Genomic DNA, 55,110 nt, shown 5'->3' with positions numbered 1-55,110 from the left:
GGGAAGGCACTAAATCAGCCTCACCTCGGGATATCTCAACTGGAGATAATACTCCTGCCCGGTCAAGTGATGAAGATTGTATACCCAATTCACGTCATGATGGGTCAGTTTTAGGTCCATCCTCTCGTTCAAAGCATCTATACTTCCCAGAACCCTAAACATATTTGGGGCACACTGAGTAGGGGATAACCTAAAGAAACTAAGGTAGCTCCTAGTAATACTACCCATTGGGATGGTCATCCCGCCTTCTATGAAGGCAATCATGGGAATAACCACTTCCCCTGTTTATCTAGCGACGATCCATTCCCCTTGGGCTGCGTACCTCATACCCACCATGGAAGGGATCCTATACTTAGAGCGGAAATTTCTGATACCTTCCTCGGATTCAACTAGACATCGAAATGGACTCTACTTTTTCCCCATTTTTCTAAAGGATTTAGTAGAGAAATTAACGAGTTTAAGATAAAAGTGGTAAAGATTTTGAGAAGACTTACAGGTTTGAAAGAGGGACCTCGGACAAGATGTAATTATTTGTAGATGCCAGGGAAATGACGAAAAAGGAGAAAGGCAGGTTCAGTGTATGAGCTCTGGAACTGTGTAGTCATCGAAGGTAAGAAAGAGAATTGATTTAAAAACGCCTTTATAGTCGTGTAGAAATTGTGAGCGGTAAAATTCCCACTCGCGAAACGAGATAGGCCCTCTACCGTTCGATTTACATCTCACCATCGAACGTGGGAGACAAGGGCGTCGCCAAGATTTAATGCTGTCAAGATCGGGATGCTGAAGCGTCAGAAACATGCCCCAAAACATGAGTGGGTATGGGCTTATGACGTCAAAATCCATCTTTTCTCCCGAGGATTCAAAAAGCAAGATTTTGAGGGGCTATTGTGGGGGCCGGTCAGTCACTAAAATTATTAAAGTCAAGTTAATTGGGCCTGTGGCCCATCCGAGGATGCAAATCTGTCCGAGGAGGCCCATATCAGATTGTAAGGGTAACCAAATGAAAGGAAGAGTGAACATCACGAAAGGTGAGTTTAGTATTCATCCGAGGACAAAATCTTTCTCGACAATATGAGTCCGAGGACGATTAGAACGCCATCTTGTTACAAACATACTTCAGAGCTACGTCACCACTAAAGGTAGGATAAGGGACCAAGGGTAAGAAAGAGAAGGTAAACAAATATCTGTAACAACAGTTACCTTCGCATTAATTACCTCTCAACCAACTCTCTGGCCGCATTAATGTGGAGGTGATGCCTGAACAGTAATGAAGCAGTCTTACAGCTGCTAGTAGGAGGTTCCAGAAGGTGTTAGATGGGACAGAAAGAGATCCTCTGAACCCAATCTACACGTGTGTGGTGAGGATGGTATGAAGAGGGCAGTATATAACCTGAAAGGAAAGCATGCAGGAAAGGATCGGAACATAAAAAAAGACACAAAGAACACTCAGGAGAAAAAAGCTTAGAAACCAAAGAACTGTACTTGTTTCAAAGTAAAACAAATAGTTATATCGGTTCTAATCCACCATTAACATGAGGTTGAATCGTTTTACTTTAAAAAGTTAATCTAGTTCTTGAACACCCACGCTCTACAAATTATATTGTTTGGGCCCTTAACATGCGAACCCAATACCATTTTGGGGTCGTTACAAATTGAGTCCTTACAACTACCAAATCATATTAACTCAAAATAGTGTTATAAATATATATATATATATATAATGATTCATCTTGAAAATTTTTTTAGGATGGTCATTAAGAAGAATTTACGACCACATTAATTTTTCTTGGTATTGTTTTTTAAGGAAAAATAAAATTATAGATTATTTTTATGTAATGTGCTAAATGAGTTACAAATTGGAATGATTACGATTTTTTTTTGGAATAGATTTTTTGTTGAATAATTTCTTCATTTGTTGTTTAGTTTAGTCTTGTTTTTATTTGGGTTTTTTTTTTTTTTTTTGGGTTATTTTGGATAATTTTATTGTTGTTATTAACCTTTTTTTTTTTTTTTTTTTAAGGGGTTAAGGATTAAGGATTATGTTTGAGCACCAAAATTATTTTTGGAGTAATTGTTGGGTACCAAAATAAGGAGTAATTATGAAAGAACAAATGAACACATAAAGTGAATAGAAATTAGTGATTGACTTGGAGGCACAATCGAATGTTATCCTTAGACAATAGTTGTCCCCATGCGCAAGTTGCTAAAGGGTTTCCACAAACTTGTCCCCATGATACAACCAAGTTTATTGAGTTCTACAAATAGCAATTTTGGAGAATACCCATAGGATTTCTTGTGAACATTAACCTTTATTTATATCCATAGGGTTGTAACCCTTCAAAAGGTACGTATGGGGAGTTAAAATGTTTCATAAAACCGTTTACAAGGCTTGAAACCTCTTCAACCTTTCTGAACAGTCACCAGAAAATTCTGCAGAAAATTCAATTTTTTCGAGTTTTGATCGGTCGAGAGGTCCTTTCAATCGATCGAATGCTCTTTTCGATTGATCAAACAGGAATCGAATAGTGATGGAACCATCTAGAAACTCCAGGATTATTTTCTTACTATTTCGATCAATCAAGCCAAAATTTCGACTGATCGAAAATGCTGAATTTCGAATTTTCACTTTAACAACTTTATGAAACAAAATTCTTCAAACACAAACATCATTATTACAACCTATCCATGTACATACCTATATATACAACAGTAATGCTATGTCTACAACATTTTCACAACAAATCTTATATGTCAAGCTGTTATTAGATGGTTTAAAAGTGATGTCAGTATTAGGCTCAAATTAGAATCAGTAACTGCTTACTATATAGGATTTATTGTGAAATTGTTGTATATGTAGCAATACTCTTATTTTTATTGAACTCAAATTCTTGTGATTTTTAAGTCAATGTGCCAAATATTTTTATTAGGGTGGTCACAATAGATTAGTTTAGTATATAATTTTTTTTTTTTTTTTTGGTGGCAAATATATATACATTTTTTTGCAAGTCAGGATAGTCACAGGACCAACCTAGCTTAGAAGTGGAGCCACCACTGTTCATCAACCTAAAGTAAAGTTGCAAGAAATAATAAATAACTATGAGAGAGAGAGAGAGAGAGAGAGAGAGAGAGAGAGAGAGAGAGAGTAATCACTTTTTTTGAAAAGAGATAGAGTTAATTAAAAATTTCGTTATTTAAAAATCAAAATATTATCTCTCTCTTGTTTTTAACTTTTTTTAATTATTAATTCTCCAATTTATTTTTATACTTTCTCTAACATTTCTCCTTGCATTTTACCTTTTCATCTCCACACTACTCTCTACCTTAGTGTTACTATTCCTCTATCAATTTATCTTCCTTCATTTTGGTTTTTCATATTCTCATCCTCTTACTTTAAATTTGTCATTCTCTCTTCCCATTCTATGCATAGTTTTTCCACCCAAAAAAAAAAAAAAAAAAAAAATTATTTCTCTCTCTCTTTACATTTACCACTTTTGAACTTATATGTTAGTTTGCTTTCTAGACATTAGAGCATCAGCCAACACCTTTTGCTCTCGCAACTTTTACACATTGGCTATTAGATATCTTTCTTGGCATTTACACAATTGGCTTGGCATTTACACACCTTAATCTAAGTGGTTCCCATTAAGTTTAAGAGAATAAAATTATTTATTGTTGAAAAGAAATAAATAATAAAAATTAAATAAATCATGAAAATATTAATTAAATTTAAATGGATATACATTAAGCTTTTCTTATTGGAAGGTTAGAGAATGACACATGGTATATCACAATAGCAGAAAAATTTCATATCAGAACCGTGTAAAATATGTAGCAAAACATAGACTTAGTGAGAACCACTTCCAGCATATGCAGGCACTTTGGTCTATTTTGCAATGTTATTAATTTCGTTCCATTCCGGCCAGAATAGCCGGAATTTCTCGTGCCGGTGTGCAATCCGGAATGGTACTACCACCCATTCCACCTCAGGTTAAATTCTGGCCTATTTCTAGGTGTTTTGGCCGTTCCGGTCAATTCCGGCCAATTTCGGGTGGAATGGGAATTTCGGCCGATACTGATTTTGCCTTTTAAAAAAAAAAAAAAAAATTCTATCCTGCAACCACGTTGTTTTACATCTCAAATCAGATGTTCACAGATCCATTCACACATATAAAGCTTCTATTTTGACAAGATCTAAAGCTTTAAATTCATAAGAAAATAATCACAACCCAAAAATAAATTAAGAAGAGAGAAGGAAATTAACAACAATGGTAGTGTCCAACCTTCATCTGCATGCTCTATCTGTTCTTTTCCCTTTTTCATTTTTGGCTTTATTTTCTTTCTGCACTACATTTTTTTGCTTGCTTGTCATCATGTTTCGTCAAACCTTCAGAGTGCTAAGAGCTTGAGACTCTTTTCTTTGTTAGGCTGAATGCTAAATTACTGAGATTTGTTATTTCTGAACAATATAGTTTGGTAAAGTTTTTAATGGCTCCTACTTCCAAGATATAATTGTCTTTTAGTGAATCTGAAAATTATTATTTTATTTAATTTTTGAATGGTGTGATGGACTGATGGGTTATTACTTATTAGTATCTACTTGCCTATTGAAGTACATTGGATATAGAATGTAGGCGTGGAGTTTTCTTTACCACACAATGTGAGGGAATTAATATATTATAATAATAAGAATGAAAAAAAATTATACTGTATATATATTTCTAATTTTTTTTTTTAAAACCCGAAACACTTTGAAACGGTACGCTAGAATTGGCTAGTATTGAAATATTCTGTTCCACTAGACAAACCGAAACGGGGTTCGAAACAGAATTAATAACAATGCTATTTTGTTCCACCTTGAGGAAAAGTAAACCTCAAGAAAGGTATCCTTATATTCGAATTTATTACATTTACATTTACTATACTGTCACTGAACATTGTTTTCCAAAAAAAAAAAAACATAAAGGTGTATGCACCTCCATTTATACTTTTAATGCCTATACAATTCTAATCCATATTAAACATAATAAACTAATGAAACTTCCACTAACACTATCAAATTTGAGCAAAATATACAAAAAATTGAAATTAATGGCTCATTCATTTAAGTGAGAAAATAGGAAAATAAAAGAAGAAAGATGATGAGCAAAGCCCAAAATGTGACTATAGTCACACCAAATTATCCAAGTCATGCTATATAATAACATTATATTCTTTTCTTTTTTTTTTTGGAGAGAGTTTTAACCTATGGCGTCCGCTCCTGATGATAGCTCTTTATCATCAGACCAAGATATCAATCAGTTTTTAGTGTAGGTAGGGATTGAACCCCAGATCTCTTATACAACCATCAGAGACTTTACCAGTTGAGCTAACTGGAACCTACAATAACATTATATTCTTATATACTATATAACAATGAAAAAAATAATAGCAACTTAAAAACACAAACACAAACCCAAATTTTATCAACCCAAAGTAGAGTTCTAAAGAACACAAAATTTGATCAACATAAAGTAAAGGTACAAAAAATTAAAAAATTCATTAAAAAAAAAATTGAGAGAGAGAGAGAGAGAGAGAGAGAGAGAGAGTGAGTAGTAACCTTTTTTTGTATGGGAAAATATATATGGATTGAGAGGGAATAGGAAATTTATAGTAAGATGATGGGGATAAGAAGAGTCAAAATAAAAGGAAAATAAAAGGAAGATGAAGGGATAAAGGAAGAGTTACATTAAGGTTAAGAGTAGTGGGGAAATGAAAAGATAAAAGGGAAGGATAAAGGTTTGAGGAAATGTATCAGTAAAGTACAAAATCAATAGAAAGAAGAATAGTAAAAAAATAAGAGAAAAATGGTTGAAAATAAGTGGGTGATGTGGTCGCTGATGTGGCTCAACTGGAGCGTAACAACAATAAATATTACGCTTCAGTTTTTAGATATATATAGATATAGATGAGCAACACTATTTAGTTGTTTACATCTCTTTTAATCCCAACTAAATGCTCATAAGTCAAAACAATGGATAAGATCTACCGTTTTACCATGGGCTATCTAAGGTCACTAGAAGAACCTTCTAATTCTATGATCTGATGTGAGCAAAATTAAGGGTGAGCTATTACATTTTTCTCAATCATGAAAATAAATCCCACATGTGGATTCAATAGATATGATCCATATTTATGTGAAAGGAATGTGTAATACACCGATGTAAAGAATAATTTCTTGAATTCTTGGGCTCAAGATTTCGAAAACCAACTGTGCTAGGTTTTCTATACAATTAATAGAGGGCAAAAGTCTGTTACTCGTTGTAATTGAAACCAACTATGCTAAGGTTTCAATTTGTAGTGCTATTTCTTATTATACATATGTAATTTCACGACTAAAAGAGGTGTTTGGTTCGCTGTGATGTGCCTTTGATGTGATGCACATTACGATGATGTGACATTAAAGTTTTTGATTTATTTAATTTTTTCTATCATTACCATAATTTAAAATTACAAAATATATTATATTACCTTAATCTCATTATATTCCTAAACAATGTAATGTTATATTTTTGTATTGAGATTACATTGATGTAATATTATAGAATAATGTAACATCACGGCGAACCAAATGCCTCCTAAATGTGCTCACTCTATTTTTCAGTTAACTGAAATGTTGTAAAAGACCAGCCAGAGGACGATTTATTACCTCTTTGCCAAAATACAAAGCCACATGCAACTGAGATCTTTAATTTAGCTAGTTTCTGTGTGCTTGATGGGGGGGGCTACCATGTTTGAAAATTAGTACACTGTGACAATGCAACAAACTTGAAATGTATTTCATTACTATTCTATCAGGGAGATAAGAGTTTATCTTGAGTCACCATAAATCCTTTCCTAAATCCAACAATTCTTATGGGGAACCCTTGCCAATTCCTTCATAGGCCGAAAAGGAATTGGTGCTGGGTGCCAATGCTCATTCTAGGAGTCGGCCTCACTATATTTGTCCTACAGAATTAGCTAGCAAAAGTTTTCCAAGTTGAAGGAAGCCTGTCTGATACCAGAGGGGGCAAGTTCCGCACATTCACATCAAGAGGCAGTAGGCGGTATTCAATATCGAGCTCCTTGAAAACTTTGATCATCTCTTCAAGCAGGAGGTCTCTCCTAATCCATCTCTCCTTTATGTCCTGATAGTCCATTTTGTGTGTAAGCCACACTGACATCATCAGTTTGTTCATGTCTATAACGTCCCTCATTATCACCATTGGGCCTGGCTGCCAGTGCTCATTCTTGATTTCAATATACCTGCAATTTCAACAGCGATGAGGCCCTCAACAACAAAAAATTATTTATAAAAGGATTTTTATTTTTTGAAAACATATCAATTAACAAAAATATGTAGGTCCTATCATCAATTCATAGCTGCTGATACACCTGAATGGCCATGTCAAGTAATGCAGAGTCACCCATTACATGGCCTTCTAAGATATCATTCCAATTAGATAATTTAACATGTCTACAACAATCAGAGCACTGAAGGGCTGGTTTTGAGAAAGAAATTTATTAAGAATTTGAAACAAAGCAGATTATCTCAGGGTGGATGTTGGCCCAAGTACGTCTATTAACTCTCACCAGTGATTGAGAACTGCGTGTGTAAGCTTTTGAATGGAGAAAAACCCAATGCAACTTTACAGAAGAAATTATATCTCAATCCAAATCCTAGAATGAATATGAAATTCTATAGTTTTACAGTCCATAAAAAGTGGAGAGGCATATGGGCTTAGTCCATGCTCATGGAAAGAGTAAGTGATGCACTAACGAAAGTGTTGTGGTTAATGGCACCACTAATACCGTGCGTGATTCTAAATGTGTAATAGAGTCTAAATCTCTAGGAATTGAGTTGTACTAGGGAAAAATTAACAATAATAAGGAAAGAAAGAAGATGCATGACCATACATACCTTGTTATTCTTTCTTTCATGCTGGTGACCTTTTCCATTGGGGTGGAGATGTTAATACAGAAATCAATTGCATCTCCCATGTCTGGACTACGATTATAGTTACTAATGGGCTTAGTAGCTAGAATACTGTTAGGGTATATGATCTTTTGGTTATCAAATCTCAAAAAAACTGTAGTTAGTATGTTCATCTCGTCAACTACCATCTGAAACCCAAAGAAACATAAGTTACAACATTATTGAAAGATGAGAGGCATTTAATGAAACATAAATTAGAACACAAATGAAAGATATATGCTTATATGAGAGTGCATAATAAACATCTTTTTAAGCTCCTTTATTACCTACTCCATCCACTTCACAACGATCACCAACATCAAATGGGTGCATTACAAATAAGAAGATGATTGCTGTTCTGCAGGTATTCAAATAAATGTGAACTTATAAAGAAGGAAGTGGATAATTGGAACAAGTAAAGCCATATTATCAATGTAATGATAGCTACAAGTATATGGAGTTCGTCCACAGCAGTATTTGTATCAGTGAGAGACAATGCTAGTGCCCTTCTCTCTCTAAATAACCTAAAACAAAAGAGTTTACAAGTCACATAGAAAATAAATGAGAGCAAAGTTCAGTTTCTTTCACTAGGAGCTGTCCATTAAATCAGAACAAAAAGAGACTTGCTGAATCCCTTATTCTCAGCTGCTACTCCAAACAGATGCATTGTCTTCAAAGCTTCCTCTTTACTCATAAAGTGCATCACATCCTCGAGGTAAATGTATCTTACATAGAGGTTTGCATTGTGCAACAATCAGGACAGAATGGGACATCACTATCAAAAGCAAATAATAAGACAAGAACTAATTCATGAATGCTAGGAACATTTTTCACAATTTTTCTCCCAACTTGTTAAAGTGGCAAGTTATGATTGGTGTTTCATCATTTTTACATTGGTCCATCATTGACATCAATTTTATTATATACCAATCACAATAAGTCACATCGATGTTGTGGAAAATGTTGTGAAAAGATTTGTGTCTCACGGACTTGTTGATAGAACAAAGAAAGTGAGGAAAAGAACTAGTATTTTATACCCTATTTTGTCATCTGATGGAAGAAAAGAAACGGTGAAAGAATGTAATAACTTACTCCGACCCTGGCTTTGCCACATTCTGAAATATCCTCTTGGCTGCCTCTTTTGCCTGGCATTCACTTCTAATTTGCAGCAAAGCTTCATCCTCAGTTTTTGACTCCAGTAACTGCTCATCCAGAGTGGATAAATCCCCATGTTGGATAATATTAACCAACCTCCTCATATTCCAAGCTGATATATTCTTCTGATTCAGCTTATGTAGTTGATCAATAGAGATCTCCTCATCTTCCCTTTTAAACCTTTTCCTCAAAAATCTAGAATTCTTCCCAACCTTGGGACTTTTTTCTAGTCTACCATTTCCTATCATTCTCCTACTCCTGGAAGGCAGAGTTTCCCCAGGGTCACCAGGCAAAGTAACCTCGGCTTTCTCTAACTCTTGAATCTCAGCCATAGCTTCCTCTTCTTGCGTGTCATACCATTTAAACAATGGTGGACTAGAGAGCGTTTTGATCACATACTGATTAAACAAAGCCTCCTGGATTCGTTGAAAGAATGTGTTTACATGAAATTTTGAAGCCAGGACCTTAACAAGCAGAGTTTTCAGGAGCCATATTACGGTACCCACAAGAAAACAAACAAGAACCTTATTTAAATAAGGCAAAATCTTGCTCTCTGTCTTCCTTGTAACCTTTTCATGGAAAATACTATGCCATACAAGCAAGACCAAACCCAACCAGAGGCAATTCTGAACAGATCTCCTTAGCCCATAAACAAAATATAATACCCGTTTTCGCAAAAGAAAATTGCGTTCTATATAGAACACAACCAATCGAATTCCCCAACCTGAGACTAAACGTCCACAGATTAATGCTAAAACCATTATTTCCCACTTCCATAATGGAAGATCACACACTATGTGCCTCTTTATAAATGGGAACCAAAGGCTACAAACTAAGGCTGCAATAATCAAAATAAGACTCACAAATTGAAGCATTGTCAGTGTGCTGAATTTTATTCTCTTATATTCTTGAGGGATGTCTTCAGTATCATCGTCGTCCTCATAATCTTGATCTTTCTCAGGCATCCTTCCAGAGTTTACTGAACTTTGACATGGTTCCTCTGGCGGGTCTATCAGCCTAGACTTGGTGATGCTCATCACTGGCTTCCACGAGCCTCGCTGAAATGAAACATTTGAACTACACTTTACAACCTCTGCTCCACCTGAATTCAAGTACCCTTGGTGGTTTTGTTGGTCATACAACTCTTTATTTCTTCGTCGTACAGATTCACTTCTTCCCTGAAAGTTATTGCTGCTTGGACTTCCGTTAATCTTTTTGCTATTGTCATTAATATCATCAAGCTTGATTACTACTTCCTCTTCTCTATGACTTCGAGCCATCTGATAGTAGTTTCTTTCTAGTTCTTCTTTGCGGAAATGGTGGTGCTGTTATTGTTTAGCAGAAGAAAAGCTTGGTTTCAAGGGCTTTCTGAAAGGTTCCATAAAAGCACCAAAGGCAACAGTACACCAGATACAATTGTTCATGTAAAGCACCTTTTTTTTTTTCTTTTTTTGTGATTTTACAGAGGCTTAAAGCAAAAGGCAAGCCCACTAATGGCTCATAAAGACCGAAGAATCTCAACTTTGGGTGACTAGCTTGAAATTGTATGGAAGGAAGTAACTTGCTTGAGATGCTCTGCAAAGTTGCTCAGTCTATATACGAGTCTTACTCCATTTCCCTTGTCTTACACTTGCATGAAATGTAATGCAATCGTAGTCAACTGTTAAGCACTATCACTACTAAATAGTATAGTGACTTTCCTCTAATTATTCTTCTCAACCAAATACAGAAGATTTATACTTATTTTTCATTCTCCAACTTTTTCCATTATCTTTTATCATACACGTGTTGAAAAAACTAACCCTATGTTTCCATATAATTTGTTTTTCTACTCATCCTGACAAATGGAATCTAAGTACTAAGTGTAAGTTTGGATCCAGAGTTATACGTTTTGCGTTATGCGTTTTGCTTCTTTTTTTTTTTTTTTTCTACACGCGTTTCAGGGGACAAGCGGAACAGTAGAGTACTGTTCAGTACTGTTTGGCCCTTTTTTTGGACTTTTCTGTCAATCAGTGGGTCCGTGCACTGTTCACAGACCCATAAATTTCATTTTTTATCAATTTTTTCATTAAATATGGGTCCCACAGTACTATTCACACATTTAAAAATTATTTTGCTACAGTGTTTTAAGTTTTAAGTTTTCAGTTTCAGCAAAATAAGTTCTATCCAAATAAACCCTTAAGTATCATTTGCGTTTTGTTGCTTGTGTACTTCGCCCTACCCTAAAGGGGGGATAGAGGCAGGTACAATTCCGAATTGCCTACAAGAATAAGAGATCTAATTGTAACATTGAAATTTTATTAGATGCTTCTAGAATACTGCTGACGGCAAGGCTAATATGTGTTTCCTGATTTTGATTTTTGTTTAGACAATAATTTATGGAAAACTGCCTCCATAAAAATAAAAAATAAAAAATAAAATAGAAAAATGCTTTACTTATACACTGAGGTGATGAGTGATTCGTTGCTGTCACGTGCATAGAATAGAACTAGAATCACTATGAAGGGGATATCCTGGCACATCGAAAATCATCTCGAAAGGAAATTTATACTACAATGAAAATTTCAAGTGCTAACAAAAGAATTTGAATGTGGATTAGTTGGATTCTTCTTTCAAATTGGGTCCTCATGTTTAAATACCTCCAGCGTTCATGTTTAAACGTCGACAAAATTTGAGCCTTTTCAATTCTAGATCACTGCAGTCCGAAGTCACTCAGGAAAAGAAAGAAAAAACATCTACTGAAAGAAATGTTTGGATTATTACTAAATTCAGTGACTGTTCAGGCAATATCTAGTCATTAGTTGGATTAACAACAGAGAGTTCCAAATGGAGAAAAAACAAAGTGAAAGGAACTCAGCAAAACAAGATTATTACATCATTAACATGTGTTATAAACAGCCTTCTCACTTGCCAGTTGCACTTCAATCGACACTCCGTACAAAAGCAGGTACTCTTCTAAGTGATTTCACCTTCTGCCGGTCCATTCTCTCTTCTGCAACCTGTTCCAAGATCATATTTCATAAAAATCCAAAGTGGAAGAGAAAAAAGGACAAGGAACTTTTCCATACCCTCTTGGCCATGTGCTGCAAATTTCTAAAATTTCTGAGAATTCTGGTCTTAAAGATAGATCTTGCTGCCAATATCTCTCAAGTGATTCCCCAAGCTTTGGAGGAGTCTGCTATGGAATTGTAGGCCTCAGACCCTGAAATTCATGTCACCAAATCTCTATATTAACTTAAGATCTTTCTGTCTTCCACTAGTCTGCAATGCCCAGTTAAGTACTTTCGTTTTTTTCTTCTTTTTTTTTAAATCTCTCAAAAATAAGAAATACCCTACTCTTCAAACAAACAGCTATACCAGCAGGTTCTTGGTCCAGATGTGATTTTCCCAGCATACTCATTCTTCAGAATGGACCAAAACCCTCTTTGTAGGCATGGAGGTTAGGTAGTTGTGTCACCTGCTCAGTGGTCATAGATTCCAGGGCTAGAACAAATTATATTGTTGGTGAAAAAGGGGATGATGATGAACTAAAATTCTCCCTTGAACCAAAAGGGGAAATCACATGCACACAAAAACAAAGACCTAGACAAAGACAGAAACAGAAGATGTTGTTGGGGTAGAAGAAGATTAACAAGATTTTATTAAGACAGCAATCATTGACATTTTCCCAGAATTTTATGGAGACCTCTTTGAGAGGAAGTCTTTTCTGTGCAATTTTACAATGTCAAAAATTTTAATAGAGGAATACCTTCTGAACCACACCAACTGCTGCTTGTATTGGGGTCAAGTGCTCATACGGGAGATGGCATTTTAGTCAGAAAACAAGATGATTGATATGAAGTCTGTGCAACCATTATTTTTTAGAAGATATAGCAAAGTAATTATCTGAAGAGAGTTATATTTTCTTCACCAGCACTCATTATAACTACCAACAAAGTGGCAAATTACCTTTCCTGTAAGCAACTCCCACACTAGAACTCCAAAGCTGAAAACATCCACTTTGTGATCATATGTTTTGTGTTTGATAACCTTCCACGCATCAACAACAAACAAACAAACATGTCAAACAGTTGGGCAAGCTACTAAAGCCACAAGATCAACAACATCATTTAAGCCATGTGACAGTGAGTAAACAAACAAACCCATATTAGGGTTGACAAATTCATGCATCAACTTTCAACAGTATAAAAGCTATAAAGAGATTTGACAAAACAAAACTATATCCCAATTTTTATCTATTATATACATCCCTCATAACTCAAGACCCATGCCCTCCTTGGGGCACCCTTATTTGTATGCTAGTAGAATAAAAAATTTGTCCCATCATTCATCTATTCAAGCACTGTTTTGAAGCAACTTCCCTAAAAGCCCTAGATTCATTTTTCATTTAAAAGTATTTCTTCCCACTTTCTTCCCTGTTTGACAACCTTTTTTGGTTTTTGTGCACTTAAAAAGATGATATCATCTAGCATACCATTTTCCTATTTATACTGAAGAAATGGAAGAAGGAAAAAAGGGTGGTGTACATGGTACATTTGCCTTTCTTTTTTTCTTTTTTCAGAATTTTGAAACTGAATAGCAGGGTATAAGAACCAGAAAATTATGCCTAGCTAGAAACTTAAAAATCCTTTGGTCAACTGAAATCAAGTAAAATGCTTAAAAAGCATTGAATTCATATATAAAGAAACAGACCTCTGGAGCCATCCAACGGTATGTTCTGTTTCGGCAGTCATAACACAAGATTGAGCTTGCATTTCTAGCAATGCCAAAATCAGCAATCTTGACAACCTGGTAGACATTTTTTTTGAAATTTAGTAGATAGAAACTTAGAGATCAATCTTAAAGCCATGTTTACAGCCATGAAACAACCTAACAAAGCTCCCATCCAGAAGAACCAATAAATCAAGGACAGGAATGCATGCAGCTGCCCTCTAGTCTGGAAGCAAAAGGAGAACGGAATATTAATCTAAAAGAAATATATAGGCTGTTAAAAAATTTCATGACAATCAGTAGTGCCTTTTTATCAACTTTCATCCATTAATACCTAATAAGCTCTCATCCTTGTTAATTACATTATTTGAGAAAAAAATAAGTAGAACCCTGCCTTCTGAATCCTTATTAAACTAAAATTAACGCCTTCACATCCTATCATACTACCTGCAATCACGTGCCACATCAATTAGGGTCACTAGTCAAAATTTTAAGTCGGAGAGTGGTTCTCCATCATGCGTACTAGCCAAAATTGTTAATCGAAAAGCAATTCACAGTTAAATTGGTCATTTTTACTTCAGAAAATGTAGCTTTCCTTTAATTTAAGCAAACTAGTCAAATAGGTTAATTTTGACATGATTGTTTTTAACTATGTCATCATCAACCCATCATCAGGCTATGATGGTTATGCAGCAGAGGACCAGTATGCATCAGTATCTCCAGACTAAGACAGTGATCAGCGAAGAAGCCATGAGTTTAGGAAACTCCAGGGGAGATAAGAAGTAGTCCTTAATATACAATAACAACAAAAAAAAACATACAGATCTAAAAGGCAACAACATAAAAATGAAAATCTCATACTCCATTTCCATCTATCAAAAGATTGGCAATTTCCAGGTCCCGATGGATTATATTATTGTGATGCAACTAGTTCATTCCCTTGGAAACATCAATGGCTACTCTGATTAAGGTTGGGTGTGTGAAAACACCCTTTTGTTTATGCAGAAAGTCATAAACGCTTCCACCAGACATGTACTCTAAGAAAGAAACACTCAAGCTCAGAAAGGGGGAAGAAAAAAACAAAGGAAAATTTCAATAATAAGTTACCAATTGTGTATTTTTAATCAAAATTCTATAACTAATGAATATAAATCAGAGCACCACACTACATATGCCATAAAAAAATAAAATTACCCATGACAATGTAACAACTTATCCTTTTATAAAAATCCCCATAAATATTGTCTCAGCATAATAAAAGTAAATGACATTTTACAAAAGGCATAACATAGTCTAATGCTTGTGTTCCTTATTAATTTGAAATTATATTACTTAAGAAATAAACTATATTTTTTTGTGTGTGTGTGGATTGGTCTTGAAGCTCTGCCCTTCTGTTTCGAGACTCTGTATTGCGCACACACACAAAACAACCCAAATTCTATTTTATAACATGGAGTTACATATACAGAAAGAAATACCCAGAAAAGAGAATGAATGAAAAATGATGAAACTGTGGGTAATACTACTAATTCACCGAAAAATGGAGATGCTTTAGTTTCATCTTCAAATGCTGGTACTTAGCCAAAGGGCTGTAACAACCATGCATAAGAGAGAGTCATAGATTATATAATATAGCTAATTAATCTAAGAGACAGAGAGAGAATTGTGTGTATGTAATTGTAATAGTACCTGGAGCTTGAGGAACTCAGGCTTTTTTGTGTTTGCCATTAGACATGTAACATGTTAATGTAGAAGAGCTGGAACTCGACATTTTTCTCATAGAGAGAGGCTAAGACCCTGGACACAGCTGTGGACATGGATGGACCGTACGCTTTTACTAGAGTCGCCATTGAAATGGGAAGTTTGGTAGCTTTGGGGGTTTGTGACCAGAACGCTCAAGCAGAGAGTATTTGTATTGAAAAAATAATTTATAAAGAGCAAACCTTTAAAGTAGGCCTCGGCTTAGTAAAAATGATCCAACGGGGGCCCAAACTTTGCTTAATTGCTTAGGCCTACGGGCGTAGCCCAAGAATTCAATCCCGGGGTTCCCAATTCTCACGGTCTCAGCTCTACCATGGGCTAGCCATTCTCATAGGTCCAATTCTACTATGGGCGTTGGTCCCATGCAGCCTTGCATGTGCCAAAATGACAAGGAAGCTTGGATGCGTACACATACGGTGACATGTGCAATTTTTAAAAAATTATAATATGATATGGCAAGTAGGATATTATTACGACACGAGTATGATACCTCAAATGAAGTGTTAGTACTTTCTAGTAATGAAAATTGGTTCTAGGCTATCTGAGTCTTTTTGATGATGCACTATTTTTTTTATGACAAAGTTTAGATCCAAACCAATTTGGAGTTTTTTTTTTTTTTTTTTTTTTTGGCTGAATAATTTGGAGTTTTTTTATTCAATCCACTAAAGTTTCCATTTATAAGTCTATCTACCTGTATTATTTAAACATAATACATGGATGATCTCTTCATTTCCTTCCTAATGGATTGGGTGAAGATAGCTCCAAACAACTAATATTTTTTCTCAACTCTTTAAATTAAGGATAAAGTTTAGCTACGAACTTTATTGTAGCTTAAGGCTACAATTCTCACTAAAAAAAATAAACATGGCTACATATTTAATTTAACAATTGGATTGTATTTTCTTTATGTTCTTAACACATATGTCAAATTTTATGTCAATTGGATATTATTTACTATTCGATCCATAAACTTATTTTTTATGCATAATTTTAGACAACAAAAATTTGAAATTTTAATATTTGATTGAAAACATAGCTATTAGTCTTTAATAGTCTAGAAATTTTGCAAGCAATGGGAATATAAGAAGAAAATGTAATCCGATGGTGAATTTCATTGAAATTCATATCCAATAAAAAAAAGTTGAGTGGAGTTATAATCTTAAACTACAACCAAGTTTGTTGCCAAAATTTATCATTTTTTTAGGATTTTGTACTTCTTCTTATATCTTCCATGCTTGCAAAATTTCTAGAAGATCAAAAATTAATAACTATTTCATCAATCAAATATTTAAATTTTAAATTTTTGTAATCTAAAATTATGCATAAAAATTAAGTTTATGGATCGAATAGTAATTAACATCCGATTAACGCAAAATTTAACTACATGTTAAGAACTTAAAGAATCCAATGGTTATATTCTTAAAATATGTAGATGTAGGGACCAAAAAGTTTGTAGCCCAAGCCCACTTAGAGTAATGGGTTACGCCTTTCAAACCTAGCCCAAATCAATAAAATTTGTAAGAGGAGGGAAAGAACAACAACAATGGGTTCTGTCCGAGGACAGTTACAAGGAAGAATTAGATTTGTATTCAGAAGCAAATAAGTATCAAGCTCTACACAAGTGCTTCCGAGGAGACTGGGTTTGTATAAAAAGTGGTACTGTTCACTTTTTTCTCCCAATGTTCTTCCTTTTCTTTCATTTCTTTCTTTTTTGATCCCCTTTCCAATGCTCTTTCCTTTCATTATATATCTCTACTTCCATCACATCTTCACCATCCATTTCTACCTAACCTCCCACTTTTTTCGACACGTTACCTTTTGTCGGGGACAAAAAGTTTCCTTCCCGACAAATAAGATTTAAGTTAGGTTGGAGGTCTATTGGTTCTCCCCAACTATTGGTTCATTGGTGGAGACTACAAGAGCTTGAGGAGCATTTTTCTTTTCTGACTTGGGCCTTTCAGTTGTGAAAGGTTTGACTGATACGACTGTCTTACGAACCTTCTGAAGCAACTGGGAAAACTGAATAATATCAAGATTCTCTAAATGAGCTCGGTACTCATGAGACATGTTGTCAATGCAAATCTCAACCAGCTCCTACTCCTTGAACTGCCCATAACAGTCAAGAGCAGCATCTCGGAATCGCCGGATGAAATCAAGGAGTCCTTCGGAGGACTTTTGCTTGGTATTGTGAAGAGTGAGGATAGTAACCTTTTCCTCCCCGTGAAAATACTTTGAACAGAAACTTTCAACCATGTCATCCCATGTGGCAATAGAACCTGGCTGTAGAGTGGAGTACCATGTGTAAGCACGATTGGTAAAAGATTTTGAGAATTCCCTCAAGCAAAGATCACCATTTCCAGCAAAAGGTCCCATAGAATCAAGGAACTTGTTGACATGCTCGATTGCATTCCCTTTCCTCCCATCATAAAGGGAGAAGGTGGGAGTCTCATATTTCTCCGAATATGGCTTGCTTAGCAACTCAGCTGGGTAAGGTGGCCTACGAACAAAGTGCCTTGGTTCCTTTGGCTGGCTAAGCCTTTCCCTTTCCAGCAAAGCAGTAAAATTAGATAATGTAACAAACTGAGGAAGAGAGGCATTTTGCTCACCAAGCTGAGGATTCCCAACGGCTGATCCCCTTTCTTGCTATGTTCTAGGATTTGGTTCTTCATGTAATGGCTGAGGCGTTGGCCTTTGGGTCTCTCTCAAGACCTTTAAAGATTCAGCAAATTTGAACTGAGCTTGCTGCATTCCTTGTATTGTTTCCAAGAGGAAAGAGAATTGGCGATCAGAATCTTCTTGGTTGACCTCATGTTGGTCAACTTGTTCTCTTTGTAGAGCTTGACTGTGATGGCTTTGTGCCGCTGGGAGACTGGTATTCTTAGTCCCCTCTTGCCAGCTATTCCGCAACCTAGGAGGCATGGTGAACTCTTGGCTTCAATAGACTACCCAGTGGAGTCGCCAAAATGTCGAGGGCGAAAAAGTTTCCTTTTCGACAAATAAGATTTAAGTTGGGTTAGAGGTCTAAACCGAAACTCGACGATGGGATTCGATGCACGACCCAAAGGCTATCGGTGAAGATCCAAGAAGTCCACTATATTTTATTCCATGGGCTTAGATTAGAACTATTAAGAGTAGCCCATGAACAATCCCTACAGCGAACACGTCAGCACAGTTGAAAAACATACTGTAAGAAATAACCCAACAGTAAAGCCTTTCTGCAGAAAATAGCCCAGCAGTGAAATGTTTCTGCAGAAAATGGCCCAGCGGTAAGATGTCCCTGTAAAAAATAGCCCAGCAGTAAAGTAAAACAAAACAAAATAGGTCTCTAGCTGTTAATTACTTTACAGTCTAAGGGAAATATATATCTTTTCAGACTCATCATCCGTTAGCTCTGAAGAGGAGTCTTCTAATACAACAATATGAGGGAAAAACTTTATAGTAACAGTTACATCATAACCATTGATAGTAAATGAGTAGGTAAATATCATGGGTTCCATAATGACAAATAATGGAGAAGACTTAGTGTGAGATGAAGGGAAAGAGAGAGATCCCAGCTAGCGTAGCAAGATCATTATGGTGCCATGACATGCTCATGAATATGATATATGTAGTGAGTAGAGATAATCATTTGTGAGAAGTATGAATAATGAGTGAGAGTGTATAGTAGTACTGCTGGAATGTTCTGCTGGGGCAAGTAAGTGTTTTAGAGTAGAGCTATGAGAAAGTATTTGTAAGTTAGGGGCTGGGGAACTTAGTTTCTATGCTTGAAAACAAGAACTCAGAGGCTTTTTCAGAGCTTAAAGAAAGTTTAAGCAGAGAGGTTAAGGCAGAAACTTTTCTGGTGCAAGTCTTAGTGTCTTGTTAGTTGTTAAAGCATTAATGGAGAGCTCCATTTATATTAGGGTTTTCAGGGAGTGATTAGCAAATAATCTTTGCTAAATCTTTCTCAATCTCCAGAAAATTCTTAGAGTATCATTCTTAAGATTTTTAGCTAAGAGTAGTAAGCTTAACTTTAGAAGGTTTCTGTTGTTTTTGGTAGTAACAGTTGGGTTTCTGGCTTTAGCATTGAATGCTGATTAGCCTTGACTAATGGGATTAGAACATGCTTTAGACTAATGATCTTGGATATGCTGCAACTAGAATCAGAGTTCCCTAGGGCAGATTGGACCACCCTAAACCAGCTGTTAACCTTGGAGCCCTTGCTGGGAACTCTGCTGAGAGCTCCTTGGTGCCCTCCAAACCACATTTCCCTAAGTTTCCCCATTTGGGGTTCATGTGTTTAGTTCATGAACCAGAGAATACATATTTTTAGTATGAAAATGAGTTGATTTTGTGTCGTTTCAAGAACTTCATTGGTCTGGTCATGGCAGCTTTGGTTTCTTGACTGAATGAGCTGAAGAAGAAAGAAGTAACAACTGGTTGAAACTTTCCCAGTTTTCCCAGCTTTTTGTCACATCACCTTTAGCTTTATGTCACTTGAGAGATGATGGGATTTCAGCTTGTAGAGAAAGGATTCATCCCCTGGTGGACACGTGTCTATTTTCTAATCTGATTAGACATGTTGGGACCTGATGGGAAGGGACTCCAGCTGTTTAATTATTGTTGAAATTCGGCTTACCAGTTCACGTGTTCTTCAATTGCTGAGATTTGTGTGTGGGCTAGCCTGACCCAGCTGGGCTTTGTTGATAAGCTTGCTTGGGCTTGGTTAACCCTACAAAATGAGTAGTTTTGCCATGGGTGATATTCATGAGCTTTATAGTTTGATTATGGAAATAATAGACATAGTTCCCATAAAATTTTGTGAAAGAGATATTCTTTTGAGAAATGAATAATTTGTATTTCCCATGAGTTGCGGATTTAACAAATGTTAAAATAATATTTGAATTTAGTAAATATGTGTCAAAATAGCATTTGGGCTTGATGAAATAATTGCCAAAAGATTATTTGGGTTTTGAGTATAAAGTAATTGTTTTTGCCAAAATGTCATTTTGTGCTTTGTAAGATAATTGCTAGAATGGTTTTAGACTTTGTAAAATGGATGCCAAATTAGCATTTAGGCTTTTATAAAAATAGTGTAAAGATAATTGCCAAATTAGTATTTGGGCTTTATGAAAGAATTGCCAAGATAATATTTTGGCTTTATAAAATAGTGCCAAATTGGTATTTGGGCTTTGTGAAAATAGATGCCAAATAGGAATTTGGGCTTTGTGAAAATAGATGCCAAATAAGAATTTGGGCTTTGTAAAAATGATTTTGAGATTTTGTAAAGTATTGCCGTGTAGCAACGGGCTTTAAGGTGCCGTGTAGCAACGAATTTTGTAAATAGTGCCGCATCATAACGGTTTTTGTAAATAGTGCCACATCGTAGCGGGTTTTGAATTTGCCACATCGTAGTGGGACTTTTGGAATTAGCCACATCTTAGTGGGACTTTTGGAATTTGGGCTTTCTTTGAGTTTTGCCCAAAAGCCAAATGATGTTGGGCTTTGTGTGGGGATAGTGTAATTTGCGGCCCAATTTTGGTAGTGCTATGATGAGCATATTTTGTGGATAATTTAGGTTGGATGATTTGTGGGATATAATAAGTAATATTTGTGAGAGGGACCATGGCAATTTATGGGCTTGGGTACGGAGTATTTGTGAAGGCCCAATAATATGGAGAATATTTGGGTAATATATATAGGAAATATTTATGTGGGTTTTAAATAATGTGTGGGCTCATGTGGGTATTTTGTGAGTAGGCCAATAAAATCAAGGCCCAAAAATTTGTACCTCAACACCTTTCACATTTGAAGAAGATGGTGGAAGGAATCTACTTAATTGTGGTTTACACTATTCAGGTCACTTCCTCATCAATGCGGTTGATAAAGCTATTGTCTACCATTTAATATGGATGCAACAGGCTACACCAGGCCAAAAGCTTTCCTATTGCCCACTAACTTCCATGCTTTTCAGATCCTAACTTCCACTTAGAATACCATAGACCACCATGATTCATTTCTTCTCCTCCTCGGGCGGCTTCTTCCCTTGGGCCCGTGGTTTGCAGTATTTCCACGTTAATGCTGTGACCTTTCGACTTCCTCTTCGGTCCTCGAGCCAATATTGCGACCTTTCAACTTCATCCTCAATCCTCGGCATCAATGCAGTTGATAAAGCTGTTGTCTACCATTTAATACGGATGCAACAGGCTACACCAGGCCAAAAGCTTTCCTACTACCCACTGACTTCCATTCTCTTCAAATCCTAACTTCCACTTAGAATACCATAGAGTACCATGATTCATTTCTTCTCCTCCTCGAGCGGCTTCTTCCCTTGGGCCCATGGTTTGCAGTATTTCCATGTTAATGCTGTGACCTTTCGACTTCCTCCTCGGTCCTCGAGCCAATATTGCGACCTTTCAACTTCATCCTCAATCCTCGGACAACCACAATAGACATTTTTTTTTTTAATGGGAATTGTAGTTATTGGTTACAACTTACCACCAAATTAATAGTTAAACTTTGTCTTTAAATTCAAAAAGTGAAAACTTATTACAACATGCATAATACCTATTTACAAAAACAAACTTAGCAGGAGAATGAACAACAAATGCTCATAAGTCAAAACAACGGCTAAGCTCTACAGCCCTGCCCTGGGCCATCTAAGGTCACTAGAAGCAGCTTCTAATTCTATGATGGGAGCTAAATTAAGGGTGAACTATTACATTTTCCTCAATCATGAAAATAAACTTCACATGTGGATCCAGTATATATGATCCATATCTACGTGAAAGGGAGATGTAATACACCAATGTAATGAATAGTTTCTTGAATTTTTGGGCTCTAAATTTCTAAAACCAACTATGTTGAGGTTTCTATGCAACTAATGGAGAGAAGAAAGTATGTTACTCACTGTAAGAGAAACTTAAATATTACAATTTGTGGTGCTATTTCTTGTTATATATATCTGTAAATTCACCTCTATAATGTTGTAAATAAAGACCAGCCAGAGGAGGATTTATTACCTCTTTGCCAAAACACAAAGCCACATGCAACTGAGATCTTTAAGCTAGTTTCCGTGTGCTTGATGGGGGCTACCATTTTTGAAAATTAGTACACTATGTGACAATGCAACAAAGAACAAACTAGTAATGTTTTTCATTTCTGTTTTATTAGGGAGATAGGAGTTTATCTCGAGTCACCATAAATCATTCCTAAATCCAACAATTCTTATGGGGAACCATTGCCAATTCCATCATAGGCCGAAAAGGAATTGGTGCTGGGTGCCAATGCTCATTCTCGGAGTTGGCCTCACTATATTTGTCCTACATAATCAGCTAGCATAAGTTTTCCAAGTCGGAGGAAGCCTGTCTGATACCAGAGGGGGCAAGTTCTGGACATTCACATCAAGAGGCAGTAGGCGACATTCAATATTGAGCTCCTTGAAAACTTTGATCATCTCTCCAAGAAGGAGGTCTCTCCTAATCCATCTCTCCCCCATGTCCTGATAGTTCATTTTGTGTGTAAGCCACACTGACATCATCAGTTTGTTCATGTCTATAACATCCCTCATTATCACCATTGGACCTGGCTGCCAGTGCTCGTTCTTGTTTTCAATATACCTGCAATTTCAACAGCGACGAGGCCCTCAACAACAGAAAATTATTTAAAAAGGATTTTTATTTTTTGGTGGCAGAAGATATGGACTAACGACAAAATGTAGGTCCTATCATCGATTCATAGCTGCTGATACACCTGAATGGCCATGTCAAGTAATGCAGAGTCACCCATTACATGGCCTTCTAAGATATCATTCCAATAAGATAATCCAACATTTCTACAACAATCAGAGCACTGAAGGGCAGGTTTTGAGAAAGAAATTTATTAAAAATTTTAAAACAAAGCAGATTATCTCAGGGTGGGTGCTGGCCCAAGAACGTCTATTGACTCTCACCAGTGATTGAGAACTGCATGTGCTTTTGAATGGAGAAAAACCTTATAAGACATTACAGAAGAAATTATATCTCAATCCAAATCCCAGAATGAAATGAAGTTTTATAGTTTTACAGTCCATAAAATGTGAAAAGGCATATGGTCCTTGGTCCATGCTCATGGCAATTGGCAAGAGCAAAGTGATGCACTAACAGCAGTGTTGCAGTTGATGGTACCACTAATACCGTGTGTGATTCTAAATGTGTAATAGAGTCTATATCTCTAGGAATTGAGTTGCACTAGGGAAAAATTGACAATAATAAGGAAAGAAAGAAGATGCATGACCATACATACCTTGTTATTCTTTCTTTCATGTTGGTGACCTTTTCCGTTGGGGTGGAGATGTTAATACAGAAATCAATTGCATCTCCCATGTCTGGACTACGATGATAGTTACCAATGAGCTTAGTAGCTAGAATACTGTTAGGGTATATGATCTTTTGGTTATCATATCTCAAAAAAACTGTAGTTAGTATGTTCATCTCGTCGACTACCATCTGAAACCCAAAGAAACATAAGTTACAACACTAATGAAAGATGAGAAACTGGCTTGTGTTTTCATTTATTTTCTATGAAACATAAGCTAGAGAACAAATGAAAGATATATGCTTATATGAGAGTGCATAATAAACATCTTTTTAAGCCTCCTTTATTACCTGGACTCCATCCACTTCACAACGATCACCAACATCAAATGGGTGCATTACAAATAAGAAGATGATTGCTTCAAATACTGTTCTGCAGGTATTCCCAAACACAAACACCACCAGAAGAAGCTGTGAACTTATAAAGACGAGGAAGTGGGTAATTGGAACTCCGAGTATAATAAGCCATATTATCAATATAACGATAGCTACAAGAATGTTCAACAAAGTATGGAGCTCTTCCACAGCTGTTTTTGTATCAGTGAGAGACAATGCAAGTGCCCTTCTCTCTCTAAATGCCTTAACCTAAAACAAAAGGTGAAGTTTACTTTGTCATTGTTTCATAGAAAATAAATTAGAACACAATTCAAATTTTTTTTTCCTTTTCTCCACTAGGAGATGTCCATTAAATAAATGAGAACAAAAAGAGCATAAGTATCTTTTACATTAAGAACCATAGCCAGGGGCCAAGAAATCTAGAGTCATACCATCCAGTCCTTAAGGAAGGACTTGCTGATTCCCTTATTCTCAGCTGCTACTCCAATCAGATGCATTGTCTTCAAAGCTTCTTCTTTACTCATAAAGTGCATCACATCCTCGAGGTAAATATACCTTATATATAGAGGTTTGCATTGTATAACAATCGGGACAGAATGGCATCAATATTAAAAAATAATAATAATAATAAATAAATGAATAAATAAAGAGACAAGAACTAAGAAAGGAAATCATGAAAGATGTAAGAACTCACTGCGACACTGGCTTTGCCACATTCTGAAATATCCTCTTGGCTGCCTCTTTTGCCTGGCATTCACTTCTAATCTGCAACAAAGCTTCATCCTCAATTTTTGAATTCAGTAACTGCTCGTCCAGAGTGGATAAATCCCCATGCTGGATAATATTAACCATCCTCCTCATATTCCAAGCTGATATATTCTTCTGATTCAGCTTATGCAGATGATCAACGGCGATCTCCTCATCTTCTTTTTTAAAGCTTGTCCTTGAAAATCTAGAATTCTTCTCAACCTTGGGACTTTTTACTAGTCTACTACTTCCTATCACCCTCCTACTACTGGAATGCAAAGTAACACCAGGTTTCTCAAGCTCTTGAACCTCAGCCATAGCTTCCTCTTCTTGTGTATCATTCCTTTTAAACAACAGCGGACTAGAGAGATTTTTGATGACGTACTGACTAAACAAAGCCTCCTGGATTCGTTCAAAAAATGTGTTTACATGAAAGGTTGAAGCCAGGACCTTAACAAGCAGAGTTTTCAAGAGCCATATTAGGGTACCCACAAGAAAACAAACTAGAACCTTATTTACATAAGGCAAAATCTTGCTCTCTGTCTCCTTTTTAACCTTGTCGTGGAAGATACTATGCCACACAAGCAAAACCAAACCCAACCAGAGGCAATTCTGGACAGATTTCCTTAACCCATAAACAAAATACAACACCCGTTTTCGCAAAATATAATCGAGTTCTATAAAGAACACAACCACTCGAATTCCCCAACCTGAGACTAAACGGCCACAGATTAATGCTAAAACCATTATTTCCCACTTCCATAATGGAAGATCCCACACTATGTGCCTCTTTATAATTGGGAACCAAAGGCTACAAACTAAGGCTGCAATTATCAAAACAAGACTCACATATTGAAGTATTGTCAGTGTGCTGAATTTCATTCTCTTATACTCCTGCGGGATGTCTTCAATATCATCGTCCTCCCAGTCTCGATCTTGCGCAGGCATTCTTCCAGTGTTTACTGAACTTTGACATGGTTCCTCTGGTGGATCTATCAGCCTAGACTTGGTCATGCTCATCACTGACTTCCACGGCCTCGCTGGAATGAAACATTTGAACTACACTTTACAACCTCTGCTTCACCTGAATTCAAGTACCCTTGGTGGTTTTCTTGGTCTGACAACTCTTTATTTCTTCGTCGTACAGACTCACTTCTTCGTTGATAGTTGTTGCTGCTTGAACTTCCATTATTAATCTTTTTGCTATTATCATTAACATCATCAAGCTTGATTACTACATCTTCTTCTCTTTTACTTTGAGCCATCTGATGTTGGTGTTGCTGTTATTGTTTAGCAGAAGAGAAGAGCTTGGTTTCAAGGGCTTTCTGAAAGTTTCCATAAAAAAAATTCGACCAACTTTTATAAGCACCAAAGGCAACAATACGCCAGGAACAATTGTTCATGTAAAGCACTTTTTTTAGATGTGATTCTACAGGGGCTTAAAGCAAAAAGTAAATCCACTACTGAAGAACCAATACTGAAGAACCTCGACTTTAGGTGGCTAGTTTGAAATTGCATGGAGGGAAGTAACTTGCCTGAGGTGCTATGCAAAGTTGCTTTTAGTCTGCATAACAGTCTTACACTTTTAAGGGTGTGTTTAGATACGGTTTATTTTGTTGAAAATTGAAAACTTATTACTAAAAATAATAATAAAAAATAATTTTTGGATTATTGTTCACTCTCCCAAAATTGTATATTTACTTTAATGCATTGTTTATATCTCATGAACAGTGTAAGAGATGCTGGTCAAAAAAATAAAAAAATAAAAAATAAAAAATAAAAATAAAAACAGCAAAAACACAAACACGTGAGTTTTCATCCATATCCAAACGGGTACTTAATCTATTTTTCTTGTCTTAATCTTTTCTCACTTGCATGAAATGTAATGTAATTGTAGCCAACCTTTAAGCACCATCACAACAAAAGTCACTTCTACTAAATAGTATAGTTTCTTTCCCCTAATTATTCTTCTCAACCAAATACAGAAGATTTATACTTATTTTTTATTCTCCATTCTCCAGCTTTTCCATTATCTTTTATCATACACGTTGTTGAAAAAACTAACCCTATGTTTCCATATCTTTTCTACCCATATCCTGACAAAATGGAATCCAAGTATCATTTGCGTTTTGTTGCCGGTGTACTTCGCCCTACCCCAAAGGGGAGAGAGAGGTAGGTACAATGTCATAAGAATAAGAGATCTAATTGTAATAATGAAAATTTATTAGATGCTTCTAGAATACTGCTGACAGCGACGCTATTATGTATCTCCTGATTTGGATTTTTGTTTAAACTTTAATTTTTGGAAAAATGCTTTTCTTATACACTGAGGTGATGAGTGATTTGTTGCTGTCATTTATACAATAGAACTAGAATCACTATGAAGGGGATAACTTGGCACATCGAAAATCATCTCGAACAGTACTAACCGGCAAGGAAGGGTATACCACAATGAAAATTTCAAGTGCTAACAAAAGATTTTGAATGTGGATTAGTTGGATTCTTGTTTCAAAATGGGTCCTCATGTTTATCTACCTCCAGCCTTTACTTTTAAACGTCAAGAAAATTTGAGCCTTTCAATTCTAGATCACTGCAGTCCAAAGGCACTCAGGAAAAGAAAGAAAAAACATGTACTGAAAGAAGTGTTTGGATTATTACTAAATTCAGTAACTGTTCAGGCTATCTAGTCATTATTTAGATTAACAGAAGAAAGTTCCAAATGGAGAAAAAACAAAGTGAAAGGAACTCAGCAAAACAATATAATTACATAATTACATGTGTTATAAACAGCCTTCTCACTTGCAAGTTGCACTTCAATCGACACTCCGTACAAAAGCAGATACTCTTCTAGGTGATTTCCCCTTCTGCCGGTCCATTCCCTCTGCTGCAACCTGTTCCAAGATTATAGTTCATAAAAATCCGAAGTGGAAGAGAAAAAAGGGCAAGGAACTTTTCCATACCCTCTTGGCCATGTGCTGCAAAATTTCTAAAATTTCTGAGAATTCTGGTCTTGAAGATGGATCTTGCTGCCAACATCTCTCAAGCAATTCCCCAAGCTTTTGAGGAGTCTGCTTTGGAATTATAGGCCTCAGACCCTGAAATTCATGTCACCAAATCTCTATATTAATTTAAGATCTTTCCGTATTCCACTACCCTGCAAGTCCCAGTTAACTACTTCAGTTTTTTTTTTCAAGTTCTCCCAAAAATAAGAAATACACTACTCTTCACACACACAGTCTATACCAGCAGGTTCTTGGTCCAGATGTTATTTGCCCGGCCTACTCATTCTTCAGAATGGACAAAATCCCTCTTTGTAGGCATGGAGGTTAGGTAGTTGTGTCACCCACTCAGTGGTCAAAGGTTCAAGGGCTAGACCAAATTATATTGTTGGTGAAAAAGGGGATGACAATAAACTAAAATTCTCTCTTGAACCAAAAGGGGAAAACGCACACAAAAAAAAGACCTAGAAACAAAGACAGAAACAGAAGATCTTGTTGGGGTAGAAGAAGATTAACAAGATTTTATTTAAAATATCAAAACATTTAATGGAGGAATACCTTCTGAACCACACCAACTGCTGCTTGTAATGGGGACAATTGCTCATACGGGAGCTGGCATTTCAGTCAGAAAACAAGATGATTGATATGAATTCTGTTCAACCATAAATTTTTAGAAGATATAGCAAAGTAATTATCTTAATAGAGTTATATTTTTTTCACCGGCACTCATTATCACTACCAAAAAAGTGGCGCATTACCTTTCCTGTAAGCAACTCCCACAGTAGAACTCCAAAGCTGAAAACATCAACTTTGTGATCATATGGTTTGTGTTCAATAACCTTCCGTGCATTGACACAAACAAACAAACAGGTCAAACAGTTGGGGAAGCTACCAAAGGCATAATACCAACAATATCATTTAAGCCATGCAACAGTGAGTAAATAAACCAACCCATATGAGGGTTGACAAATTCATGTCTCAACTTTCAACAGTATAAAGCTATAAAGAGATTTGACACAACAAAACTATATGTATATCCCAGTTTTTATCTATTATATACGTCCCTCATAACTCAACATCCATGCCCTCCTTGGTGCACATGCTAGTAGTATAAAAAATTTGTTCCTATTTGTATTGAAGGAATGGCAGAAGGAAAAAAGGGTGGTGTACATGGTACATTTGCCTTTGTTTAAGTACTTAGAAACTGAATTGTAGGGTATAAGAACTAGAAAACTATGCCTAGCTAGAAACTAATTATCCATTGTTCAATTTGGAATCAAGTAAACTGTTTAAAAAGTATTGAACACATATAAAGAAACAGACCTCTGGAGCCATCCAACGGTATGTTCCAGTTTCGGCAGTCATAACACCAGATTGAGCTTGCATTCTAGCAATGCCAAAATCACTAATCTTGACAACCTGGCAGACAATTTTTTTTTAAAAAAAGTTAGTAGATAGAAACTTAGATCAATCTTAAAGCTCTGTTTACAGCCATGAAACAACCTAACAAAGTTCCCGTCCAGAAGAAGCAATAAGTCAAGGACAAGAATGCATGCAGCTGCCCTCTAGTCTTGAAGCATAAAGAAAAGGGGATATTAATCTAAAATAAATACATAGGCTATTGAAAATTTCATGACAATCAATAGTATTTTTTTTTATCAATTTTCATCCATTAATACCTAATAAGCTCTCATACTTGTTAATTACATTATTCAAGAAAACCATAGGTAGAACCCTGCTTTTGAGTCCTTATTAAACTGAAATTAACGCCTTCACATCCTATCATACTATCTGCAGTCAAGTACCACATCAATTAGGAGTCACTGACCAAATTTTAAGTCGGGGAGCAGTTCCCCATCATGGGCACTAGCCAAAATTGTTAATCAAAAAGCAATTCACAATAAAATTGGTCATTTTTACATCAGAAAATGTAGTTGTCTTTTAATTTAAGTGAACTAGTCAAATAGGTTAAAACGTCCTTTTGACATGTTTTTTTTTAACTATGTCATCATCAGCTATGATGGTCATGAAGCAGAGGACCAGTATGCAGCATTATCTCTAGACTAGGACAGAGATCAGCTAGAAAGCCATGACTGTAGGAAACTCCAGGGGAGGTAAGAAGTAGTCCTTAATATACAATAACAAAAAAAAAAAAAAAATATACAGATTTAAAAGGTAATAACATAAAAAATGAAAATCTCTTACTCCATTTCCATCCATCAAAAGATTGGCAGCTTTCAAGTCCCGATGGATTATATTATTGTGGTGCAAATACTTCATTCCCTTAGAAACATCAATGGCTACTCTGATTAAGTCTGGGTGTGTGAAAACATTCTTTTGTTTATGCAGAAAGTCATGTATGCTTCCACCAGACATGTACTCTAAGAAAGAAACACTCAAGCTCAGGATGGAGAAAAAATAAAACAAAACAAATTGGAAAATTTCAATAATAATTTACCAATTGTGTTTTTTAAATCAAAATTCTATAACTAATGAATATAAATCAAAGCATCTCACTACATATGCCATTAAAAATTAAAATTACCCATGACAATACACAGGCTTGGAGGTCTTGTACATGCCCCGATGAATTGGACAACATTCTTGTGCTGGATTTCCCTGAGTTTAGGCAATGAATAACAATTTTTCTTTTTATAAAAATCACCCAAAATATTCCCTCAGAATGATAAAAGTAAATGATATTATACAAAGGCATAACAAAGTCTAATGCTTGTGTTCCCTATTAATTTGAAATTATATTGCTTAAGAAATAAAATACTTTTTGTTTTTGTGGATTGGTGTGCATGTAATGCATCCAATGGGACTTGAACTCACAACTTTACTCTTTCCCTTGAACTTATAAGGGGAGGAGATGCCTATTGAGCTAGAAATCATTGGCTAAACTAAATATTACGATTTTTTTGCCAAAATTCAGTCCCATTGTGCATTTTAAAGTTAAACTAAACGATGATAAGAAGATGTTGAATCACAACCAGTGATGCATTGCTTGCCAATAGTGACAACTCTCTCTCTCATGCATACGTGTGTTTTGGACAAGGCCTCCAGGATGACAATTAAGAGGCTCTACAACCAACCCTAAGTTGCTTCGTTCATAGAAGATTTTTCTGGATTATCCACATTCCAACAGCTAAAGGTGCTGCAATCTATAAAATATATAAAATTGAAGCAGTTTGACTTTTGGTTGACCTTAGAATATTGTGCTACATAAATTTTTGAGACCTTACAATTTTACGTGTCACAATTTTAATATATATTTTTTAATTGAATTTAAATTCCATTCTATATTTAAACCCTCCATAGAATCTTGGCACATCATATTTTCTTTTAATGGTAGAATATATAGTTCTATATACTAATGCAATCATAATAAATGTCTATTACCGTGGCTTTTGAGTGGAGTTTGTAGTGTGTTTTCGTGTTAGAATCCCTTTTCATGTGTGTGTTTGTTTCTCAAAAAAAAAAAAAAAAAAAGTCTATTAATAACTATCATAATTATGAAATTTCATATTTAGACAAGAAAATAAAAGAGGAAAAAAAATCATGGAGTATATAATAATAATTGAAACAATAATATTTTTAAACTTCCTGGCCTTAACATAGAATTGCTTTATCTGAATAACCACTACGTTACTGGGAATGTTTTCACATGAACAAAAATGACTTGATTGAAGGATGTTACAAAATATATTTAATGAACTAATAAGTAAAATGATTAGATTATTACTAGTAAATTGAGAAGTGACTTCATTTTAGTAACAAATGAACACCATTTGAGAATGTCCTCCTGATAATTATATATAAACCAAAGGACCAAAATAGGGGGAAAAAGAAAATGATGATGATGAGTGATAGTAGTGTTTGCGTAAGTTACACAATATAAAATGACAAACCTCATCATAATGACTTCTTGAGTAAATTCCCTCTGCATATTTTCATTCATATGTTCAGCCCTAAGAACTTTGATTGCCACATCTTGATAACAAAAAGTACCTTTATACCTGCATGAATCCAATCATTCTCTGTTGATCATAAATTACACACATGCCCAATTTGAGCCAAAACCATAGGTGTGTCAATCCAATCATACAATTAGTAAATAACCATAAACAACAGATCATAGCTAGAAAGGAATAAAATACTCACAAGTCGCAAAATGATACAGATACAATTTTCTTTTCATATATCAATGAGCTAGGGTCAATTTCTCCGACATCAATTCCGTTAGAGGGTAGATTTACATAGTTAGAGATAAACTTGATCCCACTTTGGTTTTGCTTCCCAGCAGAAGGAACACTGTCACATGTCAACAAAGGTTGCTTCTGCAATGCGTTACAGGATATCAAATCAAATGAGATGTGGTAAGCAGGAAAAGGCATGCAAGTTTATAATTTTTAGTATAACTCAAAGAGAAGGACATGAATATATCGATGGGACATGTAAGGACTCCATATATTCCTTTTTTTTTTTTTCTTTTTTTCTTTTTTCTTCTTTTTTTTTTATTTTTTTTTATTTTTTTTTTTTTTAATCATGAGAGAAAAGCTGGATATGGCAGAAATAGAGCACAGTACAGATATGAAGCTTTTAATCCTTACCAAATTTAAACCAAAGTATGATGAGAAACTTTTCCTAATGAAAATTGTTATTGTTTATCATAGATAAGTATAATAATCATTGATGCTAGCTTTGACTAATAATTATAAAATTCAAATGACCCTAGATAGAAGGCTAGCATCCAGAAACCCTTCTTCATGGATTCTATCAATGCAAAGTTAAACCAAGCCCTATTATGACTGCATAGCAAAACCACATTGTTATTTATTATTTTCATATCATTCACGTATTATCAACCCTTCTGAAGTAACTTTCATGCCTTTCATTCTAACATTAACCAATAAGAATTGCTCTCACTAAAGGACTGGCATTTGAATAAAAAAGGGATTCTTAGAGATCATTTTTCTAACTCAAACATATCACAGTTTCTGAATGCCACAGAAAATTATTATATTTAAAATGTTAATTTTTTTGGCCTCTGGTATCATAACTTGTAGAAATTCCATCTTAAATAAACAGAAAGCCTATTAAGGCAACTAAAAATGCAGTTATCTGGAATTGAATCTTAGAATCATGCATGAAACTTAAGTAGCTAGAAACAATGAATGATGATATAAGTCTTTTACTAATAAGTGGGAAACTAACTTCGCACCAATTCTGACATATATGTTCTTGATCTCTTTCAATAAAAAGTTGCTAGCGCTTTAATGATTATACCCAATGAAGCATGAATAAGATCATTAGTAGATAGAGTTATTGATCCATTGCTAGTGGCGTGAAATGAATAAGACATTTCATAACTTTTGGTAAATAGGTGTGAATTTGATTAGATTAAATCTTTCTATGAACACATTCATAGAAAGATTTAAAAATAAGACCATGTCTTAATCAAGTTCAAAAACATTTCATAACTTTTAGTAACTCAAAAAAACTCAAATTTAGATTTTCAACTAGTCAATTCTTCCAAGTTTTATCATAGGGACCTCACGATCATCTTATAAAATGTAAGACCTAAAAAGAAAGGTAAAAAAGGATTGGTACTTGTATAATTAAGGAATATGACAGCTACTCGGTTGCAACAAATAATGATGAGTTCCCTACAAATTCCCCCTTTTTTTTAAGTATATTACTACTGTCCTACTAAATTATACTACCATAATGTATATAAAGGTGAACTGCACATTAAGCATGAACACTTCAACAAGGAGACAAAAGAAGCCAGCACTTGCCTAAAGATATAATGTTACTCTAGAATTTTATGTCAACCAGTATTAGTAAAACTGAATCAGACAATAAGTAAATTCAATTCTAATGCCTTAAAAAATAACACTTTTTTTGTTGGGGGCGGGGGGGACACCCATCTTTAAACATAAATCTGAAAATCTAGTCAATAATATAAATTGTTCCAACAAGTAGCTTGTAGAGAGGATACCTCAATTCTTGGTATTTTCTTTAACAGCTTATTTTTAAGCTGTTCAGTCTCCTAAAAAATATCAAACACGCACATTAGTCAAGCAGCTCACAAGGAATTAAAAAAGAGAAAAATAATTACAGAGCATGAGTATAGTTCTAGAATACATTTAAGATAAACACAAGACTGTAACTTGAGAGCTCATAATCACACTCCATTATGACTAATATTTAGCTTTAATCAATTGGAAGTCACTAATAAGCAACTAAGCAATGAGTATTTGTATTAATTCCATGAAAAAAAAATGAATAGTCTTCACAAGTACTAGTAATCGATTGATGAATTGCATAAAAAATAAAGAAAATGAGAGAAAAGAGTACCTCGAGTGCTAAACTATCAACAACGAAAACATCCAAAAAGTAGCCATCTATAGTGGAAAAAGCATGTGCTTCTTGAATGTTCAGTCCAATCTCAGACAGTAAGGAACTCAACTGAAAATGTACCATAAACAGTATAAATAGTAACTAAAAAATAGCTCAAACAGGATAGTGTTTCTTTTAAAAAAGAAAAAAAAAATTAGTAGGTGATTTTTGGCCCCAAGGGAAAGGGGAAAGGGAGATTCAAGCTAGTGACCTCCGCTTCATAAACTGATTGTGCTACCCTTAAGGTTATCTTAGATAGTATTGTCACTGACAGAATGTCTTACCTAGTAACTTTTGGAAGTTCAGTATACAAGTATAAATCACCTATGCTATCCACCATCACATCTTACAGAAGCATGATCTATTGCAATCTATCTTCAGGCATATAAATTACAAAGATTGCTTTGGTGGTAAACAAAGACGTGTTGGAACAAGGGTAAGTAATAGAGAAGTTCTGTTACTTATAAATAACTGCTTGGACTTATACAGACTGAGAATTATTATTATATATGTATTTAGTTGACATCAAGTTTATAAGGTTTTAAAGTAAAATCCTGACTAGTGCAGCATATAGAGACTGAAATTCAGTAAATCTAGGAGTGCAGCACAATAAGATAATAAATCTTAGCAGCAGATCCTACAGAATGCTAGCAGGAGACTAAAGAAAAATGCAGGATTATTAAACTAGAACATGATTGATAAAAAGAAAAGAACTATAAAAAATGTAATATGAAATGGCAATAAACCAACCAGGCCTTGTGCCGCACACCATTGAGAACATAACAAAAATGTCCATAAATGAGCATGGTCAAATAACAGTGTCAAGATCAATGTGAGAAAAAGAGACAGTATAGGCATTATAGTTGGAGAAACAACAAATTAAGCACAATGTGAAAGGAACACAGGGTCAACTGCAGTGACAAGTGTGAATCTCATTTCTTCTTTTTCTCCTCAAGAAGCGGCTAGCCTTTTTATTCATCAATCATTAACTTCAACTATGTCGAATCACCCATGATGAATGAACAATCAGGTGTCTTCTCTTGGGTAGGTTTAATTTTGATACTATACAGCAAGTAAAGTATTTCTAAATAGTAGCAAGCCTTCTAGATGCCCACCCTTAAAGGTTAAAGATTGGAGATATGAAAACTTAGTTACCACACAGTTCTAGCAGGTCTTTTTGTGTGTGTGTGTTTTGTGGGAGAATGGGCGAGGTTAAGTGTTCTGGACATCACTGGCAAGTGACTCCAATCAGGTTCAGTAGGTCTGAGGATCAAATGTTTCATTGCTGAATAAGATTGCAGAATTCCAACCTTCAAAACAATAGTGTTCGCTAATAACATCAAATATATTTCTCACTTTTGCAATATATTTATTACCTTGTACAAAAATTTAAATCTCAAATTAGATGCTTCAGAAATGCCAAGAATCTTCATGCACGACTTATTATGCAGATTACATCTAAACAAAGGATGCTAAAATAAGAATTAGAAAATTCCTGGATATGTCTTTGATGCTGAAAACATTAGGCATTGAGAGGTGTACAAGTATACAACGCAGATGATTCCAAGAAATGGCTTAGACCGTAGAAAACTCCACATGCTTCCAATTAGAGAAAGGGAGGGAGTGGTCAGCTACCTGATTGAAAATTTTGGGCTTGTCGTATGTTGAAATTGTAATTTCATACGTTGCCCTACAAAATTTACAAAATATTACAACGTTAAGTGGCTAAGAAACTACAAATGTGTCCAGCAATCAGTGAAAACATTTATTTCTAGTGAAAATTCCTTTGAACATCTCATCCTAGAAAGAAACATTAAGTTAAATATAGATGGGAAAAATTATACAACACATATAAAATTACAAAAACAGAGTATAAATAACAGGATACTTTTAAGAAATGTTCAAAGCAAAGTCACAAACCAGCTTGAGTTAAATGGGTAATTTTTCCCAATTAGAAGAGAATATTTTGATGAAGCCACAGACCTCAACTTCTTCTGGTAGGAGAAAACTTACGTACTAGGAAGACTTGTTCCTCCTCAAACTTTACTCTCAGGATCCTGGAAATTCAGTGGTATGATTGGAAATTTTCCCAATACTTCTCATTTACTTTCAAGAAGAGACTTAAAATATATTGCATCAAACCTGAAATTATTCAGCTTCTTGAATTGTCTACTATAATATATCATATATCTATAAAATCCAGCCAAACCTAATGTATGCATGTCTGGATTTCAACTTTTATCTGTAAAGCATCCATGTCAGTATTGAATATAAAAATTTGCAACAGTAACTTGAAAGACTAGATATATGATGAATAATACATTAATTGGCCACAAAATTTTATGTTAAGGACAATTATAAAAAAAGCTAACAATCAGGAGAACCTCTCAGAATTATTACCGGGAATAAAGACGATTATCATTCACGTTGTCATGCCTGTCTTGAACATGTAATTGGTTGACTTCAAGAGTGAGTTCAGCATCAGGTGATGAACCAAACGCAGGTGGTGGATGAACACTGAAAAAGTAAGAGAGAGAATGGGGTGCTAACAACTCACAACTTCTCAAAAATGAAATAGGAGGAGGTCCTTTTAACCATACCTATGTTTGCTGAGATAATCAGCACATTGAGCATCCACTTCTCTTTGAAAGTTTGAATGCCCAGAAGAACTACAATTTCCACCCGAAGTAGAATGAACCTGCACATTATCAAGATGCATTTGGACGGGGGAGGAGTAACTAAAAAGTCAGAAAAGGGCAAGTCATGAAATTTCCTTCAGTTTTTTTGTTCCGTCAATATGTCAATTGCCTTTAGAAACTTGCACAAAAGCAAACCACTTGCAGAAATATCCCTAATTCTAAGTCAAATCAAGTGGTCAAATTTCGTGGTAGTGATGAAATCGTAAAATAGTGGTATCTTTTATGAATGGAAGTAACGAAATATATAACAAGAAAAGAGAAACCCAAAAGAGAAGGGAAGAAAAAGATCCCCAAAAAAAAAACTCATGGCCAAGAGTCTTGTTGCTGAACTCGCACTCCTGGTGTTTCCAACAAAGACTTTCAAATCCCCCTCCCCAACTATTGAATTAAACAAAAAAAAAAAAAAAATGTTTTCTCCTATAAGATACCTTCACAAGACGGACATCAATTGCATGTCTAATAGAAGGGTTGCGTGCCATGTTCAGTAATCTTTTGTGCATAAGAACATCTTGTGCCCTCTCGGCATTCACATCCACAGCATACCTATGAGGCTAACGCTACCAAATTAGATTCACAAACGATCATAAGCAACAATAATGTTACACTATTCCAATTAAGTCAAAAAAAAAAAATTGAAAAGAAAATACTCCTCTGGCTTTCTCTAATGCCCTGTTTGTTGAGGGAACAAAGATAATGGTTCACTTAGTATCCATTAACAAACACGGATACCAGGAATTTGAATTGATATTAATTTATTATATTACTATTTCTTAAAAAGATTTACAAAACTATAATCAAAGTTATCAAACTGAATGAAAGAAAGCAAACACAAACGCAAAGATTTGGTGTTTTACCGAGCAGGGAGGCCATGAAAATGTGCCCAGAGTTCATCTTCAAAACCAGGATGATTGGTCTCTGCTTCGTTCAAGTGCTTAAGTCGGTGAAGGACTTCATTGTACCCAACTATCTTCTGCCCCTGCTCTCTGCTGAATCGACTCTGACTCTGACTCTGAGTCTGACTCTGAGTCTGACTCTGAGTCCGTGTAAAATCCAAGACTCTGCTACTGCTGCTCTCTGTATCTTCCATGATGACACCAAGTTCAACCAAAACGAGCAGTTTTTTGGAGCATTAAAAAGTAATATGGCTGTTTATATTGGAAAGAGAAATAGTGGCAATGCAAAATGAATCAATGATAGCTTATTGGCATAAGGAAAAGGATGGAGACTATTTTAAAGAGAAACTATCAATGGCTTTCCGAGCTGTGCCATGGCTTATTTATTTAACGTGCTTAATTTTGATTCAGCCAAAAAAAGGAAGCGTGATTCATTTGCAACTCAACAGAAGGACTTTAATAAAAGCATATAAACCTATACTGTAGTCTATTGAGTTTATCTTTTTCAATTTGACTTAATTGCAATTGCAGGTTCCACGCATAAAATTTAGAATAATTTTTGTTTTGTTAAAAAATTTTAAAATTTGGATTTGTAATGTATTATTTATTTAAAGCATTCCATCAATGCATCAGCGATGTGGTGTCCATTAAGTGCCAACTAAGCTCAAAACGATGCCGTTTGAATCACTAGTTTACAAAGTTTGGAATGATTTTGATTTTGCCCCCTTAAATTTGAGGTAATTTGGATTAATAAAACTATGTCGTTTTGAGTTAACGCGGTACTTAACGGACGCCTCATTGTGGCATATGAGCAAAATGGCTTAAATTCAAATGATATGTAACGTTTGGGATACAAATGGATTTTGGTAGATTAACAGCACTTATAAAATTTAGGGTCCATTTGGTAGAAGAGTTTGAGTAATGTTATTTGTATTTTTTTTAAATACGTGTAAGTGAAAAAGCGTATGAAAATGCATGTAATTTTGTTTAAAAACTGAAAACATGTGTTTAAGATGCTTTACGAAACGAAGCCTTAGTCACTCAATTGTGACTAGATTCACTACAAATATATGCTGGATGTCCCCTACTAGCAACACACTACATTGGATATTAGAGAATCCATAGCTAATTCCAAAAAAATTGGAATTAGGAGTGTGCTTGGATGGAGGGAAGGGAGAAGGGAGGGGAGGGATTCACTTGTATTAAAAAAAATTAAATTGTTAATTTAACCTGAAGGATATCAATTTATATTTATTCTTTTAATTAGCAAAAGAGTGCTAATATAATTTAATAATAAAGGAAAATTTATCTCTTAAAAAATTTGTTTTTCAAACAAGTCAGCATTCCTATTATAAAAAAATTTAGGCAAAACTTAAGTATATCTTAAGTTTCTATTCGTCAATAAGTCATACAACTTAATTTAATTTAATTGTACTTGGAAAAATAACATATTGTTTGCACTATGTTGGTATATAAATACAATTATGTGGTTGTATCTTAGGTTTGTATCAACCAATAAGTCACGTTGTTCGATTTTTTTTTTAATAATTTTGTTATGGGTCATATGGTTTAATTTAATTGTCTTTAAAAATGATAACATTGTTTGCAGTTTGCACTACATTAAAAGAATTTAATTGGTGAACATTAGATACATCACCCAAGTAATTGTATATCAGTTTCCCGAAAATAATATATTACAGCTACTATCCTCCTTCTTTTGGTAACTTTTTAAATTATTTTTCTTTATATATTTTTTTCCCTATAATTCCTATATTAATTCTCAAACTTCTAAAAAAATGGAAGATGAAAATCTACTGACCAAATTCAAATTATCGAAAATAAATTATTCTATAGAATAATAAGTAAATGTATTAAATATAATAATATATACCATGAAATATTTATCAAAAAAATATACCATGAAATAAATACAGTTTTATAAAATTATATTAAAGTGCCTTAAAAAGGAAAAAAAAAAAAAGAAGAAGAACTTATTCCAACAAATTTATACGTTTTTTGACAAATAAAATATTTATTTTTTAAAACTATGTATATGATTAATGCATCCAATCAATTTGGAACTTATTGAATATAAACAGAATAAAGAGAAGAAGCAAAAGGATAAATATGGTAGAATATAATTTATTTAAGAACGGGGAACCTTTTTTTTTTTTTTTGCATGAAAAAAAAAAAAAAAAAAAAAAAAAATTAATAGAATGTATATGGGGTTCCTATCAAAAAAAAAAGAATGTATATGGGCTAAGATATATATATTGGTGTATGGGCTAATATATATTTAAACCTCATTCGTCTTTTCCGAGTGTCACCTATTACTTTTTTGATAATAACAAATCATTGTGTCACTAACTAACACCAATGATTCAACTATAAGACAATACTTTATCTTTGTGACATCCGTTGATAGAAGACAGCCTACCTGTCTTAAATACAAACCTTTAAATATATGCATTTTTTATATCAATAGATTGTGACTAATAAGTATAAATTATGCATCATTGAGATTTATATTACTTTTGTGCTCTACTAAATTACTAATGTAATAATGGGGGAAGTCTTGAATAGCTGTGTAACTTGGTTTCATTGGTGGTAACGATAACTATTGAAGAATATTCATGTTTATGCATCATCAGTCATTACACACAAGTTGTAATTAAAATATCTCTTTTTACATGCAGAAGTTGATAGGGAACTTATAAGAAGTGTGCGTGTGGGTGGGTGGGAGGGATCTTAAATTTTATGAAATGCACGCTCAACATAGATTTAATAAGATGCCTCTACCTTTTATTATTCAATACTTTAGAAGTATTGTAAAAACTCTTACATAATAATGGATTATGATTGTATCTTACTTCGGAAGGAACCTATCCATATTATAAGAAATATTTTCAGGAAAATTTTGTTTTCAAAGTGTTTGATTTCATTACCATATTAACAATGATACAACCCAATATAATGAACATAAATTTACAAAGGGTTATTTGGGTTCGATGGTGGGTGGGGTGGCAGTATTGTTGGAAGCGTAAAACAATTTACACCTTAAAGAGGGGTTTTTTTTTTTTGGTCAAATAACATAATTTTAGGAAAAGTTTAGGAGAAATGCTTCCAGCCAAATTTATTTAGTTATGTAGTAGTTTTTTAGAACTTGAGTTTATTAAACTCGAGTTTCAAGCATTATGGGCATGCACGGCAATTATAATTTTTTTTTTTTTTTTTTGAGAAACAAACATACACACAATCATAATGCTTGAAACTCGAATTTGACAAAATTGAATTTCAAAAAAGTTCTACATAACTAAATAAGTTTGGTCGGATTCATTTATTCTAAATTTTTCCTAAAATTATGCTATTTGGCAAATATAACTCTTAAAGAGGCTTATTTTAAGATCAATTGAAAATTATTTTCAGTTTAATCACCATTCTAAAAATTATTTTATGTGGAAATAGATCCTAAGGAAAAATATATATAAATAAATAAAATTTAAAAAAAAAAAAAAAATGGCGCCAATCACTTGTTATGGATAAATATGCACCGCAAAATGAAAACAATTGGTCCAAATGGTAAACGGAAAATAAATAAATAAATAAACACGTCAGCACCTACCAGTCCAGCTGAGGTGTCAAATGTAAAACAGATTTCATCTGTCCCCTGTGACCAAACAAGCCCACTCTTCATCAGTACCATCCTCAGTTGTCGGCGACTTCAACTTCACCGAATGTTGCTGCCTTAGTGTTTTTTTAATTTTTTTTTTTTTTTTTAATTTTATGAAGTGGTCTCAGATATTGTAAAGAAAGAGTCAGGACCTATGAAAAAAAGTACATACCGATCTCGTGTAAATCCAGGACTGTTGTATAAACTAAACAATCCTAAGGCAACAAATCTGCGAGATACACAAAGTTATTTTAAATTAAACACCAGCAGTCCGAGTGGTATCCAAAAAATTCTCTGCAACAACAACGTGATTGCCAATATCACCATATCCGACAACTCCAGGTAGCTGAAGTGAAAAGGCTCAATAGACTCACAATACTAACCAAGGGGTATAGCCATAAGAAACCCAAAAAAAAATAAATAAATAAAATAAAAAAGTGAAGCGGTGGCAATCGGCGGAGCTAAGTATAGGGGTGTTTGGCTGGTAATGGAGATTGGGTATGTTTGGTTACAGAGGACAAATGAAATTTGTTTAGGATTGACACCTCAGCTTTCCTGGTTGGTGTTGACGGTTTCTTTATTTAGGCAGAAAACACGTTTTATTCTATACATTTTCAAGATATTTTCATTTTAATTCCTACATTTTATTTTTACTACTTTTAGTTACTATCTTGAAAAATGCTTCCTGTTTTGGTCCCTGTCGTTATATTAGAAACGGAAAAAGCTGACATGACAAACGACAGAAATAAATAATACTAAATTAATGTTCACGTAGCCGAAATTAATAATAAAAAATGATTTTTGACATTAAAAAATGTCACGTTAGCATCTAAATTAAAAAAATTAATTTATTAATTTTAACTAATTAAAAAAATTAAAAACTAAAAATTATATGAATTGAAATCTAAATGTGTTTTGAACAAGAACAACAAGAACACAAACCTAGATCTAAGAATACAAACTCAGAAATTTAAAAAAAAAATATATATATATATATATATATCTTTTTTTTAATTGAATGAATGAATGTTTCAATTTCAAAAAAAATTTCGTCAATCCAAAAGTAGAAGGAAAAACGGGAGCGAGCTCGAGAGCGTGAAAGACGGGAGGAAGAGTCACGGTCTAAATCCAAATGTCCAATGCAGAGGAGGAAGCCTTTGAAAGATAGGAATTATAGAGTGGACCTTGAATCTCGGTTGGAAAAACTCAGCTTGTTGTTACTCCAGTACCTGGATATTACTGTTCAGTTTGTGTGTGTGTGTGTGTGTGTGTAGTGAAGGATCCTACAAATTACTTGGATCGTATCAATGGAAAGAAACATCAAAGGGCGTTGGGTATGTCTATCCAGGTAGAACGAGCATCTGTTGACCAAGTCAAACAGCGATTTGAAGTTCTTAAGAATCCTGGAAGCTTCACTGAACAAGATCTTGATGAGCGGATCTTAAAGCAACAACAAGAAGAGGAGGAACAGAAACGCCAATGTCGAGAAAAGAAAAAAATGATAAAAGAAAAGAGGAAACTCAAATGGATCCTGATGTTGGTAATGATTTGCCAAGTTAGTGTTCTTGTTGACAAAAAAGATTTTTTTTTTTATTATTTTAATTTCTGGGTTTGTGTTCTTGGATCTAGGCATATGTTCTTATTGTTCTTGTTCAAGACACACTTAAATCTCAATTTATATAATTTTTAGTTTTTAATTTTTTTTAATTAGTTAAAATTAATAAATTAATTTTTTTAATTTAGATGCTGACAAAAAACTTTTTTTATTATTAATTTAGGCCACGTGGACATTAATTTAGTATTATTTATTCTTGCCGTTTGTCACGTCATCTTTCTTCATTTCTAATGTAACGGTAGGAACCAAAACGAGAAGTGTTTTTCAGGATAAAGACTAAAAGCGGTAAAAATAAAATGTAGAGACTAAAATGGGAATAACTTGAAAATATAAAGACTAAAATGTGCTTTTCACCTTTTATTTATTTGTCGTTAACCCATTGGGCTAATTAATTAATTTAAGGGTAGTGTTAGAAATAGTTTTATGTCAAATAATTTTGCTTTATGTCAAATTATTTTACCTATTTTACAGGAGATATTTTGTATCAAATGTGATAGCACATCATTTATATCAAAACCCAATAAATGAGAGATGCTTTCAAAATAAATAAATAAATAAATGAGAAACGTATGTATAAAAATAACTATCTACTAACACGTCTTTCATTTGTTAGTGGGATAGTTATTTTTGCTGACATATCTCACACTTATTAGATTTTAATACTACTGACATGGTATCATTTTATAAGGTGTAGAGCTAATGAAACTAACTTTTTAAGTTCCACTAATCATTTCAGTAATATTTTCCGTCATCTCATCAATTCATACCAATTTTTTATTAGCTGAACCTAATAATAAATCATCCTTAATGAGCACCAATAGCATTAACATTTCCCTTAATTTAATAATTAATATAGAGAAGGAAAATTTCCGACCTATCACAAGCTAACACATCATACTACTAAATCCACAAAATACGGCCAATTACGAAGTGCCACGTACGACAACTAGTTTCTACCATCACCATTCAGGAACCAACAAAAATTTGTCAAGTGTCTTAAAATAATAATATAAAAAAAAACATGCAAAATACCAATCACACATCAGCGTGTGTAAGCAATGACACATGCCACACATTAGCATGTATCAGCAATGACATCTCACACATGTAAGCAATGACATAAATAATCCAATTAATTGCTGACATGTGTCACCTTGAAAATCAAGACATTTCGGCTAATCAAATGATGCCATGTGTCTTAGAGAAAAAGTCTTAAGAATCCTCCAATCAGATTGTGACGTGTGTCACCAATCAGACTCCACCACGTGTCGCTCACCTACCCCAAAAATTAAGATGTCATATAGAAGACCATTTAATCAAGATTATGATTTTTTTGTAAAAGCATTCCAACACTAGTTAATTCAGCATTAAAAAACTAGATTTCCATTAATTATTTAATTATTTTTTAAAAAGATTATTACAAATTACATAATAAATATGCATAATTATAATGCAAATTTCCAAATCCATCAAAACTAATTCTTAGAGCAACCGCATCAGATCATGCATAATCTTGCAAAATACAAAAAGTAGTTAATTTTACACATTTTGAGCAAAAAAACATCCACATCAGTGAGTGTAAAATTGTGCATAAATGCACAAGTGCTACAGTAACCGTGCATATATGCACGGTTACTGTAATATAACTCGTGCATTTAATATTTTAGTATTTTTTTTTGGTAGTGCTAGGTTTGTGAGAGAGAGGGTAGTGAGTTAAGAAATAATAAAAATTTGTAAAAGAATAAATATTTTATTGAATAGATGTGTAGAATAGAGAGACTGGTATGGGTGTTTTATAAAAATAGGTGTGTAAAATAGAAAAAATAGTTTTTTGTATGCAAAGTAGACGGAAAGTTTGCATGAGCTGGTGCAGTTGCTCTTAAAATACTAAAATAATTCAAACTAAAAAAATTATATAAGAGTAATTAATAATATATAGTGGGCTAGATTGAGTTAGATGAGTTGAAAAAACTATCAGCCTGAACTTAATCTGACCCATGATTCAAAATAAAATTCTAACCAAACTCAACCTACCAACTTATAAAACTAGGGGTGGCAATTCATGTTCATGGGTCGGGTTCGTGTCGTGTCAAGTCATGAATATTTGGATATATGAATTGACTCGAACCCGACCTGTTTACTAAATGTGTTAGGAATCCTTAACCCGCACACGATATGTTTATTAAACATGTCAACCCGACTCAACAAGTTTAACTCATTTAATTAACAAGTTATGTAAAGGTTAATACAAATGACCCGTTTTATAATCTATTTAATTAATAGTTCATACTTAATCTGTATAATTTTTATCAATTCCCATGTATATAAAATTAAAATATAATTACAACTATAAATATAGTAATAAACATATAAAAACAACCATAAAGTAAGTAATAATATCAAAATAACTAATAATTTTATAAGCTAAACAAGTTAGACAGGTTCGCATGCTGAACATGAACATGACTCATTTATTAAACGTGTTAGTCGTGTCAACCTGAATATTACTTGAACCCATTTAGCCTCAACTTATGACCTGTTTATAAATAGGTTAATTATGTCGAATTTACAGATCTTATCGAATTTTGCCACCCCTAATGAAAACCAACCCGAGGCATTAGGTTGGATTGAGTTGGATTAGTTTCACTGGATTGGTGGATTTGGTGCACACCCCTGCCTACTACTAAATAGGATAATTTCCTTTCACTTCACTTCATACAAGATATTTGTTTGGCTGAATATTGCATTTTAGCCCTATTGAGTTGTTTCTTTGACCTTGTTGAATGCATTATTTTAGACTCATAAAACATACTACTTTGGTAGATATATTTGTCGAACCTTGATGAAAATGGGCACATGTAGTCAAGGCTGGAGGGAGAGGCACAATGGCCCCCGCTGGCTTTCTAAAAATTTCTCCACACTCTTATTTATGTTTTTTAAATCTATAATATAAGGCGTGGAGAAGTTGAATTGATTAGTGATTTTGATAATTGATATTAATTAGAGTAAACAATTAAAGAGTGATTCCACTTTGCTCAATTGGTAATGTAAGGACGCGATTCGTGGTGGACCGTAACAGTGTCGGGTTCGCACGTAAAAAGGCCCCTAACAATATCATTTGTAGAGCGTGGGTTTGGAAGGCTAGGCCCAGGTTGACAGGCGGTGGGTTTTTCGCGGTGTTCGTACAAGTTTAAGTTTTCCTTCACCCCTGGAGTCTTTCTCCTGGAGGTGGGCTGGGAGGCTCTGGTTTTTAGCCATTTTTCCCAACCTCTTCTTTAGGTTACTTGTTTTTCCTTTTATCTTTTTCTGTGTTCATTGTCCTTCGTCCACGTATAGGATCAACATTTCCAAGATTGATACTTGTCCCATTAGCCCATATTCAAAGTCGTTGGAGGTGGTTGTAAAAGTCAAAGAATGCGGCTCTGTCAGGTTCAGAGCATTGAATGGCAGTAAGGGCAGCTTTCCCTGGATATTTTAGATATTTCTTCCTAGTTTCAGTCCTATACCGTTTTTACCTTTCTTTCAGGGGGGACTTTAGGTCTGCCGAGGACTGAGCTGTCCTCGGCGGTATCCTAAGGCTATTTTGTCGAGCTTGGGCCATAGCCCTCCTCGGCTTGGGCCTTCGGATTCTCCCTGGGTAGATGGGCCTGGCCCATAAATCATTTGGGCCCCACAATAGCCCCTCAAAACCCGGCTGTCCAACCTCTTGGTTGGAAAGGGGGGTTTTGGTGATGCCGAACCTCTTCCCACGGCCCAACCAATTTGGCCTATTAATAATGCTGGCGGCTCTTCACCTGTCCAAGAAATGCGCCGGTCTATGAGACAGTTTTTGATTTCGCGCTTGATGCGCTCTTACCGTTTGGGTTTCCCAAAACGTGCTTTTAATAACCATTATTTACGAGACTACTTTAATTCGGCGGTTTGTTTTGATGGGGTGGAGAAACGGAACCGGCATGTTTGTGTTGGCAGATTCCTTTGGAGATCTAAACCTATTAAATGTCTCCCGCTCCACCCTCTGTATAAGAAGGAAAGGAGGAGGTTATTGTTTTTATAAAGAATTCCTTCTCATCCTTCTGAGATTTGAAATACTTGGCCTCCCCTAGGGTTCATTTTGCCCACTGGTTCACAAACTAAATCGTGATACACTTTATCATAACAACGAGTGATGCAGGAGCCAAACCCCTCCCATAAACGCCATGTTCCAATAAAGCTCATTATGGCTCGATCGGGACAGGGATGGCGAAGACTCAAAATCAACCTCACCCTTCTTTCAGTCAAAATCCGAAGCAGGAACTTGTCACGTCAAACTTTCGGCGCGACTGAGTCGAGAACACCTATCATCAGTATCAACCGCTCTCCTATGAGCATACCTAGTATGGCTCCAGTGTGTTGGGAGTCAAGATCGAGGCAGGGACTAAATGTCTCTACTTCTTTCTCTCTTCCTTCACTGGTGCTATCCTCCGTCTCCCTTTCTTAGTCTTCCCAGCACCAGTTCTATCCTGGTGCTTTCACTTCTCCCTCTTTTGCTCATTTTTCTTTCTTTTCATCTCTTCTCTCTTCTTCTCCTCCTTCTTTACTCATGTCCCCCATCTTCTTCATTGATTTCTTCCTTACTATTTCCTTCTCTTTCATTTTTTTTTTTTCAAAGAAGGTTCTTATCGTAATATGAGCAGTATTGAGGCAGAGATTGGAGAGACTTTGAAGACGAGTTTAAAAAACGCCTGCCAGTTTACTTATCTGTACTACGGATGTAATTGTTGCTTAGGCAGTTCTCATTTTGTATAGGCTCGTTTGAGCCCTCATTTGTACGTTGTAATAATTTTTCGTATTAATAAAAATTGTTGTTATTTTATTTCGCATGTTTTGTCTCTATGCCTTTTCTTTTCTTTTTCTTTTTTAATTCACAAACGCTGCTCGGCACAATAATATAGCATCTAAATCAATGACGAATAAGACCAAAATGCTTGATAATAAAAAGATGTCACCATAACTTTAATGAAAACGCTTGGCACAATAAGGCCGACCAGTGAAAAGTAATACTTACCCCATGCTAGCCGAGGAGTAAAACGAAGGTTTGATGCCGTGTGAGGAATAACCATTTGAAGATATCTCACCCACCAAATGAACAGCCTTCTTATACGACTAAATGCTGGAGCGTTTCACCACCTTCCTCAAAACTTTATTGGTCTTAACCTTTTTATGGTGTTTAAACCGTGGATGAAGTGACCTGACATTTTTATCAAGTAACCCATCTTACAAAATTCAAACCTTTCCTTGTCCAAGTATTTGGTTTCCCCACTGGCCTGGGTCCGAGGACCATACAAGGCCTTGGTTTTGTCCAAAACTTGTGATTTTTTCTTTTTCGTACTTAGTTTCCCCATAGGCTTGAGTCCAAGGACCATGCAAGGCCTTGGTTCTGTCCAAAACTTGTGATTTTTTCTTTTTCGTACTTGGTTTCCCCATAGGCTTAAGTCCGAGGACCATGCAAGGCCTTGGTTCTGTCCAAAACTTGTGATTTTTTCTTTTTTGTACTTGGTTTCCCCATAGGCTTGAGTCCGAGGACCATGCAAGGCCTTGGTTCTGTCCAAAACTTGTGATTTTTTCGTTTTTGTACTTGGTTTCCCCATAGGCTTGAGTCCGAGGACCATGCAAGGTCTTGGTTCTGTCCCTGGCCCATATGCTGAACGGGCTTGGGCTGCGAATTTACTGGGCCCACAAATTAAGAGGTATTTCCATAGTCTTTGATCACGCGGTACTTTTTGGCGTCCCAGTGTTCGAGGTGCACCTTCTCGAGACTCCTTTAACCTCAGGGCCGCAGACGACGTTGGAAATCGAGCCAAAGACGTTTTGTCTGTAGCGTTTCCTTAGGACGCTACGTGAATTAAATGCCACCGGTTTACTTCTGGGTATAAATGGGATAGGGGGTCACTTCACTTGCACATGAACTCTCCTGTTCCCTTCAGAACCATATTTCTTCCATATCCGCGATCTCTCTTTCTAGTGCCACTGCCTCAAAGCAAGATGTTTGAGGCGTGGATGGGGATGAAAGGTCTCCGCCCGCTTCAGAGGTACCGAATCCTCAAGGTGATATGGTATGGACAAGGATGGCACAGATTCAAGCCAGTCCTCCGTCTTGACAGGAGGAAGATGGTATTCCTCCTTCTTTTAGCCAAAATCCGAAGCAGGTTCTGGTCATGCCAGATTTTTGGTATGTCAGAAAAAGGAATTTCCGCCATCAGCGCCGTCTGCCTTGTAGCAGGCAAATTTTTGCGGGGGCTCCCCAACTTCCGGCTCCCTGCACCTTTTCTGTAGATGGTGTTAGCCTGAGGTCAGGTCCCCTGCACCTTTTCTTCACCGGTGCAGGCCCCAAGTTGGGTTCTTCTGCTGCCTGAGTTATGGGCGTGCAAAAGCATTGAGGAGGAATAAGGTCTCGAGGCAGTAGCCAACTTCTCCTCTGTGCCACCTCCACGGCTTTATCTTCACTCTCTTGTATTTTTCGTTACTTACGTAGTTAGCTTCAATGTAGGCTTTGTTTCAGCTTTTCATTGTACACTGTACTATTCCTTTGTCTTAATAAAATATGTGTCTATTTCTCTATACATATCTTTCTTCTCTGTAACCACTACTTTATGCATGAATATTAAATATAAGCTTGCCCTTAATGATATTCTAGGCAGAAAAATGCCTTAACACAGATTCCTACTAGTTTAAACTTACAAATATTATCAAGCATAACAAGGTTAATCATCAATAAATTGAACTCTTGGAACTAACCGGGATAACCGCTGAGTGCTGCGCGATGCATACTAGAGCGATGTCCGAGAACGATAAACTCTAAGTCATTCGTCCGAGAGGGTAGCCGAGTAGCGAGGGACTTCGGTTGTGCTTCTGGGTAATATGTTGCGCCGTATCGCATCAACCCCTTTGATACTGGGGATCTGGGGGTAGACCGAGGAATCCGCGCAATCAAGGTATTAACCCATCTGTTAACGCGGAGTTCTCTTCGGATGGATTTCGAGATTTATGTGCCATAGCTTTTTTTTTTTTAGATAGTTGGTTCCTCATCCAGGTAGTTGGTTTCCCCATAGGCTTGAGTCCGAGGACTATGCAATGCCTTGGTTCTGTCCAAAACCTAGTTTTCCTCATCCAAGTAGTTGGTTTCCCCATAGGCTTGAGTCCATGGACCATGCAATGCCCTTCTGTCCAAAACCTAGTTTTCCTCATCCAGGTAATTGGTTTCCCCATAGGCTTGAGTCCGTGGACCATGCAATGCCCTGGTTCTGTCCAAAACCTAGTTTTCCTCATCCAAGTAGTTGGTTTCCCCATAGGCTTGAGTCCGTGGACCATGCAATGCCCTGGTTCTGTCCAAAACCTAGTTTTCCTCATCTAGGTAGTTGGTTTCCCCATAGGCTTGAGTCCGTGGACCATGCAATGCCCTGGTTCTGTCCAAAACCTAGTTTTCCTCATCCAGGTAGTTGGTTTCCCCATAGGCTTGAGTCCGTGGACCATGCAATGCCCTGGTTCTGTCCAAAACCTAGTTTTCTCTTTGTGTGGGATCTTGGCTTTATGGGAGTTAGCTCCTCAACCAAGCCCCTAGAGTTTATCCATATGATTAACGCTATCAAGTGCCTAGTTTGCTCTTTACGGGGGACCTTGGCTCTAAGGGAGTTAGCTCCTCAGCCAAGCCCCTAGTCAAGAAACGTAGCCCCTAGCATAACTTTATACTAGAACTCTATAACCAACGGTTAGAAATAACGAAGAAACTCTATCGACCCACATCCTATACCTACACACAAGCCTTCCCCACAGACGACGCCAATTGTAAGGACACGATTCGTGGCGGACCGTAACAGTGTCGGGTTCGCACGTAAAAAGGCCCCTAACAATATCATTTGTAGAGCGTGGGTTTGGAAGGCTAGGCCCAGGTTGACAGGCGGTGGGTTTTTCGCGGTGTTCGTACAAGTTTAAGTTTTCCTTCACCCCTGGAGTCTTTCTCCTAGAGGTGGGCTGGGAGGCTCTGGTTTTTAGCCATTTTTCCCAACCTCTTCTTTAGGTTACTTGTTTTTCCTTTTATCTTTTTCTGTGTTCATTGTCCTTCGTCCACGTATAGGATCAACATTTCCAAGATTGATACTTGTCCCATCAGCCCATATTCAAAGTCGTTGGGGGTGGTTGTAAAAGCCAAAGAATGCGGCTCTGTCAGGTTCAGAGCATTGAATGGCAGTAAGGGCAGCTTTCCCTGGATATTTTAGATCTTTCTTCCTAGTTTCAGTCCTATACCGTTTTTACCCTTCTTTCTGGGGGGACTTTGGGTCTGCCGAGGACTAAGCTGTCCTCGGCGGTATCCTAAGGCTATTTTGTCGAGCTTGGGCCATAGCCCTCCTCGGCTTGGGCCTTCGGATTCTCCCTGGGTAGATGGGCCTGGCCCATAAATCATTTGGGCCCCACAGGTAAAGTTTTTGACGGTTGAATAAAAAATTTGGAGTTTATTTTCCGCCTATACCAAAAATCGAGTGGTGTCTTGGTCGAATGATAAAAAATTATCATTAGGAGTAAACACCATTAAGTTAAAACTATCTCCAAAAAAAAAAAAAAAAATCATAGGACAATGTCCTATCAATCTTGATAGAGCAAAGCCTAATCCATTTTCAACTAAATTGGTGATATTTATATCCAAAATAACTTAAAGATTTAAAATTTAAAATAAAAAAAATTTAAGGATTCTAAATTTCTAATCACTATGAAGTTCTCGTTGTAAATGACCTAATGTCATTAATTATTATATGAGCACGATCCTCCAACAATATTGTTCATAACTAACTTTCAACACTAGAATCATTGCCACATTTTCCCCCCCATTTAATTATGAATAAATTTAGGTATACAAAATTTTCAACAATATTGTTCATACAAATTTCTAATCACTATGAAGTTCTCGTAGTAAATGACCTAATGACGTCATTAATTATTATATCAGCACGATCCTCCAACAACATTGTTCATGACTAATGACTAACTTTCAACACTAGAATCATTGCCACATCCACCCCCCCCCCCCCCCAATTTAATTATGAATAAATTTAGGTATACAAAATTTTCAACAATATTGTCATTCTTTCAATGCTTGAGATATACCAATAAGGGAATTACGTGCCAATGTAGTGTTCGGAAAAATAAAGTATTTCTTACACTTATTAATTGAGTAAGACCCATGTGGCTTAAAAAAAGAAAATTGGAATCTTTGAAAGATGAAAAAGTATACTATATCTCTTTTGTTAGTAGAGATGTAATGATGCAGGGTACAAAATATAGTGAAACAAAACTGTCATTATTGATAATTGCATAATTCTAAACATTATTCATAGATTCTAATTTTAAGTAGGATCGTAATTTTAACAACCATGTTCATAGATTCATTCCTCATGAATATGGATGCATTATCATGATCATTACACAATTTACATCCTCATGAAGATCTCCTTATTTTGTAGGCAACTATATATATGAAGCCATTTTAGAAGTATTTATCTCCTTATCAGTGGGTAACCATTTTAGGAGTAGCATAAAAAACCATTTCTAATCAAGAGACTTTCAGGAAATTAAAACTTTGGATTCAAATACGCAAGGTAAGTTGGGATGGCTGATGTGTTAAACCCGTTGAAGTTAGTCCCAGCAGCTGTTGTACATGCACCCATATTAGAGAACACAAGCCAGTCATCAACTTGCAGTTTCGGCAGTTGGTAACCCCTGAAATGAATGGCAACTTTTAGTAACTCAAAAAAACTCAAATTTAGATTTTGAACTAGTCAATTCTTCCAAGTTTTATCATAGGGACCTCACGATCATCTTATAAAATGTAAGACTTAAAAAGAAAGGGAAAAAAGGATTGGTACTTGGATAATTAAGGAATATAACAGCTGCTCGGTTGCAACACATAATGATGAGTTCCCAACAAATTCCCCTTTTTTTTTTTTAAGTATATTACTACAGAAGCCAGCACTTGCCTAAAGATACAATGTTACTCTAGAATTTTATGTCAACCAGTATTAGTAAAACTGAATCAGACAATAAGTAAATTCAATTCTAATGCCTTAAAAAATAACACTTTTTTTGGGGGGGGTGGTTGTGGACACCCATCTTTAAACATAAATCTGAAAATCTAGTCAATAATATAAATTGTTCCAACAAGTAGTTTGTAGAGGGGATACCTCAAGTCTTGTTATTTTCTTTAACAGCTTATTTCTAAGCTGTTCGGTCTCCTAAAAAATATCAAACACGCACGTTAGTCAAGCAGCTCACAAGGAATTAAAAATGAGAAAAATAATTACAGAACATGAGTACAGTTCTTGAATACATTTAAGATAAACACAAGATTGTTACTTGAGAGCTCATAATCACACTCCATTATGACTAATATTTAGCTTTAATCAAGTGGAAGTCACTAATAAGCAATTAAGCAATGAGTATTTGTATTAATTCCATGAAAAAAAAAAAAAAACAAAGTCTTCACAAGTACTAGTAATCGATTGATGAATTGCATAAAAAATCAAGAAAATGAGAGAAAAAAGTACCTCGAGTGCAAAACCATCAACAACGAAAACACCCAAAGAGTAGCCATCTATAGTGGAAAAAACATGTGCTTCTTGAATGTTCAGTCCAATCTCAGACAGTAAGGAACTCAACTGAAAATGTACCATAAAAAGTATAAATAGTAACTAAAAAAATAGCACAAACAGGATAGTGTTCCATTTTTTAAAAAAAATTAATAGGTGATTTTTGGCCCCAAGGGAAAGGGGAAAGGGAGATTCAAGCTAGTGACCTCCACTTCATAAACTGATTGTGCTACCCTTAAGGTTAACTTAGATAGTATTGTCACTGACAGAATGTCTTACCGAGTAACTTTTGGAAGTTCAGTATACAAGTATAAATCACCTATGCTATCCACCATCACATCTTACAGAAGCATGATCTATTGCAATCTATCTTCAGGCATATAAATTACAAAGAACTTGCTTTGGTGGTAAACAAAGATGTGTTGGAACAAGGGTAAGTAATAGAGAAGTTCTGCTACTTATAAATAACTGCTTGGACTTACACAGACTGAGAATTATTATTATATATGTATTTAGTTGACATCAAGTTTATAAGGTTTTGAAGTAAAATCCTGACTAGTGCAGCATATAGAGACTGAAATTCAGTAAATCTAGGAGTGCAGCACAATAAGATAATAAATCTTAGCAGCAGATCCTACAGAATGCTAGCAGGAGACTAAAGAAAAATGCAGGATTATTAAACTAGAACATGATTGATAAAAAGAAAAGAACTATAAAAAATGTAATATGAAATGGCAATAAACCAACCAGGCCTTGTGCCGCACACCATTGAGAACATAACAAAAATGTCCATAAATGAGCATGGTCAAAGAAGAGTGTCAAGATCAATGTGTGAAAAAGAAACAGTATAGGCATTATAGGTGGAGAAACAACAAATTAAGCACAATGTGAAAGGAACACAGGGTCAACTGCAGTGACAAGTGTGAATCTCATTTCTTCTTTTTCTCCTCAAGAAGCGGCTAGCCTTTTTATTCATCAATCATTAACTTCAACAATGTCGAATCACCCACGATGTATGAACAATCAGGTGTCTTCTCCTGGGTAGCTTTAATTTTGATACTATACAGCAAGTAAAGTATTTCTCAATAGTAGCAAGCCTTCTAGATGCCCACCCTTAAAGGTTAAAGGTCGGCGAGATGAAAGCTTAGATACCACACAGTTCTAGCAGGTCTTTTTGTGTGTGT

The 55,110-nt window shown here is 35.3% G+C and overlaps 3 protein-coding genes and 2 pseudogenes across 21 annotated transcripts in view; all 5 read right to left on the bottom strand.

Moving 5' to 3' along the window:
• Window positions 1–6,794: 6,794 nt before the first annotated feature.
• On the bottom strand, window positions 6,795–10,772 carry LOC115974563 (annotated as a pseudogene). Its single transcript, XR_004087953.1, has 5 exons — window positions 9,083–10,772; window positions 8,614–8,715; window positions 8,282–8,514; window positions 7,933–8,139; window positions 6,795–7,265 (listed from the first exon to the last, which is right to left on the bottom strand). The product of XR_004087953.1 is annotated as a mechanosensitive ion channel protein 8-like (transcript).
• A 1,109-nt stretch (window positions 10,773–11,881) lies between these two features.
• LOC115974566 (serine/threonine-protein kinase STY46-like) lies at window positions 11,882–15,754 on the bottom strand. 15 transcript variants are annotated; one of them, XR_004087957.1, is made up of 6 exons: window positions 15,545–15,754; window positions 14,015–14,892; window positions 13,838–13,933; window positions 12,503–13,174; window positions 12,214–12,347; window positions 11,882–12,144 (listed from the first exon to the last, which is right to left on the bottom strand). XR_004087957.1 is itself a non-coding variant. In XM_031094977.1 (5 exons), the coding sequence occupies exons 1-4, from the start codon at window positions 15,581–15,583 to the stop codon at window positions 12,549–12,551; spliced, it is 270 nt and encodes an 89-aa protein (XP_030950837.1). In that variant the 5' UTR covers window positions 15,584–15,754; the 3' UTR covers window positions 11,882–12,144; window positions 12,214–12,548. The 15 variants fall into 15 exon arrangements, 2 of the variants coding, with proteins under 2 accessions (XP_030950837.1, XP_030950838.1); XR_004087962.1 differs by having other exon boundaries at window positions 12,214–12,602; window positions 12,894–13,174; XR_004087966.1 differs by having other exon boundaries at window positions 12,894–13,174.
• A 6,849-nt stretch (window positions 15,755–22,603) lies between these two features.
• Window positions 22,604–26,345, bottom strand: LOC115974562 (annotated as a pseudogene).
• A 1,328-nt stretch (window positions 26,346–27,673) lies between these two features.
• LOC115974564 (serine/threonine-protein kinase STY46-like) lies at window positions 27,674–38,469 on the bottom strand. 3 transcript variants are annotated; one of them, XM_031094972.1, is made up of 16 exons: window positions 37,990–38,469; window positions 37,564–37,678; window positions 37,037–37,134; window positions 36,837–36,953; window positions 36,072–36,126; window positions 34,395–34,505; window positions 34,036–34,086; window positions 32,196–32,371; window positions 31,943–32,050; window positions 30,577–30,650; window positions 30,237–30,412; window positions 29,355–29,450; window positions 28,790–28,870; window positions 28,590–28,643; window positions 27,993–28,127; window positions 27,674–27,923 (listed from the first exon to the last, which is right to left on the bottom strand). In XM_031094972.1, the coding sequence occupies exons 1-16, from the start codon at window positions 38,220–38,222 to the stop codon at window positions 27,846–27,848; spliced, it is 1,758 nt and encodes a 585-aa protein (XP_030950832.1). In that variant the 5' UTR covers window positions 38,223–38,469; the 3' UTR covers window positions 27,674–27,845. The 3 variants fall into 3 exon arrangements, with proteins under 3 accessions (XP_030950832.1, XP_030950834.1, XP_030950833.1); XM_031094974.1 differs by having other exon boundaries at window positions 37,564–37,686; window positions 37,990–38,063; XM_031094973.1 differs by lacking the exon at window positions 27,674–27,923 and having other exon boundaries at window positions 28,082–28,127; window positions 28,590–28,683.
• Window positions 38,470–52,703: 14,234 nt separating this feature from the next.
• Window positions 52,704–55,110, bottom strand: part of LOC115974565 (serine/threonine-protein kinase STY46-like) — a 4,975-nt gene continuing 2,568 nt past the window's right edge. For both annotated transcript variants that reach the window (XM_031094975.1, XM_031094976.1), the window contains 3 exons: window positions 53,885–53,995; window positions 53,522–53,572; window positions 52,704–53,060 (listed from right to left, as the gene is read on the bottom strand). In XM_031094975.1, the coding sequence (XP_030950835.1) occupies window positions 53,031–53,060; window positions 53,522–53,572; window positions 53,885–53,995 (192 nt within the window). In that variant the 3' untranslated portion in view covers window positions 52,704–53,030. The remainder of the gene's footprint in view (window positions 53,061–53,521; window positions 53,573–53,884; window positions 53,996–55,110) is intronic.

This window comes from Quercus lobata, chromosome 2 (genome assembly GCF_001633185.2).
Source record: "Quercus lobata isolate SW786 chromosome 2, ValleyOak3.0 Primary Assembly, whole genome shotgun sequence".
NCBI classification, from domain to species: domain Eukaryota; kingdom Viridiplantae; phylum Streptophyta; class Magnoliopsida; order Fagales; family Fagaceae; genus Quercus; species Quercus lobata.
Note: the sequence above shows the minus strand (reverse complement) of the source record. Positions and strands in the feature narration are given on the sequence as shown.

Excerpts from the sequence above, each read along its gene's own strand:
- LOC115974566 (XM_031094977.1), bottom strand. The coding sequence starts at position 15,583 with ATGGCAAACACAAAAAAGCCTGAGTTCCTCAAGCTCCAG. Across the intron at positions 13,934-15,544 it reads CTGAGTTCCTCAAGCTCCAG|GTTGTCAAGATTGCTGATTT; the intron begins GTACTATTACAA and ends AATGTCTACCAG. Across the intron at positions 12,603-13,093 it reads GGGAGTTGCTTACAGGAAAG|GTGACACAACTACCTAACCT; the intron begins GTAATTTGCCAC and ends ACCACTGAGCAG.
- LOC115974564 (XM_031094972.1), bottom strand. The coding sequence starts at position 38,222 with ATGGAAGATACAGAGAGCAGCAGTAGCAGAGTCTTGGATTTTACACGG. Across the intron at positions 36,954-37,036 it reads GATTATCTCAGCAAACATAG|TGTTCATCCACCACCTGCGT; the intron begins GTATGGTTAAAA and ends TTACTTTTTCAG. Across the intron at positions 34,087-34,394 it reads TTGATAGTTTAGCACTCGAG|GAGACTGAACAGCTTAAAAA; the intron begins GTACTCTTTTCT and ends GATATTTTTTAG.